Source organism: Artibeus jamaicensis, unplaced genomic scaffold (assembly GCF_021234435.1).
Source record: "Artibeus jamaicensis isolate MK-2021 breed Jamaican fruit bat unplaced genomic scaffold, CSHL_Jam_final contig_470, whole genome shotgun sequence".
Classification (NCBI taxonomy): Eukaryota; Metazoa; Chordata; class Mammalia; order Chiroptera; family Phyllostomidae; genus Artibeus; species Artibeus jamaicensis.
This window is the reverse complement of record NW_026521849.1, coordinates 914,543-982,801: the sequence shown is the minus strand read 5'-3', so window position 1 is coordinate 982,801 and position 68,259 is coordinate 914,543. Positions and strand designations below refer to the sequence as shown.

The 68,259-nt window shown below is 48.9% G+C and overlaps 5 protein-coding genes and 1 long non-coding RNA gene across 6 annotated transcripts; 4 read left to right on the top strand and 2 right to left on the bottom strand.

Moving 5' to 3' along the window:
* Positions 1–9,175: 9,175 nt before the first annotated feature.
* Positions 9,176–22,002, top strand: ATP4A (ATPase H+/K+ transporting subunit alpha). Its single transcript, XM_037138489.2, has 22 exons — positions 9,176–9,247; positions 9,340–9,480; positions 9,568–9,627; positions 10,054–10,257; positions 11,377–11,490; positions 11,719–11,971; positions 12,207–12,475; positions 13,099–13,297; positions 13,668–13,777; positions 13,858–13,992; positions 14,384–14,576; positions 15,309–15,484; positions 16,848–16,984; positions 17,073–17,223; positions 17,309–17,477; positions 17,569–17,723; positions 18,944–19,067; positions 19,543–19,688; positions 20,962–21,095; positions 21,448–21,549; positions 21,640–21,731; positions 21,912–22,002. Exons 1-22 carry the CDS (start codon positions 9,236–9,238, stop codon positions 21,938–21,940), a joined length of 3,105 nt encoding a protein of 1,034 aa, XP_036994384.1. The 5' UTR covers positions 9,176–9,235; the 3' UTR covers positions 21,941–22,002.
* A 2,894-nt stretch (positions 22,003–24,896) lies between these two features.
* On the bottom strand, positions 24,897–26,662 carry TMEM147 (transmembrane protein 147). The gene is made up of 7 exons (XM_037138492.2): positions 26,497–26,662; positions 26,359–26,428; positions 25,825–25,884; positions 25,603–25,739; positions 25,379–25,463; positions 25,171–25,292; positions 24,897–25,087 (listed from the first exon to the last, which is right to left on the bottom strand). Exons 1-7 carry the CDS (start codon positions 26,571–26,573, stop codon positions 24,964–24,966), a joined length of 675 nt encoding a protein of 224 aa, XP_036994387.1. The 5' UTR covers positions 26,574–26,662; the 3' UTR covers positions 24,897–24,963.
* Positions 26,663–26,974: 312 nt separating this feature from the next.
* Positions 26,975–35,975, bottom strand: GAPDHS (glyceraldehyde-3-phosphate dehydrogenase, spermatogenic). The gene is made up of 11 exons (XM_037138493.2): positions 35,909–35,975; positions 33,290–33,461; positions 32,397–32,493; positions 32,124–32,230; positions 29,810–29,900; positions 29,592–29,710; positions 29,109–29,190; positions 28,650–28,801; positions 28,325–28,487; positions 27,228–27,325; positions 26,975–27,138 (listed from the first exon to the last, which is right to left on the bottom strand). The coding sequence occupies exons 1-11, from the start codon at positions 35,973–35,975 to the stop codon at positions 27,066–27,068; spliced, it is 1,221 nt and encodes a 406-aa protein (XP_036994388.1). The 3' UTR covers positions 26,975–27,065.
* LOC128627813 (uncharacterized) lies at positions 27,303–36,002 on the top strand. The gene is made up of 3 exons (XR_008392099.1): positions 27,303–27,387; positions 27,942–28,030; positions 35,912–36,002. It is a non-coding gene; the product is annotated as an uncharacterized LOC128627813 (long non-coding RNA).
* A 3,953-nt stretch (positions 36,003–39,955) lies between these two features.
* On the top strand, positions 39,956–44,766 carry SBSN (suprabasin). Its single transcript, XM_053667601.1, has 5 exons — positions 39,956–40,791; positions 40,846–42,225; positions 43,826–43,891; positions 44,000–44,044; positions 44,589–44,766. The coding sequence occupies exons 1-5, from the start codon at positions 40,189–40,191 to the stop codon at positions 44,610–44,612; spliced, it is 2,118 nt and encodes a 705-aa protein (XP_053523576.1). The 5' UTR covers positions 39,956–40,188; the 3' UTR covers positions 44,613–44,766.
* A 7,407-nt stretch (positions 44,767–52,173) lies between these two features.
* DMKN (dermokine) lies at positions 52,174–66,440 on the top strand. The gene is made up of 17 exons (XM_053667595.1): positions 52,174–52,662; positions 52,964–53,164; positions 53,281–53,340; positions 53,626–53,676; positions 53,910–54,123; positions 55,391–55,410; positions 55,636–55,686; positions 59,125–59,172; positions 59,358–59,405; positions 61,644–61,700; positions 62,040–62,087; positions 63,906–63,956; positions 64,073–64,114; positions 64,453–64,524; positions 65,433–65,456; positions 65,565–65,612; positions 66,167–66,440. Exons 1-16 carry the CDS (start codon positions 52,309–52,311, stop codon positions 65,610–65,612), a joined length of 1,389 nt encoding a protein of 462 aa, XP_053523570.1. The 5' UTR covers positions 52,174–52,308; the 3' UTR covers positions 66,167–66,440.
* The last annotated feature ends 1,819 nt before the right edge of the window (positions 66,441–68,259 follow it).

Sequence of the window (68,259 nt, the reverse complement as noted above, 5' to 3'; positions counted from 1 at the left end):
TGTCTTCTGAATATAAGGGACTCATCCTAGGTCTTTATTTGTGATAATTTCTGATGATTATGGTTTGATCAGCACCCTGATCAAGTGGACAGAGTTTAGCTGACTGAAGCATGATTCAAGCATAATGTACTTAAAATATTTTTTAAAATAAAGAAATTAAGGAACCTAGGCCCTGGCTGGTGTGGCTCAGTGGATAGAGTGCTGACCTGGGAACCAGAGAGTCACCAGTTCAATTTTCAGTCAGGGTATATGTCTGGGTTGCAGGCCAGGTCCCAGGTAGGGGGCACATAAGAGGCAACCACACATTGATGTTTCTCTCTCTCTTTCTCCTTCCCTTCCCTTCTCTCTTAAAGTACATAAATCAAATCTTTAATTAATAAAATAAACCAGGAAGTGAAAGATAAATACCACATGATCTCACCTGTAAGTGGAACCTAATTAACAAAACAAACAAGTAAGCAAAATACAAGCAGAGACATTAAACTAAAGAACAAACTGAGAGTAACCAGAGAGGAGTGGGGATAAGGATAATAGTTGATGATAGGGGAAGGGCCATCGAGGAACATGTATAAAGGACATATGGACAAAGCCAAAGCGGGTAGGTTTGAGTGTGGGAGGCTGTGGTGTGGTGAAAATGGAGACAACTATACTTGAATAACTATTAAAAATAAAATAAAAATTAAGCTTATTAAAATCTATAAAAATTTTAAACACCTAAAAAAAGAAGCACTTATAATTGTGTTCACTCTTTCTTTTTAAAATATTAATTTCAATGCATTATCTATTTTAACTCATGCTTTCAAAAGTTAAATTTTAGGCTGATGGAAAAAAATGCTTGATAAATATGTAATATCTTAGTAGAAGTAATATCTTTATAAAAAAATAAGGAAACTAGGAATAAATTTAACCAAGGAAGTAAAAAGACCTGTACTCAGAAAACTATAGGACATTGAAGAAAAAAGTTGAGGAAGATAAAAATAAGTGGAGGTATATATCTTGTTCATGGATTAGAAGAATTAATATTATTTAAATGTACATAGTACCCAAAGCAATGTATGGATTCAATGCAATTCCTGTTAAAACACCAATGGCATATTTCACAGATCTAGAAAAAAATATTCCAAAAATTTGTATGGAACCAAAAAAGACCCAGAATAACCTCAGCAGTCTCAAGAAAGCAGAACAAAGTTGGAGGTATCACAATACCTGACATCAAACTATACTACAAGGCCACTGTAATCAAAACAGCCTGGTACTTGCATAATAACAGGCATATAGATCAATGGAATAGAACAGAGAGCCCAGAAATAAACCCATGTCTTTATGGTCAATTAATATTTGACAAAGGAGGCAAATGCATACAATGGAGTAAAGACAGTCTTTCCAATAAATGGTGTTGGGAAAACTGGACAGGTACATGCAAAAAAATTAAACTAGACCACCAACTTACACCATATACAAGAATAAACAAAAATGGATAAAAGACTTCAACATAAGTCATGAAACCATAAAGCTCCTACAGGAAAACATAGGCAGTAAAATCTCAGACATCTCTTGTAGCAATATTTTGGCAATATATCTCCTACAACAATGGAAAAAAAAGAAAAAATAAACAAATGGGACTACATTAAACTAAAAGCTTTTGCACAGTGGAAAGAAACTGTCATCAAAATTAAAAGGGAACCCACAGTATGGGAGAACATATTTGACAATGATACATCTGAAAAAAGTTTCAATTCTAAAATATATAAGTAACTTCTATAATTTAACACCAGTAAGACAAACAATCCAACTAAAGAATGAGCAAAAGATCTGAATAGAAATTTCTCCAAAGAGACGTGCAGGTGGCCAATAGATAAATGAAAAAAAAATCAATGTCATTAATCATCAAGGAAATACAAATTTAAACCATAGTGAAATATCACCACATGCCTGTCAGAATGGCTGCCATCAATAAACAAATGAACAACAAGTGCTGGCGAGGATATGGGGAAAAGGGAACCCTAGTGCACTGCTGGTGGGAATGCAGAGTGGTGCAGCCACTGTGGAAAGCAGTATGGAGTTTCCTCAAAAATTAAAAATTGAATGATTTTTAAATGAAAACACATTTAAGAATGTTTATTCTATTGATTGATTTTTTAAATTCAAATATTACCTTATTATTATAATTTAAAATTTTGATAACCTAGTAAGTATAAGATTTTGAGTGCTACATCCTATCATCACTGTTGCACATTTAGCAAAAATTTAGGTTTTCTTAGTTTTCACTGTTGTACATTTAGCAAAAATATAGTGTTTTTAGTTTTCCTAATAGAAATGATTAGAATAGGCACTTTTTTGGATATAATTGATGAGCCATCTGTACATTCTTGAACTTGAACAATTGGTAAATATACATGCTTTTTTGACCCAGCAATTCCACTTATGGGTATATATTCAAAGAAATCCAAAACACTAATTTGAAAGAATATGTGCATCCCTATGTTCATTGCAGCATTATTCACAATAGTCAAGATATGGAAACAGCCCAATTGCCTATCAAAAGAAAAGTGGAATAAAAAAGATGTAGTAAATATATACAATGGAATACTAATAGACCATAAGAAGAAAGGAATCTTATCTTTTGTAATAGCATAGATGAACCTGGAGATTATATGCCAAGTGAATTAAGCCAGGCAGAGAAAGATAATACCATATGATCTCACTTATATGGGAATCTAATGAGCAAAATAAACTGAGGAACAAAATAGAAACGGAGGCATGGACACACAGAACAGGCTGACACCTGTCAAAGGGCAAGGGGTTACTGGATGAATGAATATAAAGGAACTAGCCAAAGACTATATATGTGTGTGTGTGTGTGTGTGTGTGTGTGTGTGTGTGTATAGATATAACACTTAGATGAAGACAACAGTGTGGTGATGGCCTGAGGGAAGAGGGGGTGAGTGCCGGGTAAAGGTGACCGAAGTTGGGGGGGGTGGAATGGGGACATCTGTAATAAATAGTGTCAACAATAAAAATAAATTAAAAAATAAAAGAAAGAAAAAGCAGTACCTTTATCATGAGGTTATCGTGAGGATGAAATGTGCTCATACATCTGAAGCATGGAAGACAGGGCTGAGCTCAGGGAGTCCTAATCAGTGTCAGCCATCATCATCATTTTCCTGTCACTCTGTCTGTCCCTCCGTTTTGGGGTATGTGGGACAAAGAATAGCACTTCAAGGCAGGACAAGGTATTCATGTTAGTATTTGTGGCCATGACAGCTGCAGCATGCTGTCGAGTGTCCCAGGGGCCCTGAGATTTATTCAGTCAATAAAAGTTTATTAACCATCTACCATTTGCCATTTTAGGTACTAGGGACACATCAGTCCAAAAAACAAAAATAAAACCCCCCAAACAAACAAAAAACTACATAAAATCCCTGTCCTCATAGAGTTCATATTTTATCAGGGATTCAGAAAATACAGAAACAATCCAATGAGAAAACATATATAGTATGTCAGAGGGTGGTAAATGCTATTGTTATGGGTAGACAGTCAATAGGAGCACCAGGAGTCTCCCCCACTGGCCAAGATGGCAGCAGGAGGAGGTTCTTATACACTGAGCATGCTGAAAGTTAGATATATGAATGGATAAATCCTAGAGTGTGCCAAAAGCTAGAAATATGAATGGATAAGTCTCCAGCACCAAAACCTAGAAAAAAATGAATGGATAGGGCCCAGAGTGCACCAAAAGTTAGAAAGGTAATAGTGGGAGAAGTCCTCCTCTCCCATTCATTGTAAGAAATTTCTGCTTGAGCAGGAAGATGAAATGGTCTTTGAGAAGGGAATCCACCCTTCTCTGAGGCTGCCCAGCACCTGAATAAAACCTCTTTCCTTTTGTACCAGTGCCTGCCTCACATGTTTGGCTTTTGTAGGCAGCCTGCCCTCTGTTTTGTTTGGTTACACTATGGGGGGAAAATGAAGAAGGTAATAGAGACGGAGACAGCTGGTGGGAGATGGCAGGCTACAGTTAGTCGAGGAGATCTAACTGGGAAGGCAACATTTGCATAAAGACCTGATGAAGGCAGAGAGGAAGCCATGAAGATATCTGGGAGAAGAACATTCCAAGGAGAGGGAACAGCAAATGAAAAGACCAGGAAGTTGTTTGCTGTGTTTGAGCGAGCAGGGAGCCAGCGTGGCTACAGTGGCATGGGTCAGGTAGAGGTTGGGAAGTGAGGTCAGGGAGGCAACAAGGCATATCACTAAGGGCTTAGGCAACAATGTGGGAGCTTTGCTTTTACCAGGAGTGAGGGACAGCTTGGTAGAGCTCTGAGCCTGAAGGGCCCTGACCTGATTCTGGGTTCCCTACCTCCTCCTGTCTGCATGTGGGGAGCAGACTGTGGGGGTGGGGACCAGAGTAGAAGACCAAGGGGAGGCAGCTGTGATATCCATGAGAGAGAGGATGGAGGTTGTACCAGAGTGGGAATAGAGGAAAAGGGAGAGGTGGTTGCATTCTGGATATAATTTTAAGGTCATAGATAAGGACAGCCTGGCAATTTTCTGAGGATGGTTGACCTTTCCATATCAGAACAAAAGTGGGATAGGAGTAGAACATAGAGCACCAGCCTGCCAGCTTAGCCAGGCCGAAGCCAGACCGCAACCTTACTTTGTTGACCCTCTGCCTGCTCTTATGCCGACTTAAAGAGGAGGGCGTAGGTCCCTGCCTGCCCAGGTCCTAACTTTAGTTTTCCCAGGGCCTGGGGGTGGGATGGGGGTGACAAGCCCAGGAGGTGAAGGGCATTGCTAATTCCACTATCTTATCAGAGAGACCAAACACATACCAGGAGTCACCTCACAATGAGTTCTTTCACTCAGTAAATACTCCCTGAGGCCAGCAAGGGCTGGCCCTGGGCTGGACAAGGCAGGGCACCGTAGGGACAGAGACATCCTGGATCCTGTCCTCAGCAGTACAGGGGAAAGATGAAATGTCACCAAACTGATGGCCAGAGTGGTCAGGAGTATGATGGAGTAATTATGGATCATAGTGGTCAGAGCTGGGATGGGGAAGCCTGGGGTCCATGACAGTGCAGGGGAGGTACCTGACAGCCTGGTGGATGGCCCAAGAGGGTTTCCCCACTCCAAGATGGAGTGAGGAACATCTGTACAAGAACAGAAAAGAGGAGGAGCAGCTGAACATGGGAAGGATGCAGGGTGAATGTTTCAGGCAGGGCACATGCATGTGCCAAGGTCTTGATATGCTACTTTTGACAAACAGAGGGCCTGGGGTGGGGAGGGGGTGCTTTGAGTCCTAAAACATGAAAGGAGAGCATGACATCTGGCCTTGTAGGGCTTTCCCCTTTAGGGAAAGTGTGTCTTACATGATTCTGGGAGACTTGTTCAAATTCCCCTTAAAACCCACTCATTGTTTACCATTTAATAGTATGTCCTCTGCTCTTTCTCAGGAAAAAAGACTTTTTAAAATTGTTTGTTGTTCTCAAAAGTCTCCAATGATCCATGTACCAGGCTCAGCGAAACCTTTCAGTACAATGCTAAATGGATCATGTTACACTTGCGGCATTCTTGTGAGAAGCCTCTGCCTGCAGGTTACGTGAAGAGTTCCTTGTCAGCTTGAAATGGCATGGCACAGTCCACCTAGGGCTCCACCAGGGTGCCAAAGGTGTTGGCACATCCCTGCTTTACCCAGATCTTGCCTGTGGGCAACAGCCTGTGTCCAGCCTCAGATACAGATTAGGATTTCTGCCCTACACAATGAAAGAATAAATGCACGAGCAACCCCTACCCCAACCAAAGATGCAGAACTTTAGTAGCATCGAAAGGCTATGAAATCAAATGGGCTGGTAAAAATGTTTAACTACTAACAGGACTAGGCATCGACCAGTCAGAATGGATAAGGCCATGGAGCTGGAGCCTGGTTGGGCTGGGCCAGTGGCCCCTTGAGGTGGTCAGGTACGGGAGGTCTAAGGCTCAGACAGTGGCTGCTTCCAACACTTTTTAAAAAAAATATTTTTTTAATTTATTTTTAGAGAGAGGGGAAGGGAAGGAGAAAGAGTGGGAGAGAAACATCAATGTGTGGTTGCCTCTCTTGAGTCCCCTGCTGGGAACTGGCCTGCAACCCAGGCATGTGCCCTGACTGGGAATCAAACCACGATACTCTGGTTCGCAGGCCCGCGCTCAATCCACTGAGCTACGCCAGCCAGGGCCTGCTTCCAACACTTTAATCATCAGTACAGCTGAGTGCCAATGTGGCTGTGACAGTGCTTTTGATAGAAGAGAAAGAGATCATAGAAAGCCCTCTGGTCATTCCTCAAGCCTCTTGGTATCTCCAAATGTCCACCTTCTTCCAGACTCAAAAATAAGGTTTGTCTTGACAAGATACTCTGTTCGTGCATCACAGTATGTTCTGGCCAAAATTGCACAACCTCAATCTTATCATAAGGAGCCACCAGCAAACCCTAACTGAGGGGAATTTTATATAACAACTGATACCTTTCAAAATGTCAAGGTCATAAAAGACAGAAAATACTGAGATATCACAAATTGGAGGAGACTCAGGAGATGTGACAACTAAATGCAAAGTGTGATCCTGGATTGGCTCCTGGACCAAGAAGAGGATATGAGTGGGAAAATTGGGCAAATTCAAATAAATTCTCTAAATTAATTAAGAATGTCATATCAGTGTTAATTTCTGAATTTAGTCATTGGACTGTGGTTATGAAGACAGTGTCTTTATTTACAGGAGACACATGCCTGAGTATTCATGGATAAGCATCCTTTTCCCGATTTACTTTCAAATGATTCAGCCAAAACTTAAAAAGATACCTATTTATCTATCTATCATACATCTATCTAGTACAAATGTGGTGAAATCATTAAGTTTAGATTAAGAGTAGGCCAGTGGGCATTTTACTATACCTATAACTTATAGGCTTCACATATTTAAAATAAAAAGTTAGAAATTATTACAGAATTATAAAACTAAGAAATGAGAAAACAAATGAGTCAGACACCAGAGAAGGGCAGCCTTTGAGTTTTGACAAAGGTCTGCACAACATCACAGGTCAGCCATCTACTGTCAGTGATAGTGCCTCAGTCTCTGCATCTGTGACTAGGTCTTGAGTTTCCCTAATCTGTGCAGACATGACCCCATATCTGCCCCAGGCCCTGGACACTTTGGCAGGTAGTGGGCTAGTAGGCCAGGGTGGGAGGACTGGTGACAGTGAGGGGCACTTGAGGAGTTCCAGTGACTAAGAGTTCCTGAGGGCTTGCCCAGTTCACCAGATTTGTTGATGAATATTCCTAACCACTGGGTGAGATGGATACTATTCAACATTTAGGAATGTTTGTGGAGGATCTACTGTGCACCTGGGGCACTGTTCTGGGTGCTATGCCAAGATCAGCAAACATAACCTAGTCTCAGTTTTCCTTCTAGGGCAACAGATTTTCAACAAATAAAAATAAAATACAACGTTACATTGGGATAAGGAGTGTGAGCAAAGAAGGGTGAGTGGATGGAGCCTGATAGGGGTGCAATATAGAAGTGAGGACTCTCTGAGGAGGTGACATTTGAACAGAGACCTGGAGGTGAGAGACAGCCATGCAGGTATCTAAGGAAAAGTACCAGTCAAAAAAGCTGCAACTGCAAAGGCCCTGGGACAGGAATGACCATAGTCTGTACAAAGTACAGCAAGGAGGCCAAATGCCAGTGGAACCATAGTAGAGATTGAGCCAGGAGAGGTGAGCTGGAGCCAAAGCTTGCTGGAGTGATTATGGTCTTTATTCTGAGAGAAACTGGAAAGGTTTTAAGCAGGGGAGTGACACAAGCTGTTTTATGTGTGCAGCCCAGAGAAATGAAATCCCAGTAAGCAAGTGGACACATTGTGGCCCTACCTGTCTCTGGTTTGGGGTTTCCTGTAGCAGGCTGGGGATAATCAACTGGGTGGGTGTGGGAAACAGCTTTGACTTTCTCAGGTGACCTTCCCCAGAGGAGAAGGACATCACCAAGGCGATTATCTTATTGGATATACCCACACCTGCCTCTGGATACATGTCTACCCCTCAGGCCCAAACATGAGATATCAAGGGCCTACCATTCAACCAGTCCCAAATTGCTGCCTGCAGAGATTCCTGCCAGGGGTATTAGGAGGAGGTCCCCAGTCCTCAAACCTGGCACCATGCACCAAGGACCAAGATTAATCCAGGTCCCTGGGACACACCTTTTCTCACTTTACACTTTGGTTTATACATCTGGCAGGTTGGGGTGGAGACAGGAGAATGACTGAGAGCTGTGATGGCTACAGCTGGATGTGTAGAGTAACTCTAGGAATCTTCCTTGAACTCCTTTGAGCCTCAGTTTCCTCCTTTGCATAATGGGAATGAGGGTGCTACCTTCACAGGGGTTTGTTGCAAGGATCCATGAGGTTACATATATGCAGTACCTGGACATACTTGGCACTGCAGCTGTGAGGTTTCTTTTTGTTGTTGGTGGTGATCCCTTATACAAACCAGGCTCCAGGTCCAATGTGGGCTGGAATCCTTACTTGTTAGAACCTTAAGCAAAGTTCTTAGCCTCTCTGTGCCTCAGTTTCCTCATTTGTACACTGGAACATAGCTGTTATGAGGAACTAATGAAACATTTGTACAAAGCACAAGGAGCAGACCCAGTACACAGTAACAACTCTACGAATGACAGCTGTTATAGTGACTGTTGGGAGCATCCTCCGCCTCCAGGTATGACACATGCAATATGGCTTAAAAATGGGTACTCTGCAACCAACCTATCTGGTTCTGAGTTCTGACTCGTTTACATCTTATCTTAGAGACGATGAACAAGGGACTTCACTCCTTTGTGCCTCAGTGTCCCCATCTATAAGGCAGGGTAAGAATAGTACTTACCTCAAAGGATTGTTGTGGGGTTAAATAAATTACCACATGGAAGTCCTCAGCACAGTGCCTGTCACACACATAATGGCACATATGTTTGCTATTTCTCTTGTTACTATGGATATTCCTGCTGGTTCCCTGATCTCAGTGGCAGGTGGCGATGGGGTCTGGGCATGTTGGGCAACCCAGTAAGGAATGCCTGAGCTCCCCAGGCCTAGAGGTCACCCCAAGGAGCCCTGTAATCAGTTGTAATCAGGCCAGTCCTACCACACCTCCTCCCTCCCTGGGTATATCAGGGCTGGTCCAGACCCAGGATCTGTCTTGGCAAAGGAGGGTGGTTGCACTGGGTACCATGGGGAAGGCAGTGAGTGGGGCCTGAGGCCAGGGGTTGGGGACAGGGATTGGAGGCAGTGGTTCTGGTGGGATCTGATGTCTCTCCTCTCCCCCTGTTCCCAGGAGAATTACGAGTTGTACTCAGTAGAGCTGGGTCCTGGCCCTGGTGGAGACATGGCAGCCAAGCTGAGCAAGAAGAAGGCGGGCAGTGGAGGGGGCAAGAAAAAGGAGAAGCTGGAGAACATGAAGAAGGAGATGGAGATTGTAAGCATGGACCTGAAAGGCTGGGTTGGGGGCTGGGGTGGGGGCCAGTGAGAGGTGGACAGCAAATGTCCTGCCCTCACTACACAGAATGACCACCAGCTGTCAGTGGCGGAGCTGGAGCAGAAATACCAGACCAGTGCAACCAAGGTGAGCTGGGGGCAGAGGGAGCAGTGGGTGCAGAGAAGGGGAAAGGTGGAGAAGGAAAGAGGGAGGGAGAAAAAAGGGAAAAATACATTAGTGAGAAAGGGAGAGAGAGAGAGAGAACAAGACAATCAGAGACACAGAGAGAGGCAGAGAGATGGGCAAGAAAGAGAAACAGGAGCAAAGACAACAGGAAGACAGAGACAGAAAGAGGAGAGAGAAGAGAGACACAAAGAGTTACATAGAGGATGGGATGGGAAAGGAACAGGAACAGAGACAAAGATGGGGAAAGAAATGAAGCGGTGTAAGGCAGATGAGGGGAACAGAGAGAGGGAAACAGGAAGGAGAGACAGAAGAACCAGCCCCTGAAGAGTGTATGGGGAGAGGAAAGCCCTTAGTGGCCACTGCCACCCCATCCCATCCTGTCTCCAGGGCCTGTCTGCCAGCTTGGCCACGGAGCTGCTGCTGAGGGATGGGCCTAATGCGCTGCGGCCACCAAAGGGTACCCCAGAGTATGTCAAGTTCGCACGGCAGCTGGCAGGTGGTCTGCAATGCCTCATGTGGGTAGCTGCTGCCATCTGTCTCATTGCCTTTGGCATCCAGGCCAGCCAGGGTGACCTCACCACTGATGACAATGTGAGTGGAAGGTGCTGGGGGGCAGACACTGAACACAGGAACCCAGAGGACAGACAACATGAAGCATGGCACTCAGGACACCGGGGACATAGGGTGGGGATATAGAGACACAGAAATGCAGTTTGAAGACATGATAATAGAGGGCATGAAGGGTATTTGAGTGTGGAACAGATCCAAGGTTACAGGAGACACTGGAAAATGTGTCTCAGGTATGGAGGACATAGGTAGGGATACAAGGACAAAGAAATGCAATACTTAAGATAAGGGACTTGGGAAACAGAACATGGGAGAGAGCAAGGACAGAGAGCATAGGGGACATTAGGACTCAGACATGGGGCACAAGGACATAGGGACATAAGGGACACGAGACTAGGGACACAAGACTCAGGATACAGTACATGGAGAGACATAAGACATTGAACATGGAAGTATAGAGACAGAATATCAAAATGCAGGACAAGAGGACATTAGATATATGACAGGGGTCAGAATGAGAAACATGGAGACTCAGAGACATGTGACACTGAATGTGACATAGAATGGGGACTCAGAAGTACATTGATTTGAAAGACACTGGACATAGGGACTTGGAATTTGGAACCTGAGACACTGATTGTGAATTCACAGAATAGGAAGCATAAAATCAACAGCACACACACATGGAAATGGGGACATGAGGGCGCAGTTACTGTTGGGTGTAGAGGACACACAGGATGGCAGGCACATTATAAGGACGGAATATGAAGCATGAAGAGACAAATGGCAGTGGACATGTGGAATGCAAGACTTGAAGGACACAGGAAAAAGGAACACATACCATCAAGTTGCATGGTGACATGGGGCACAAATCATAGGATAAGGGGACGTGGGAGGAATAGGACTCAGGAGCCAGAGAATATGCTATATAGGGACACTGACAATACAGGGCAGTTGAACATGAGATATGAAGAATATGAGGATAGGAGATGATCGCCACAGGGAATAGTGCATGAGTCTTCCTAGTAGAGTGGGGAAAACCATGGTGGAAGTGACCACGAGAACACCAGAGGACCAGGGAGGTCTTGTACAGGGAGCTTCCAGCTCCTATGCATAAGCCAGTCATCACTTCTCCTCCCCTAGTTATACCTGGCACTGGCCCTCATTGCTGTGGTTGTGGTCACCGGCTGCTTTGGTTACTATCAGGAATTTAAGAGCACCAACATCATTGCCAGCTTCAAGAATCTTGTGCCCCAGGTGAGTTCCCCCAGCTTCCCATCATTTCAGCCACATCAGCTCAGGCAGGCCCCTGGCATCTGTGTGGCCCCCTCCCAACAGGCCCAGCTTGCTCTTTGTCCTTGGCCTCCATCTCTCCCCATAGGTCCTCAACTGGTCCCCTTGTTCATCTCCCCACATCCCTATTTCACTCAGCAAATTCCACCCCCATCTGCTGCTTACTACAACTCTATTTCCCCTGCCCCATAGCAAGCAACTGTGATCCGAGATGGAGACAAGTTCCAGATCAATGCAGATCAGCTTGTGGTTGGTGATCTAGTAGAGATGAAAGGTGGCGATCGAGTGCCAGCTGACATCCGTATCCTCCAGGCCCAGGGCTGCAAGGTGGACAACTCCTCTCTGACTGGAGAGTCTGAGCCACAGACCCGCTCCCCTGAATGTACACACGAGAGCCCACTGGAGACCCGCAACATCGCCTTCTTCTCCACCATGTGCCTTGAGGGTCTGTGAGGCCCTTGCCTACCTGCCCAGCTGACACTCCTCATCACTGCTTCTACTGCCCCTCTTTTGCTACATTCTGAGGCACACTGCTTCCTACTTCACATGACTGCCACCTTTTTAGGTCATACTACTTCTCTAGCTCCCATTATTGCTACCCTCTTCCTGCAGTTCACACTGCTGTGCACACCCCACTGCTTCCCTCCCAGTTCTGAGTCACCCTCTTGGCCCCACTGCAGGCACAGCACAGGGGCTGGTGGTGAACACCGGTGACCGCACCATCATTGGACGCATCGCATCACTGGCATCTGGAGTAGAAAATGAGAAAACACCCATTGCTATTGAGATTGAACATTTTGTGGACATCATTGCAGGCCTGGCCATCCTCTTTGGTGCCACATTTTTTGTGGTGGCCATGTGCATTGGCTACACTTTTCTGCGGGCCATGGTCTTCTTCATGGCCATTGTGGTCGCCTATGTGCCTGAGGGGCTGCTGGCCACTGTTACGGTGAGTTGTGGAGGCAGAAGAGAGGTGCAGAGAGCTGACAGGGCTGTCTACCTGTCCGTTCACCCAGGCTTCCCTCCACCCTCTCCCTGTGTGTCCCTCCATCCACTCACCTCTCATCCTCCCACCCACCTTCTCATCATCCATCTTTCCCTCCCACCCCTCATCTCTACCCCTGTCCATTTACTCAGCATTACTACCATTTATTCACCGAGGCTACTGTGGGTCATGTCCTGTGCCACATGCCAAGGACTCAGAGATGGACAGGGAGGGTCCCTGACTAAAGGAGGCTGAAGCTTGAGGATGTGGACTGCCTTCAACAGTCAGTTCAGAGGAGGCTGAGGGAACATTTATTTTCTCATTTTGATTGTGTTGATAAGAGAATTTATAGAACCTTAGCTAAGGCAGCTTACAGAGGGGCCTGGCTATGTCTATCTGGGTGAACTGGGGAGGCATACCAAGTAGAAAGCACAGGCTGGACAAAAGCATGGTGGCAAGAAAAAGCCTGGGTTTTGAAAAGAAATGTTGTACACTCAGTACTGTAGCTGGGGTGAGGATCGAGAGAAGGGAAGTGGGACTAGAAGCAAGGACAGGCCCCACGTTGGCTTTTCTCACCCTTCCCCTAGGTCTGTCTGTCTCTGACAGCCAAGAGGCTGGCCAGCAAGAACTGTGTAGTCAAGAACCTGGAAGCAGTGGAGACACTGGGCTCCACGTCAGTGATCTGCTCTGACAAGACGGGGACCCTCACTCAGAACCGCATGACTGTGTCCCATCTGTGGTTTGACAATCATATCCACTCAGCTGACACCACGGAAGATCAGTCAGGTTTGGGAGTGGAAGGAGACAGGGGCTCTGGCAGGCTCTGGTAGACGGTGGAGGCTTAGATGGGAGCCCTGAAGTTACTGAAGGGAATCTTGGGAGGGCTTTGGGTTAGCGGAGAGGAACTCCATCCAGATGGGTTCAGGTCTGTGAAGGGGCTTGGTATGGAGTCTCCTATTAGACACCATACTGGGTCTGGAGAAAAGGCTCCATCCCGGAGTGTGAAGGAAGCGGTTGGGTCCCACACAGGTCAGGGGAGGGAATCCTGTCCAAAATGTACCCGGAGAACTCGGTTCCGATGTGGGAGCGCCTCCGCTCCGGGTCTGGTGCGGCGTGTAGTTCCCTCGCGGACCCAACCTGGACATTTGTCCTTTAGGGCAGACGTTTGACCAGTCCTCGGAGACCTGGCGGGCGTTGTGCCGAGTGCTCACCCTGTGCAACCGCGCTGCCTTCAAGTCTGGTCAGGATGCGGTTCCTGTGCCAAAGGTGAGAGCCCTGGGGTTCTCGGGGCACACCAGGAGCCTGGAGCAGTCTGACTCACACCTGACACTGGTTCCCATTCCCAGCGCATCGTGATCGGGGATGCTTCTGAGACGGCGCTGCTAAAATTCTCGGAGCTGACGCTGGGCAATGCTATGGGCTACCGCGAGCGCTTCCCCAAAGTCTGCGAGATCCCCTTCAACTCCACCAACAAGTTCCAGGTCTGAGTCCGCCAGGGCCGGCGTTGCCCAAGGCTGGCGCTGCCTAAGGCTCACTCCCACCCACAGCAAGCCCGGCCCACTGTGGGCCGCAATCTGCGCTGGCCTTTGGCGGGGGGTTCCTCCCTCCCACCCGTCTCCTGTCTTGCTCACGGCTCCTTAGCTTGCTCTCAGCTGTCAAGCTTTCCATGGCGGTAGGTCGCAATCCAAATCCCGCAAGCCCAACTCCAGCGATAATTAAGTCCATTCCCCAAGCCCAGGCCCCTAACTACGTACAGCCCCGTCCCAAGCCTGGACCTCTAGAGGACGTGCCCACCTTACCCTCTCGAGGCTCTGCGGAACAGCGTCCCTGCGCTGTTAGCTTCATCCCCTCCCCCCTCAACCTCTCCCACAGCTGTCCATCCACACACTGGAGGACCCGCGGGACCCGCGGCACGTGCTGGTGATGAAGGGCGCCCCGGAGCGCGTGCTGGAGCGCTGTAGCTCCATCCTCATCAAGGGCCAGGAGCTGCCCCTGGACGAGCAATGGCGTGAGGCCTTCCAGACTGCATACCTCAGCCTGGGAGGCCTGGGCGAACGGGTGCTGGGTGAGACCCTCAAGGCAGGGTAGGGGATAAACTGGGAGGTAAGGAGGAGCTGGCACAGGCTGAGGCCAATCTTCCCTGAACAGCCTTGACCCTGCCTTTTCCCACCCCTGGCTGACAGCTGGCCTGCCCCAGTCTACACACTCACCTTCATTTTTCCCTGTCTCACTCCTGACCCCTGTCTATCTTCAATTCTTATCTTCAACCAGCCTCTTCAGACCTGTCCTCACCTGGACCTTCCCTATCCTGACCTGAATGGACCCTGGTTTTCCCAGCTGTTGCCCCAACTCTTGACCCACGTTTGCTTTCACCTTCACCTTTTAGAGTTCTCCTCATGAACCTTGGACCTTCCACAATCCCTGCCTCACCTGGAGACATTCCCCAATCCTTGTCCTGACCTCCCCCAATTTTGTTCTGACTCCTTAAACCTCCCCTAACCCCTGCCTCAACTCTGGCAGTCACAGGCCTGTGGTCCAAGTCTGGAGTTTTCATTTCACTTGCTGTGTGACCACTGGCAAGATTTTCCCCTCTCTAAGCCTCATCTGCAAGGTGAGAATATCAGTAGGCTCATAGAGTGGATATGAGGATGGATTCAGATAATGTGAATGAAGGATTCAGCACAGGGTCAGGCATCCATGGATGCTTGGTACAAGAGGTCTGGTTATTTTGCTCACCACCTAGCCTTTCTAGCAAAGGTTCCACCCAAGGCTCCTCTGTTTCCTGTTTTCTGATCAGGCTTCTGCCAGCTCTACCTGAGTGAGAAGGACTACCCACCTGGCTATGCCTTCGACGTGGAGGCCATGAACTTTCCAACTAGTGGCCTGTGCTTTGCAGGACTTGTGTCCATGATAGACCCACCCCGGGCCACTGTCCCTGATGCTGTGCTCAAGTGCCGCACAGCAGGCATTCGGGTATGCCACTTGGGAAAGGACCGGGTGGGGCAAGAACAGATGATGGGAATATTTGGGCATGAGAAACCCTGTGATATCTGAAACCAAAAATGGTTTCAGCTATTCCATTTAGCTTGAACCAAAAATGGAATATGTTGGTTCATGAAACTTATGTTGGGAGTGAAGCTTCAGATATAGCTGGATCCAAGTGTTCAGTGTCATTATGAATTTGCCCTTCATGTGCCAGCTCTGCTTTTCTCTTTGCTGGCTTTATTCTCAAGTAGTCTCTCCATTTTGGTAGATAGAGATGACCAACCACCCCGTCTCGCCTCCCAGCGCTCCAACTTACCTGTTTAGGCATCCACGGAAAGAATGCCTCTTTTGCAGTTGCACTAGACTGGATCACAAGTTCATCCCTGAACCAGTCACTGTGTTTGGGGGGTGGAATACCTTGTTTGTCCAGGTCTGGGTTTACCTGCCCAATCTTGGCCATGACCTCCACTTCAAGTTGAGGGGATGAGTGGTTCTCCAAAGACAGATCAAGGGTGGGGGAGCCAATGCTAAGCAGGCATTGCCCAGATCTTTCCTATAGTCTGTAAGACCCTATAAGATCTGGGCAGTATTATCTATCTTTCTAAGCTCATTACTCAGCCCTCTATCTCTTATTTGCTCCTCTCCAGTCATGTTGTCCTGCCTGCTGTTCCTCCAACAGTTCATGGTTGCTCCTCTCTTGTTCTGCATTGATTGTTCCCTCTGCCAGGAATATTCTTCCACCAGATTTCCATGTGGCCAACTTTCACCTCTTTCATGTGTCTGCTCAAATGTCAACCTTCTTGACAAGACTTTCCTTGGACGTGCTTGAAATTGAACCACTACTTTTTAAAAAAATCTAATGCTTGCAATCCCCTTTATCCAGTTTAATTTTTTGCCCTCCTTCTAACATGCTGTGTCATTCATTTCTTTTATTTTTTATTTTTATTTTTTAATAAAGATTATATTCATTTATCTTTAGAGGGGAAGAGAAGGAGAGAGGGAGAGAAATATCAATGTATGGTTGCCTCTCATGTGTTCCCCGCTGGGAACTGGCCTGCAACCCAGGCATGTGCCCTGATTGGGAATAGAACCACTATCCTCTGGTTAGCAGGCCCATGCTCAATTCACTGAGCTACACCAGCCAGGGCTCATTTCTAATTTAAAACTTGTTCTGCCTCCCACATCAGAATATCACCTCCATGAGAACAGGGATTATTTTTTGTCCCTGCTATTTCTCAGGCATATAGCCAGTGGTCACAATTGGGTGAATAAAGAATGCATATATTACAAGGGAAGACAGGGAGACTGGGCTGATCTGAAGGGATCAAGGATCTGCTGGTCCTCCCCACAGGTGATCATGGTGACAGGTGATCACCCTATCACAGCCAAGGCCATTGCGGCCAGCGTGGGCATCATCTCAGAAGGCAGTGAGACAGTGGAGGACATTGCTGCCCGCCTCCGTGTGCCTGTGGACCAGGTTAATCGGAAGTAAGTCCTCTTCAAGCCCTCTCCATGGATTTTTCCACATCCTACACAGACCAAGGCCTCAGTGATGCCCTCTCATCTTCCTCCTCAGGGATGCCCGTGCCTGTGTGATCAATGGCATGCAGCTGAAGGACATGGACCCATCAGAGCTGGTTGAGGTGCTGCGCACCCACCCTGAGATGGTGTTTGCTCGCACCAGTCCCCAGCAGAAGCTAGTGATTGTGGAGAGCTGCCAGCGACTGGTGCGACCCTGATGATGAAGGTGGGCAGATGGGCTGGGCTGGTCCTGGGATGGCCTTTCACTGACCACCTGCCCATTATCTGCAGGGTGCAATTGTGGCTGTGACAGGGGATGGTGTGAATGACTCCCCAGCTCTGAAGAAAGCAGACATTGGTGTGGCCATGGGCATTGCTGGCTCGGATGCTGCCAAAAATGCAGCTGACATGATCCTTCTGGATGACAACTTTGCCTCCATTGTGACGGGCGTAGAGCAGGGTCCGGGCTGGGACAAAGATAGGGGCAGGCAGTGTGGGGACAGGAGAAAGTAGGCTGTGAGGAGACTGAGGTGTCTGCTGTACTCCCACAGGCCGACTGATCTTTGACAACCTGAAGAAGTCCATCGCCTACACATTGACCAAGAACATCCCTGAACTGACACCATATCTTATTTACATCACTGTCAGTGTGCCCTTGCCCCTTGGGTGCATCACCATCCTCTTCATAGAACTTTGCACTGACATTGTGAGTCTACAGCCCCAATGCCCCCACCCACACATACCTATAGATGTGTGCCCATACACAGGATGGGCACAGAGACCACCATGGTCATTCTTGGACACAGATCAAAACAAATAAGGTGTATGTACAACAGCCAGATGTGGAAACACAGGCAGGCAGGCAGATAGATACAGGCAGAACTATGGACACGGACACAAAGGTGGACACTCAGGTAGGCATGGCCAAAACCCATGGACACACATGGACTCAGATATGAACACTCAGATAAACAAATGTATTAACAGATACAGATGTATGGCTAAACTTGGATCACAGATAGATGCTGCTCAACAGGTATGGACAAAAAATACCATCAGATAGATCTTAAGGCAGACAGATGGGAAAGAGTCATAGATTCAGCCACAAATGTAGCCAGATGCTGGCCACATTGACATGTTTATTCAACAACTTAAACAGTGCTTAGTCTGGGCCACGCACACATTAATTTACTTAATTTTGTCCTCATAATGACTATATGACATGAGTTTTATTTATCATCCTCATCTTACTGATGAGCTCATTGAGGCATAGGTAGGTTGAGTAGCTTGCCCCAGGTCACATGGCTAATAAATGACACAGTGGTAATTTGAGGCCAGGCAGACAGATGCCTGACAGACTGTGTTTTTCATCAGTACATTCTACTGCCACTCTGTAGTCACACATATATGGGGTGGGGTTGGGAGGAGAATACAAAGACAGAATGGATACAGAGAAACAGAGATAGTGACAGACATAGAGGAAGAAAGAGAGACACAAAAGCAGAGACACAGTCACAGAGAAAGAGACCAGGGACAAGGACAAAGAAACAAAGGGAGAGAAAGAGGGTCCAAGACCAGGGTACCCCAGAGCAAAAATAGAGAGAGGAGGAGGAAGAGAAGGAAGAGGCAGCAGCAAGGGAGGAGACAGAGATAGGGAAAGAACATGCAAGAGAGTAGATAAATACAGATGTTCTGATGGAGATGGACATCAGGACAGATGTGCACACAGATGTGGAATAGACATGCCAACACTCTTTATTGGGCCCAGCTGGATATAAGTTGTCCAGGCAGGTGTGGTCACTGCTGGTCCTGTCTCCTAACCTCAGTTTTATCTCTTCCCACCAGCAATGGGGAGGAGAGCTTTAGACAGTAGGGGACAGGGGCCCAGGCAAACTCTTAACCAAGGTTCCTTCTGCTCCTGGCCAGTTCCCATCTGTATCCCTGGCATATGAGAAGGCTGAGAGTGACATCATGCATCTGCGTCCACGGAACCCAAAGCGTGATAGATTAGTCAATGAACCCCTGGCTGCCTACTCCTACTTCCAAATTGGTGAGTGCCCATGGGGCTGGGAAGCCTGAGGTCTCCTGCAAGGCTGCTCACCTGCCCTGGGGTCTCTACCTGTGGCTCTGTCTTGTTCTGGATCTTGATCTCTGCATTTGATCCTGGGTCCCTGTCATTCTGAGCCCTTATCTGCACATAATGATCTCTATGGCCTCCTGAATCCCTTCTTCATCTCTGGCCCTGTTCTCTATGATCCTGACTCTGGGTTGTTGCCTTCTTTTGTCATTTTTTGAGTTCTCCAGATGTCTCTGTCACTCTCTGTGCCCTGTCTTTTGTGTTCTTATCAATCTCTCTTGGGGCCCTTATCTCTGTGTCTGTGTCTCCATATCTGTCACTGCCTATGTTCCTGTCATTCTCATGTCACTGCTTATGTCCCTGTCTCTGTGTGTATATTCCTGACTCTGTGTATCTGTTTTTTCGGTCCCCCTCTGTGTTCCATCTCTTGTCTCCCTGCTTCTCTCAGGTGCCATCCAGTCGTTTGCTGGCTTCACTGACTACTTCACAGCCATGGCCCAGGAGGGCTGGTTCCCATTGCTGTGTGTGGGTCTGCGGCCACAATGGGAGAACCACCACCTACAAGATCTGCAAGACAGCTATGGCCAGGAGTGGGTGAGCCCCATGACTCCCTCATTTCCAATGTCACCTGTCTAGTGTGTTTGGTACATGTGTGACTGAGCTCAGCTAGAGCATCCCAGATACCTAGACTCTGTTAGTTCTGGGTTAAAGGGCCTTTTTCTATTACTGTATCGTGCTCCAAACTCCTGCTTCTGATGATCCCAGCTGCAGATGGGTCTTCTTCCTGCCCTGACAGTAACATCATCTCAGGTGTGAAACCAGTCCCTATTCTGTTATTTTTCCTGCATCACTAACACAGAGTATACAACTATGCATTTGTGGCTGACTTTAATGAAGGTTTGGTGCAGAGAGAGGCCAGATCTGGTTGGTAGGTATGTTTAGCTTGCCCTGTAGAGTTACAGATCCCTTTAAACATTTATCGTTGTGATTATAAATGTAGACCTTGGAGCCAGACTGCCTTGGATTCATAGTATGCTATTGACCCTAACTGCTCTGTAACCCTGGGCAAGGTCTTTTGCCTCACTGTGCCCGTTTTCTTACATCTAAAGTGGAGAGGACACTGATGTCTATACCTCAGTGATGTTCAGTGTGGCTCCCAGACCAGCAGCATCAGCACCACATGGACACTTATTTGAAATGCAAATTCAGTCCCCATCCCATGGGGATGGACCCTCTGAGGTCAGAAATATTGGGGGTGCGGCCTGGAATCTGTATTTTAACCAGCCCTTCTGGGGTTCTGATGCACACTGAAGTTTGCGTGCCACTAATCTACCTCATGGGAGTATTGGATTAAATGAGATAATATATGTGAAACACTTGTACCTGGAGCATAGAAAGTGTTCCCTACACAATTAGCTGGTATTAAAAATAGTTATATTGAAGAAATGGACTTAATAATTACTACCACCTTCAGTACTCTGTTCCCCATGTGCCCATCTGGCTCACTTCACTTTTTTGCCACCTGCCTGGGTCCTGGAGTCACTGGACTTTGCAAATCCTGCCTTGGGAGTCCAATTCATTTTTCCCAGATCCCTTTTGGGTGCACAGGAAATTCTACCTCCGTTCTTTCATTATGAAAGCAATTGGCTTGACCTATTGTCTACCTACACACTGACATCCTGGCTCTGCTCAACCAAGGTTTCTGGGCCTCACACTAGCAGGTCCTGCACATCTCCTTTCCCCCATCCCAGACTCTGATGCAGGGGAAGAGCTTTTAAGGGTTCCTGGCCCCATGCCCTGAGTGCCTAGCTGGCTGCAGAGGCTCTGCATCTGGGCTTAGGCTGCTTGTGTTTCTTCTGGCCCACAGACATTTGGGCAGCGCCTGTATCAGCAGTACACCTGCTATACTGTGTTCTTCATCAGCATCGAGATGTGCCAGATTGCCGATGTGCTCATTCGCAAGACACGCCGCCTCTCTGCCTTCCAGCAGGGATTCTTCAGGTGTCCAGCTGCCCCTTGAGCCCTGTCCTCAAGCCTTAGTCTCAGCTTCCATCAGGTCCTGACCGGGGCTTACTGCAGCAAAACCAGCACGGAATATGCTGGTGCCAGGTGCTAACATTCCTTATCATAGCTGGTCAGTATCTCCCACTGTGGGCCTCTGAACTGGCCCATCTGTGTTTCATCAGCTGAAGGGGTGATGCTGACAAGACCAGCATCCACTACTGCAGAGGTGCAGGCAATGCTAATGACATCTGATCTCCTTTGACCCATTATCTGATTTCTATCTGGCCCCAAATTCCTGATGGCTGTCTTTATCCTGAGCCTAGCCTGTCCCACCCTGTCCCACCTGCAGGAACAAGATCCTGGTGACTGCCATCGTGTTTCAGGTCTGCATCGGCTGCTTCCTGTGCTATTGCCCTGGAATGCCCAACATCTTTAACTTCATGCCCATTCGGTGAGGGGTCATGAGGTGTGAGTAGAGGGATGGGCATGTGGGACACAGTCCTGAGGATAGCCTTCACCTTGCCACCTCCTGTGCCTTCAGATTCCAGTGGTGGTTGGTCCCCATGCCCTTTGGCCTCCTCATCTTTGTCTATGATGAGATCCGGAAACTTGGAGTTCGCTGTTGTCCTGGGAGTGAGTGTGGAAACTGGGGACCTGGGGGTGGGTGAGTGCTGAAATGTTTTCAGAGTAGCTGTCCTGACCTTGATATTCAATACTTGACCTCCAAATCAAACTGCCATAACCTCTAAGTCCCTGACCCCACACCCTGACCCTCATGCCCCCAGGACTGAGTCTTTGCTTTCTCTCTCCCAGGTTGGTGGGACCAGGAACTCTACTACTAGAGGGAGAGATGCCTTAGTGTCATCCCTGCCTCCACCACAACCAGATGGGGTCCAGATTCATGGGGCTGTCAGGACCAAAACATCTGAGCAATCAAGAGTCATAGCCTGACCTGTGCCTACTCCTGTAGCCCATGGCTCCCCAAATTTGGAGGGATCTTCCCCATTCCCCTTCCCCATCCACAAGGGGCCCAACTTCCTGGAGAAGCAGTCCCTAGGCCCAGTCCTCTGAGCTGGCCTGGGGAAGCCCCCACCTGAGGGGAGGGTGTGGTGGGGAATAGGAGCTAGCAGCTTTTGTGAGGTAGGGTACCTGGGGGCTCTTCTTTAAAACACACTTGTGTCTGCATAATAGTAATAAACCACCTCACAGTGACGCTTTTTAATTCAGTGTGGCACCATCTTAAGTGGTTTTCATGAGTCCCTTTGGTCACACGATCCTTCAACTTAGGGACTATTTGTTCAGAGCCTTATCACCAGTTCCTGAAACAGCCTGGCACATAGTAGGTACTCAATAACCCTTCCTTGGGGAAATGAATTCCCATTTTTTTGCTGAGGGTTACAGCATTTAAAGGCAAGGTGGATGTGACCACAGGTACCCTTCAGAGTACTGCTTTAACCACCTTTCTGGGATCTCTCCTTTCTCAGCACCCATCCTCCCTCTGGGGAGGATCCTGACACAGGGTATCAAAATCTTTTCCAACTCAGGCAGCCCCCTCTGCCTGCACTTCACAGGTGTCTCCATTCTGATTCCACTTGTTCACTCCTCTGATGCCTCAGTGGGCATCCCAACCAACTCCTGGAGGTTAAATTCACAGGCTGTTCCTTATACCCTCTCACTTCAAGTTAAGCTTCCAATTGCCAAAAATTCCCCTGTCCCTGGGCCCTCCACCTCCCTCTGGCCACACCTTTTCCTGGTCCCCTTTCTTCCCTTTTCTTTAATGAGTCTCTCTGGTCAGGCTCCCGGCTTCTCCTTCTTTACCACAGTACTCCCTGTCCCTCTGTTTTGTCTCTGCAGTAATTATCTGCCTCCAGCCTCAACAGGCATGTCTGAGGGCACCCATGCTGGCCTCTGCATCACCCTCCCAACCTGCTCCCACACACTGTCCCATCAGTGGGCTCCTTCTCCCTGGAAAATGTGATGAGTCCTTCTGAGGACTCATCAGAGTTCTTTAGTCCTTCTGCACCTGTCAACCCCCTCACCCCACAGGAAAAAGTATACAGCCTATTGGTCACCACCACCTCTAATCAGCTCATGGCCTCTCTTTCTACTTGTCATCCCTGTCCTGATCTTCTGGTCTGTCTCCCCACCCACAGTGGCCACAGAGATCTTCCCAGAGCTAAATCTGACCCTGTCTGTCCCCTACCTAGAACTCTTCATGGCTTCCCACTGCCCCGAGGTTAACTCCTCACCCTCAGAGCCTTCTGGTATTTGGCCCCTGCTGACTTCTGTCTCACAAGTCCCTTGAGCAGGTTCCAACCAGTTATATTTTGCTGGAAAGGTTGTGACTTTAAGACCTTAAACCTTGACATCTGCTTTTCTCCTCTTTGACCACTAACTCATCTTTCAGGTCTCTGCTGATAAACCTCTCTTCCAGGGAGCCCAGTGTACCCCTCAGTCTGTCAGCTGGCTCCTCTGGGCCACTACAGCCCATGTTTTACCATCATAGCCCTAATAAATGTAGTTTAGCTCACCAGTCCTACCACTCCAGCCAGGCTTCACCCATCACAGTCCTGATCTCTCTGGCCTGGGCCCCACCCTGTCCCCCAACCTCCCCCAACAATTCTGGTCTCTTTGTATTCCATGAAAGCTGGGACTAGTTCACAGAGAGTTGGCCACCAGCAGAGGGCCTGGGTCAGCATTCCTGCTCAGCAAATAATTGTTGAGTAATTTCTGCAAACTTCACTTGTTCCAGTAAGAATCGAGAGCTAGGTGGTGTATGGGGTAGAAGTATGGGAGAAAGTAACTCTATTACATATCCACCCACCTGGGCTCGGAGAGGGCCCACTGTAATCCCTTTTCATGTCAAAGTCAGGGTGACCAATCAGTTGCTTTCTCCACCCTTCTCCCAAGACACCTGTGGACCCTGTCTTGACTATGAGCAAGGAGGGGTTTAGGCTAGATGGTAGTTATATATTCCCTCTGAAAACACCAAGACTGTCTCATAATGGAGCTGAACAGAGCTGTGCATGCTGCTTTTCTAACCCCAGGGTTAAATTACATTATGGCAGGACCTCCACAGTCTGACAGAGTGAGGTAGGGGACAACTGCCCTATCCCACACCTGGGGGATACCACTGGGAATACCAGAGCTGGTGAACACTTTCCTCAGTTGGCAGGATTTGCATCAAGGAGGAGCTTAAACATGACATTCAAAGCCCTGATTCTCACATACTTCTTGGAGGGGGAAAAAATGGGGCAGGGAGCTGAACCCACTTGATCAAGGAAGGATTGGGGTAGGGAGGGTGGCTTCCAGGACAATACCTAAATTGAAGGACTCAAATGCTCTATTTGGCTGCCACTGTCTCTGAGCTCCACCCTAAGAATTCTCAGGCTAGGATTAGTAAAACTGGGGTTTCAGAGAGATCTCTTTGGCTGTCATATAAAGGGGATCAAAGGAGATTAGAGACAGGTGTCTAGGAAGTGACTAGCTGGGGAAGGGTCCATGTGGGAGAGGGCGAGATTTAAGGCTGTGAAAAGTCCCCATGGACCCTCTTTTGGATTCCAGCTCCCTATCACCTATTCTCTGATTTACCACTGGTCAAAGATTATATACGTCAAGCCCTTGGTCTATTCTAGGGAAAAAAGGAGCTGAAGAACTTCTCTAGGAACACTGGACAAATCAGGGCCAGCTACTTTCCTAGCCTGTCCATCTGGCTCCAAAGCCAGAACAAGGGACTCTGGTATGTAGGTGAGCATGGTATTGGTATACAGTTCTGGAGAGAGAGATATAGGCAAAAACAACTTTCCAAATACTGTTTACTTCATCAAAACCTGGAGACAAGGAAAAGGTACGTGGGACACCAAGCCTAGGAGTGCACGCTGACAACGGCAACATACAAGGCAAGGGTGCTGAGGGCCAGCAGCCCCGTCACCACTGCTCGGGCCAGAAGTGCCGTCCAGCTGCCCAGGGAACAGAGGTGGACGAAGGTCCTGTGGGGAAATATTACAATGAAAGAAGGAAAAAAGATAACCCATCCCCATTTGGACCCAGCCTTGAACCCAACCCAGCTCACTCCATGACAAAGGCCTTATAGACACTGAGGAACATCAGCAGAAGGACGGCTGGCCGGAAAGTGTGGTACAGGTCATAGCGTGTTATCATCCACACCTGGGCAGATGCAACGATATAATGGACCTGAAGGGAGGCAGGAAGTCAGGGCCAGGCCTTGAGGATTAGCGCCACCACCAAAAAGTCATGTACAGGAGAGTGGGACTACATACCAGACTGATGTTTGAGTCAATGCTCATCTGGATGTATTTCCAGTCAAACTCAATGCCCCGGGCTCCAACCCAGAGGGGGATGCAACTGAAGAAGGCAAAGGGAAGGGTTCTCCAATACCCAGCAACCCTCAGCACCCAAAACCTGAGCCCCCCACCCTACAGAACCTCCCTGAAACCCAGGTGTCCTTTTTTTTGGAATCTGAGCTCCAGGCTGCTGCACACACCGGGACATAATGAGTTCCGCAGTGGCCCAGCCCAGGGCAGCAACCATGATCTTGTACTCCCCTTTGCCGGCATTCCGGGACATGACAAGGTTCAGGCCTACTAGGTCTGCCACATCCACGCTGGCCTTCATGAACTCCTGTGGGTTAGGTTGAAGCTTGCTTAAGCACAGGTGCCAGGGGGCCTCATTTCCCCACCCCTCCTGCCTTCCTTGCCTCACTCACCCCAATGAAGTCATAGATGCCGCCTTCCCAGGTGGGAAAGAAAGTGGCCAGGAACAACATCTGAGAACAGAAAACAAAGGTCGCCTCAAGGTGAGGGGGACAAACTAGGGCAGTTTTGTGGGAAGTTAGTGTGTACATGGTTCCAGGCTTCCCATGTGGAGAGGAACCACCAGATGAGGGCAAGAGTACAGGACCCGGGGAGATGAAGGGTAGAGACCTGGAAGTTTCTCTATGGTGATCACAGGGGATCACAGTCAGATCTATAGGTGAGGTGCCTGGGCATTTGGAGTCAGCGTGATGGTTAGCAGTTCTTAACCATACAAAACCCCTCTTAACTAGACAATTGTGTCTTCTCAATTTTACAAAAATAGCTACGCAAAAGTTGCTTGGATGCCTCTCCTCAGGTTCCACCCTCCCAAAGTTCACCTTCTACGTGTAGTGCTGAGAACCATCCCACACAGTGAAACTGGAGCAGGGTGGATCCCTGGGTCTGCCGAGCCTGGGGGCTAGATGCGCCGCCCGGGGCGTCCTTACCTTGCACAGCTGCACGAAGAGGTAGGTGACGCCAGCCTGGACGCACTTCCAGAAGGCATTGTACTCAGACCTGTAGGAGCGGGCAGTGAGGGTTCGTCCAGGCCCGCGCTCCCCGCCCCGCGGCCGCCCCGCACTCACAGGCCGCTGCACTTGTAGGTGATGAAATAGGGGAAGTAAGCCAGGGCGAAGCAGTTCCCGAAGTGAAACAAGGTCATGGCGCGGCCCCGGGCCGGCGGAGCATAGGTCTTCCTACGTTGCCGGACCTGCGTCCCACCAGGTGCCTCGGCCTCCGCCGCGGCCCGCGCGGCCTTCTGGGAGCGGAGTCCGCGGCGCTGGCGCGCTGACGTCGGGGCGCCGCCGAGGCACCCAGCGCGGCCGCCGGAACCCAGCAGCCGCCGGAACCTGCCCCCAGAACCCAGCAGCCGCGCTGGCCGCGGCGAGCCGGCACCGCTGCTGGGAGTCAGCGCCAGCTGAGGCCACCGGTGGGTGGGTGGCCATCGCCGGAGGGGAAACGCACTGAACCCCGCGGCGAACGGCGTAGAGACACGGGGCGCAGCTGTGAGCAGCTGTTTTTATTTTACTGGTGGCCCAGCGGCGCGGGTCCCTTGCCCAGGGCGCCTTGCTTCCCCCGGGGAGCTGAGGGCGGGAACGGGAGGTAGAGATTCTGGACCGGGAGTACTGGGAAACGGAGGGGGGGCTGTCCTACTTCACTTGTCTCGGCTAAACATGTAACAGAGGAGGTCCACCACCCGGTGACTATAGCCGTATTCGTTGTCGTACCTGGGAAGGGGAAAGGGGGGAGGGGGTCAGGGCATCCCTCCCCATTACCCCCAGTCTCCCCTCACGTTGTCAGACGCCTTCCCCCTTACCATGAAATTAATTTCACGAAGTTGTCGTTGAGCGCGATGCCGGCTTTAGCATCGAAGATGGACGAGCGGGTATCTCCGACAAAGTCCGTAGAGACAACCTGCGTGTAAGAGTTTTGAAGATTAAGTGTGGGTCGCAGAGCAAGGACCTCCAGGAGTCCAGGTTCTTACTCAGGCATATTGGCCATCCATTCATTTACAGTATTTGGTGGACTCTTACTGTGTCCAGGCTTTGGATATGAAACACCCTGATGCTGCACCAATAAATATCATTTCCTGGGAATAATGCAGACACTTGGAATGGGCCGGCAAGGAGGCTCCCGAGTGGAGGCAGCTAGGCTGGGTCTGGATCCCTAGGAGGGTCTGGCCAACTCCTCTAAGGACAGTAGTATCTGAGGTGGCAGGAGCTCCAGCACAGAGGCTCTGAAGGTTTGGCCCTGGTGTGGTAGAAGGCCACAGGAAGGTTTTCAGCAGTGGAGGGTGATGTGATTTGATTTTGTTAGAACAAGAGATCCTGGTGGCTGTGTGAGGTTGGATCTGCAGGAGCTAAAACAAGGAGAAACAGCACCAGAAATGACACTACTGGGAGCAAAGGGACAGTGACATCTGTTCCTTACAGGGAAGGCACCTGCCCATGGGTTGCCCTGAGCAAGTATTGAAAAATGGGATCTGTTGTCTTGTTCATGAAGTGTGTATTGAGCACCTGCTCTGTTCCAGGCCCTGGGAAGATGGCTGGAGCTATGGAAGTGAAAAGACAGTCTCCAAATCCTTACCTTCTTGGAATACATGTACTAGTAGGATCAACAGTGAGTATGAAATGAAATTTCAGGTGAAGAAAAGGGCCATGAAAAGAACATCTTGCTGAGGGGGAAGGCTGAAGTAAAGAGTTGGAGGAGGTGAGGACAGATATATAGCCACCTGGGGGAAAAGCTTTCCAGACCAAAGGAGCATCAAGTGCAAAGATTTGGAGTCAGGGAGATCTGATCTTCCCAGCCCTGAAGTTCTTATCTTGATACATTACGAGCAGCTCCTTGGCAAGTGGGGAGTTGTGCTCGCTCCCCAGAGGGTGCTTCCCAGCGTCTCCTCTCTTCAGTCCCTACCTCATCCTCCGTGTAGGCAAGGATGCCAGCCATGGGTCCCTTGGCTGCTGCTTTTATGGCGTCTTTGATGGCTGAGTATGGGGTAGGCTTGGCAAGGCGGCAAGTCAGGTCCACGACAGAAACATCTGGTGTTGGCACTCGGAATGCCATTCCTGTCAGCTTCCTGGAGAATCCCACATTGGAGTGGGAATAAGAACCCAGGGAATTCTCCGTCCATCCCCCCTCACCTCCACCTTCTCCTCATTAAACATCTCAAGGACTGGGGCCACTTTGGTCCTTTCAAGGTATGCCCCCCCTTCCTGGTTGCAGCTTCCTGCCCTCATACCCTTTGAGGTCTGGTATGACTTTTCCCACAGCCTTGGCAGCCCCTGTGGAGGCTGGGATGATGTTCTGATGGGCTCCCCGTCCATCTCGCCAGGCCTTCTTTGATGGCCCGTCCACTGTCTTCTGGGTGGCCGTGTAGGAATGAACTGTGGTCTTGGAGAGAAGGGGACTGAGGTGAGGCCTTCCTGCTCCTAAGCTCCTATACCTCTTTTTTCTAGGCCTGGTGTGATGAACCAGGTATGGAAGTTGGTGAGGCCACCACCATAGACCACAGGAGGGACACCTGCTGGCCAGGGTCCAGCCTTGCATTCAAGTTACACAGTGTTTTAAGAGAGTTCACCACTAACAGGACTTTCCTCTTGAAACCGGTCTCTTCCTCTTAACTTCACACACTAAGCAAGTCCTAAGAGGAAGAGGTAGCATTTCCCTGCCATCCATCCTTCCCCAGCCTTCAACTCACCATCAGTCCTTCCACAATCCCAAATCGCTCATGAATGACCTTGGCGAGGGGGGCCAGGCAGTTGGTGGTGCAGGATGCATTGCTGAAATAGCCCAGCATGCAAGGACACTGTGAGGTGAGGGTCAGAGCTGCCCTACCACCCTTACCTCACTTTGGGGATACACTCGTAGGCTTGGTTTTGTGAAGAGTCAGGATGGGGATGAGGGGGATCATTGGGAGATGCCTTCAGACTGAAGGAGGCACCAGAGGTGCAGCTGGGGGAAGGTCCCCAAGCATGTACTCCAGAAGTCACAGTTTTAGAGCAATGTGAACATGGTGGCTGTTAAGACTTTGGGAAGGAGAAGCAGATGGATGTGAAAGGAATACCAGTGGGGGTGGGGCTGGGGCTGGGGAGGCTGAGTCTGATCCTGATCCCTCCTCATTATGGTCTGGCATGTCCTCTTGGGTACCACCCACACACTTCAGGATGTTGCTGCCCCTTACCTGACAATTTTCATGGTGCCAGGGTTATAATCCTTTTCATTCACTCCCATGACAAACATAGGTGCATCTGGTGAGGGTGCAGAGATGACCACACGTAAAGCACCTGCTGCAATGTGGTTCTAGGGAAGGAGGAAGGAGCAATGGTGTCATGAATTCATAAGGTGCTTTTGAGTGTCACCCCCACACTGGCCAGCCCTGAGCATCTCTCCCACACTTACGGAAGCTTCCTCTAAGGACAGGTACACGCCTGTGGACTCCACCACAAAGGGGCTCCCAACAGACTTCCAGGGGATATCTCTCGGCTGCTTGCTGTGGAGGGGTGGCAGTACTGTGCGTGAATCTCCCTTGCATTGTCTTGCTGTCATAGTCCATGGCCTTTATGGTTTGAAAGGCTGACCAGACACCTTCCTACCTGGCCTGCACCTATCTGTTCTCCCCACCCCATACAATACCTAGCTGTTCCAGATGGATTTGACCCTGCTGGTCATGCCTTTCACCCCAACCCCCCTTTGTGGGCCATTTTTCTTGACTGCCCCACCCCTGCTATGCCTGAGTATGTACAAGCTCCCACCTCCTTTACTCAGGGTTCACTCACTCCTTGCCCTTAGGGGACCATTCCTGACTACTCTCAACCATGTCAGGCCCTTTCTACATATGCTATCTAGAATGTAGACCCTAGAAGGCCAAGGCCTGCCCCACCGCTTCTGTTTCCCTGCCCTGACAACCTCACTATGGCCGTTCTTACCTCTCTTGTCTTTATCACTTAGCTTCTGCAATAGGGAGCCTGCTGCCAGAGGCCGGCAAGTCCCTAAAGACAGGCACTATATCCTGGGAGCAACGGGGGTAGGGGGTGTAACTGAAGCCTGCACCATAGGTGCCAGAACAACAGTGATGACACAAACCAAGAGCTCTTCCTGCAAGGAGGCTGCAGCCTTGTGGGAAAATGCTCTTCCCAGTGTTCTCCACACACCTATTAACTTTGGCTGTGCTACCCACTATGAATGTGGTGGATTTGATCATCATCCCCATCAGTTACATGAGGAAATAGGTTCAAGGAAGTTCAATCCTCTTGCCCAAGGTCACTTGACTAGAAAGGGTAGAGCAGGGTAAAATACACACAAAAGCAAGATATCTTTTGTGCTCGGAGAACATGAACAGCACAGTGATGGAGAGTGGGGTGGGGCGGGGAACAGCCATTGTAGTGACCTGAGAAGGCAGCACCTGAGTAGGGGTGCATGTTGAGGGGGAGAATACTGCAAGTGCCAGGGATGATGGTACCCAGATTGAGGAAGGAAAGGACACGGTATGTCTGAGTAATGACCTCTGTGCTGGAATTGTTTTTGGTATGATTTCAAACTTGGATCAAGCAGGTTCTCCCATTCACACCTATGCTCCAGTCCCCATCTCCACCCCCCTCCCACTCCCTGCACCCAACCCTGACTGCCTCACCTCAAGCCTTCCTTGCCCCTCCTTATCATTCACTTCCCCAGCAAATAAAAGGAGAGGGGCTGAGAGTGGAACTGCTGGGAGGAGCACTGGGGAGGCTTGTCAGTATGTAAGCACAAGTGTATATAAAATCAGGGCCAGCAGTGGCTAACAATTTACTTAGAAATATAAAGCCAAAGGGGGTAGGATCAAGGGTGGGAAGTGGGGATGGCTGGGTGGAAAATGGAGACAACTATACTTGAACAACAGTAAAAAAAAAATGTGAAAAACAAGTGTAAAAAATTAAACTAGCTATATGTATTTCAAAAAAAATAATAAAGTAGGTTTACTATTTCCCATTTTATAAATTTTTAGTTTTTTTTAATACCTTGGAAATGTTTGTATTTGAAACATATTAAACATTTAATATTGCTTTCAACTTACCAATTCCAAACATATCTTTAAGTGAAGGAGGAAAATTAGTATCAGTGGAAACTATGTGAAATGGGTATGAGAAACATTGCTTAAGTATAGAGGTGCTGGGTCAGGGTCCCAAGAGGTGAATGGACTGTGTGGCTGAGGTTACAAGAAGGCTAAGGTGAAGGGCTCAGTGCTTGTGGGGTCCTATCAGGAGGTGGGATTTTATTTGTGGGGTGATGGGAGGGTTTAAGCAGGGGACTAACTTGGTCCAGTTGATGTTTTAAAAAGGCCTTTGTGGCTCCTGTGTAGGAACTAAGTAGAAGTGGTTGGCTAGATGGTGATGCTGTTCCCTGTGAAGGGAGATGAATAGGTTTGGGAGTTGAAGGAAAATCAAGAGGTGAGTTTTAGACATGTTGAATTGGTTTGCCTGTGAGAAAGCTTGCAAATGGTGCATTAAATAAAAAGTAATTCTTGAGTACAGTGGGACATCTTTCCATCCACCATTTTAGCGGTCAGGGACATTTCTGAGACCCCATATCCATACAGAGAGGTATGCACACACACAGTCTGGGGTTATGATCCCTGTATGAGAGGCTGGAAGGCCATTCTTTACAACACCTCCACTAATGTCATCTTTACATGCCCTCACTAATACGTTGCAGGTGTGCCTCAGACAGCTGCCCTTACCACTGGAAGACACTGATCTCCTGGTTATCCACCACCAGCCGTCCATTCTTGTATTCCACAGTCCCCTTGTATCGGCCATGGGTGGAGTCATACTTAAACATGTACACCTGTAGGAGACAGAGTGGCTCCTTGTCTTGGGGTGGCAGGGGTGGGGAAGCGGGCACTCCTGAGGAGTCGCTGCTTTGATGAAGGTTTCACATTGAGGCTGGGAGCCTTCTGGAGAGCACCCTTAAACCCCCTCTCCACCCATCCCACCCTGTGCCTGCTGCTCACCATGTATTCTGGGTCAATGAATGGATCATTCACTGCCACCACCTTAATGCCTTTCTCCATGCAGGCACGCAGCACTAGGCGACCAATGCGTCCAAACCTGTCCAGGGACAAGTGTCATGGGATTGTCTTCAGAATCCTTGGCAAGTAGGCAGAATAGGGGACAAGAGAGAAGGGGGTAACAGAAGTCTCCTCAAGGGGACTTGGGTGGGACTCCTCATTCTGGGGGAAGAAGGTAACCTGCCCTATGTGGGCCACTATCATCTTGTTCAGATGACCTCACTAGCCTCTTAATTGATTTACCTGTTTCCTCACCCATCCTCTGCCCCATTCCTAACCATGTTGCTAGATGGATTTTGTAGGGCTTTGGGTCAGATTACGTCTCTTGGCCTGAAAACTTTCATAGTCTGTCAGAAAACTGGATCCAAACTCCTAATCAGGCCTCTTTCTGCTTTCCCCTGCACTCTTTCTTCTTCTCCCTTGCTTGCTGCACACCAGCACGTCTGTCCTGTCCTGTCTGTCCTTTACACACTGAGCTGCCACTTCTACCACAGAGAGCCACTGCTTGCTTCACAGCTGTCACTCAGACCTCACTCCAGTATCACCTCGCAGAGATTTTCCTTGATACCCCAGCTAACCCTGGCCTGTGCAGTCTTACTGTACCCCAATTCTCTTCATAGACACATCACCAAACCAAATGCTCTTATTGATTGTTGTCTTCCCGATATGAGCACTGACAGGGTGGAGCCCTATCTACCTTTTCCCTGTTTCTCCAGAGTGGACAGAATAAAAGCACTGATGGTGAGAAATGTGGAGGTGCCCCATTCTGCTAGTAATCAGAGGAAAGCCTGGGTCCTGAGGCTTCAGGAAGGGATCAGGGGCCAGGGCTGACTCACCCATTGATGCCAACAGTGAGTTCCCGAACCCCAGGAGCCTTAGGTGGAGGAGGTGGGGGTTCCTCCTTGATAGGCTGTGGCTCTGGCTCTGGCTGTGGCTGTGGCTGTGGCTGTGGCTGTGGCTCAGGCTCTGCCTCAACTTTGGGCGCTGGCCGAGGTGGTGGTCTGGTCACTGTTGGAGGTGGAGGGATGGGAGCAGCAATTAATTGCACCATCTCAGTGAGAGAGAATAAACCATTTTCCCCACCTCGAATCTGTTGCTGGATTCTGGTGCCTAATGACCAACCATCTAGCCCACTGTTTCCCAGACCTACCTGATCCACAGAATGAGCAGGGGATGGGCTTGCTTTAAAATATCAATGCCAGGGCCCCTTTCCTGGAGAGTCCAATTGAGTGGGTACTATGTATTTTTAACAGTTGCTTGGGGGTGACACTCTCTGTGACTCAGTTTCCTCTCCTCTCTAAGATGGAGATAATAGTACTTCTCTCAGAGGGGCACTATTAGGATTAAATGAGGTAATATATATAGTGCTTACAACAAGAGTCCGGGAACATTCCACATATTATACTAGTATTTCAAAGATATTTTCCTGAATGGTCTGATAATTCATCTAGCCCAGTGGTCCCCAAACTATTCTGATAAACATCATCTGGGAAGACTCTCCTAGGAAGGTAGGTCTGTTCTGAGGCCCAAGTGTTGCAGAACATGCACTTCAGGTGATTCTTATCCTCAAAATACAGGTGCATCATAACATGAACAAATAGAGACCTTTATCAGCTTTCGCCTCTCTAAACACACACTCCCATTCCCATACTGCATATTAAAACACCTGTGCTTGGAGGTGTGCTACCTGAGCTGCAGGTGAAGTCTTAGAGGAGATGTAGAAACAGTAGTCAAAGGGCCTGTCTGACAGAGGGTTTCATACTGGGGGTCAGGCCTGATTGTTGGCCCTGGCTGAGCCACCTCACATCTGTGTGGCCTTGGGTAAGTTAATGAACCTCTGTGGCCCGTTTCCTGTCATCATATCTGACCCTCCACTTGGGGGCTTCTGTGAGGACTCAAGGCTGAGCAGTTGGATAATAATAGGGGAAAGGAAGACTAATATTCATAAGGAAAGGGAGAGAGAAGGGGTTGAAGAGAGACTGGAGGATGAAGGTAGGAGTTGCGTTTGGCAGTAGAATCACAAGCACCTGGAAGGTGGTGGGGCTAGGAGCCAGGAGCCACCTCGCCTGTTGTATTCCTGACCTCTCTGGGCTGCCACAGACCTTGAGGCCTGAGGCTGGACTGAAGTATTAGTGTTTATTGGTGGCAGGCATCCTGTGATTATTGGTGACCTTAAGGATGTTTGCATTCCTTAGGGTTCTGATTCTGCTACCATGAAAAGAGATTTGTCTCTCTGGATTAAGAGTAAGGATGAGTCCACTCTGACTTTCAAAGAAAATTCAGGTGGTCCTCTCCCAACTTCCCTTAGCCTTCCTCTCCCCTCCCCTCCCCTCCCCTCCCCTCTAAGGGTGGGGTACACTGGGAGAGCTTCCACCTGGTAGGTGAAACACTCACTCTCCCAGTTACAATGAGGCTTCCATTTCCTGGGTTTCACCATGGGCCAAGTGCTGTGCTGAGCTCCACATGCATTGGCTCACAGAATCCTGTAAGGAATGCGCTACAAACCCACTTTAAGATGGGAAACTGAGGCCCGAGGTCCCAGAGTGAGTAATGAGCAGTAAGAGGCCTATAGCCCTTAACCTGTTGGCTGCTATATCTTGCAGGATCTCCCCAATCCTGCAGCCACATTTAAGCTCCGGCTGCGCCCACCCCCGCGGGGTGGAGCTTCCTGGCTGCCCACTTTCCCGCCTTCTGTGACCAGAGCAGGAGGAAATGGGGGTTGCCCTCCCGAAGCAAGGTTCCTGCTTCCTCTAGTTGGGGGCTGGGGGTGGGGGGTGGGGGGTGGCGGTGTGTGTGTCCATTCGTGTGTCTGGCTGAGTAAGATAGGGCTGGCCGGTGATTTTGGCCAGGGACTCCGAGTCCCCACTGTGCTATTCCTGTGTGAGAGACCAAGGGAAGTGGTTTGCGCTCTGAAAAGGTTTCAGTGAGCGCATTTGTAAAGCACTTGGCGCAGCCCTGGCAGGTCTCAAGTGTCCACGCTTCGTGCAATACAGGGAGGGAGGGAAGAAGCCCACCAACTCCCAAGCAGAAGCATTCATTGTATGTGAAACAGAAGCATTCAACAGAATCATTCATTGTGTGTGAAACACAGCTCTCCGAGCCTCTTAACCCCAGTAGCTGTCCTCAGAATTGCCCCTCAAAAACCTGTTCCAGCCTGCACCCGGCCCCTGCTTCGATCCTTCCATTATGCTGTAGAACCTCACGGTCCACCTCAGAGTGGAGGTCCCCATCACTTCCATCATCGTTATAGAAACCACTTTGCCTGCAAACTCAGGTTGCCGACAGGGGTGGGGAGCGCTGGTGAGTGGGAGGAAAGCAGCTCGGGATGGAAGAGCCTGTGCCTCCTGTCCCCTCCCTCTCAGACTCTCAAGGAAGGAGGGGGCTCTGACACAGCAAGCTCCGCTCCCTGACCACCCCTCCCCACGTAAGCAGAGGCTCTCCGCCTTATCCCTCACCAGGGCACGGCTGTCGCAGCAGCTGGACAACGGTGACATTGGTGAGGACGATGTCGCGTTTCGACATGGCCTCTTAAGGTTTCATGGCCTAGCCACCCAGGGACCCTCCGTGATGTTACTGCCACGCCGGGCGCCAAGGCTGGGGACACCAGCTTCCTGCCGTGACGTCACAATCCAGTGACGTCACAATCCAGTGACGTCACAGAGCCTGCAGGAAGAGCGCATCCCAGGGAACGCCTCTGCTGTCTGCCCACAGTGTACCACCATTCCGAGGCCGCAGCTGGTGTCTAGAATGGAATTCCACATTTTGCAACTCAAGGCCCTCTCTCCACACCTCCTCCACGCTGTTCTTTGACACACACCCCACCCCTCATAGTTACCCTGAATGTTCCTTTAGGCCTGGAAGCCCTGGCAAAGCCTTCCCTTAGCTGCCTGCCTCTTGGTTTCTCCTAGGTGTTACCCTTTAAAAGAGGTCCTCCTGACTCCCTATTTAATATTCTCTCCTTTCTCAGTCACTACCTGCCATCACCCTTACCCCCTCAGTGTGCTCACGTTTCAGAACCTTGTCTGACTTACCATTCTGGGTTATATATTCCAATGTGCAAAACTACTCCAGGGCTACACTCTGTTATTTTCATTTTCCTCACAGCACATGTCTCTCTCTAAAAATCATCTTGTTTATTCATTTGTTTTCTTACTAATTGTCTCTAATCACTAGACCAGGCTCTGGCAGGGCAGAGTGCTTGTCTAAGTCATTAGTTTTATATCACATTGATTAGAAGAATGTTTGGCACTTAAAAGGTGTGCACTCAATAAATAAAACCAGAATGAATAAATAAATGTCACCTCCTCAGGTTTCTTCTGATCCCACTCTTTTTTTAGAAGATTTTATTTATTTATTTTGAGACAGAGGGGAAGGGAAATAGAAAGGGAGAGAAACATCAATGTGTAGTTGATGCTCTTGTGTGCCCCCTACTGGAGACCTGAACCAAAACCTGGGCATGTGCTCTGACTGGGAATCCAACCTGTGAACCTTGGGTTTGCAGGCCAGCCCTCAACTCACCCCAGCCAAGGGTATCCCCACTCTTTAAAGCAACCTTCAAGCCATATCCTTTCATAGAACCCCATTTTTGTGGCTTTTCATATAGTTTGTCATGATCTATTTATGATTTACTTGTTCACTGTCTGTCCCACAATTTTATTCACCACTGGGCCTCTAGCACCTAGAACTGTGTCTGGCACAAAGCAAAGCTTGCATACATATTTGAGGAGGAACAAATGGACAGATGGCTCCTTTTCCCTAAAGCACTGGGGGTGGGGGCTTGCTTGCACAGGCAGGTACCTTCACCTGCAGAGCCAGTTGACACACAGCTGTGACCAAGATTTAGGGGTGTGGGGGTGGGCCAGGAAGGAGTCACTATCTCAGAGAGAGGTGTGGAAGCAAGAAGGGTCACAATGACATAACCTCTTCCCCAAACCTCCATGAGTACTCAGTTTGCTAAGCACCTGTCATGGGACAGGGTGAGGGCGAGGCCTTCCTGCTTGGATGGCCTAGGAGAGGTGGAACTGAAACTAAATTGGGTGTACATATACATGGGGAGATTTCAATCAACCAAAACCAAAAAAAGATAGTAATTAAACAAAGGGGGATGAAGTTTATATGTATCATCAGGGCAGGGGGAGACCACACAAATAAAACCAAGACTTAAAAGCGACTGACTTTGTACAACTTTATAATAATAAATATGAAAAGCTTGATGAAATTAAAATATTTCTTAGAGAATATAAAGGATCAAAACTGGTACAAAAAGAAATGGCAAATCTTAGTAGGAAAATAACATGAAACAAAGAGTTAAGATCTCTCCTCCCCAAGACTGATTCATATCCTGATTTTATGGCAAGATCTGCCAAAGCGTAGGAGCAAGTATTTGTCAGTTCATAGGAAGTGCTGCAGATTCTAACCAGAGCTGGAAAGCCTATGGCAGCTCCTGTCCAAAGCTCCTGTCTCTTGGACAGGGCATGTGCTCAGGGGCCCTGGGGATTGGCAAGCACACTCTGGTACCTTCATGGCAAACTTCTTGGGAGTGCTTTGGTTGAGCTATGATGGCTCAGTGACTAAAAGCTCCTTGAGGACAGCAGCACAGCCGCTGTTACCCAAACCAGCAGAGGATGGCAGAGGATCACAGAGAAGGATGCCAAAGTTCTGAACCCAACAGTGGCCAATGGGAATGGAGCACCAAGGAGGTGGGGCAGAGAAGGGTGGAAGAGAAATAGAGAAATCGCACCTGTCAACCTCAGGGAGGATTAGGATTCTGGAACTCTCCACCCAGCAATCTCCCTGCATGGGAAACTCCCTGATGTAAGCACTGGACAGAGCAGAAAAGCCACACCCGAGGTTGCTCAGGGACTTGGCTTTGTCCCTGGAGCGTGAAACTGGGAAACAGATTTGATGAGCTGAAGTGTAGACAGGTGGTACAATTAGTCACCTTCTATAGACAGAGCCCAGAGAGGGCAGAAGAAGCTCCTGGGCCTCTGGGTCTGGGATGCCTGGTTCTGGGTAAAGCCAAGTGTCCAGGATCTAGGCGGAACTCTGGGTCCACCAAGGGGAGTGGGCCTTGTCCTTGTTTGAGCAAAACCTGAAAACACGTGCAGATTCTCACCACACCTTGGCGCCCACACACATAACTCTGCCACCTCTACTTGCTCACACCCTGCACATTCTTTCCTGCCTGGCCTTCCCACTAGCAATCCCACCCCCACCTCCTCTCTCAGTCTCTCCCCTTGGCACCAAAACCCAAATATCTTTCACCCCTGCACCCAACTGTACCCACCCACTGGTTCTTGTCCTTCTGGTCTGTGCCTCCCTCTAAATTAGCTCCAGATAGATATTCTGCCACAGATCCACCATCCACTACCTGCCCTTCCTCCTGATACCCCCCTTTATACCTAGGCCAAACTCTCAGCTGTTTCCCTCTCCAACCAATGCTGCCTTGTCAATACTGGGCTTCAGGTGGGCACTGATGAGTCTCTAGGGAGAGAAGGTGAGGAAGAATGAGATCCTGGCCCCCAGCCCAGGTTCTGGCTGACAGTTTCCTGTTGCTCTGGGTCTTCAGGTCCTCCCCATGGGTGCCTCAACCGGCTTTTCAGGAGACACTGCGTCCTGTCCCAGCTCATGGCAATCGGCCCCCTGCCCTTGCCCAAGGGCTGGGAGGCAAGAGGCTAGGGTTCTGTGGTGAGAATGTGGTCCTGGCCTCAAAACCTGCAACTGTCCCCCTAGTACCCTCTGAGGATCCAGGCACCCTCCCCCCCCAGCACCCTCTGAGACTCAGGCCCAGGCCTAGCCTGTGTTTCCTTGGTTTCTTCTAATCCATCCACTTGCTCAATCCATAAATATTTACTGAACTCCAGGCAGTGTTCTAGAAATTGGGGATATAGCACTAACCAACAGACAAAGGCCCTATCCTCTGGACATTTATAAGCTTATAGGTCAGGCAGATAATAAAGAGGTAATTTTGGATTGTGGTAAGTACTATAAAAACCAAAGGATATTACAGAGTATAATTGGGGACAACCAGGGAAGGTTTTTTGAGAAGGTGACATTTGAGCCATAGACTGAATGATGAGGAAACTGCCATGTGAAGATCTGAATTCTGCATATCAGACAGAGGACAGTAAGTTCGAATGTCATGAGGAAAGAATGAGCATGGTGTATTTGAGGATAAGGGAGAAATTCTGTGTGGTTGGAGCATTCTAACTAGTGGGGGGGATCAAGAAGAACAACAAGGACAAGATCTGATCATTCCCTCAACTCCCCGAAAGTGCTTCCCTCCCCTGATTACACCTCCCATCTTTCTAGAATCTCAGTGCTGGGAATCTGGATGCTTGATCCCTTGAGAGTGAAGATGCTAAGGAACCAGGGATAGGTGGTGGTGGTTGGAGGTGGGGTTGGGAGAGAGGAGACCTGGCTAGTGGGTGAGGAATGAAAAGAGGAGGAGGTTGGAAGGGCAGACATCTAGGCTCTGGGGTGGAGGACCTGAGCTGGGCAAAGAGCAAAGATGCCATGTGAGTGTTCTCCATTCATGACTCACCCTCTCTTCCTCCTCCTTTTCATTGCTCAACCCCAAATCTCCCTGGGAAATACCTCCCTAACTGGGGACCAAGTCAGTGCCTCATGGAGGTAACTGAGTCATGAGGGGTGGAGAAGAGGCAGGGAGGCAGAGGATAAATAGCAGCCTGGCTTCACTGGTTCTTCTCTGCATCCTCTCCACCCTCCCAACAATATGCGTCTCGCCAGTTTGGTCAGTTCCTGCTCCTTCCTACTGCTATTGGGGGCCCTGCCTGGATGGGCAGCCAATGATGACCCTCTTGAGAAGGTCATTGAAGGGATCAACCGAGGGCTGAGCAATGCAGAGAGAGAGGTGGGCAAGGCCCTGGAAGGCATCAATAATGGAATCACTCAAGCTGGAAGGGAAGTGGAGAAAGTTCTTAATGGACTTAGCAACATGGGGAGCCAGGCTGGCAAGGAGCTGGACAAGGGCGTCCAGGGGCTCAACCACGGCTTGGACAAAGTAGCCCATGGGATCAACAATGGCGTCGGACAAGGAGGAAAGGAAGCAGAGAAGCTTATCCATGGCGTGAACAATGCTGCTGGACAGGTTGGGAAGGAGACAGACAAAGTGATTCAGGGGGTCCATCATGGGGTCAACCAGGCGGGAAGTGAGGCAGGAAGGCTTGGCCAGGGGCTCCACCATGCTGCAGGGCAGGCTGGGAATGAGGTGGGGAGGTTTGGCCAGGGGGTTCACCATGCTGCAGGGCAGGCTGGGAATGAGGTGGGGAGGTTTGGCCAGGGGGTTCACCATGCTGCAGGGCAGGCTGGGAATGAGGTGGGGAGGTTTGGCCAGGGGCTCCACCATGCTGCTGGGCAGGCTGAGAAGGAGGCAGAAAAGTTTGGCCATGGGGTTCACCATGGCATTAATGAGGCCTGGAAGGAAGCAGAGAAGTTTGGCCAGGGGGTCCACCATGCTGCAGGGCAGTCTGGGAATGGGGCAGGGAGGTTTGGCCAGGGGCTCCACCATGCTGCTGGGCAGGCTGAGAAGGAGGCAGAAAAGTTTGGCCATGGGGTTCACCATGGCATAAATGAGGCTTGGAAGGAGGCTGAGAAGTTTGGCCAGGGGGTCCACCATGCTTCAGGGCAGGATGGAAATGAGGCAGGGAGGTTTGGCCAGGGGGTTCACCGTGGCATTAATGAGGCCTGGAAGGAAGCAGAGAAGTTTGGCCAGGGGGTCCATCATACTGCTGGGCAGGCTGGGAAAGAGGGGGACAAAATAGTCCAAGGAGTCCATCCTGGGGTCAGCCAGGCTGGGAAAGAGGTAGAGCAGTTTGGCCACGGGGTCCACCACGGGGTTAATGAGGCTTGGAAGGAGGCAGAGAAGTTTGGTCAGGGGGTCCACCATGCTGCAGGGCAGGCTGGGAAAGAGGGGGAAAAAGTGGTTCAAGGGGTCCACAATGGAGTCAACCAGGCTGGGAAGGAAGTAGAGCAGTTTGGCCATGGGGTCCACCACGGAGTCCACCACGGGGTTAATGAGGCTTGGAAGGAGGCAGAGAAGTTTGGTCAGGGGGTCCACCATGCTGCAGAGCAGGCTGGGAAAGAGGGGGAAAAAGTGGTTCAAGGGGTCCACAATGGAGTCAACCAGGCTGGGAAAGAAGCAGAGCAGTTTGGACATGGGGTCCACCATGGGGTTAATGAGGCTTGGAAGGAGGCAGAGAAGTTTGGTCAGGGGGTCCACCATGCTGCAGAGCAGGCTGGGAAAGAGGGGGAAAAAGTGGTTCAAGGGGTCCACAATGGAGTCAACCAGGCTGGGAAAGAAGCAGAGCAGTTTGGACATGGGGTCCACCATGGGGTTAATGAGGCTTGGAAGGAGGCAGAGAAGTTTGGTCAGGGGTTCCACCATGCTGCAGGGCAGGCTGGGAAAGAGGGGGAAAAAGTGGTTCAAGGAGTCCACAATGGAGTCAACCAGGCTGGGAAGGCAGAGGAGCATTTTGGCCAGGGAGTTCACCATGCTGTTGAACAGGCTGGAAAGGAGGCAAACAAAGTGGTCCAAGGGTTCTACGATGGGGCCAACCAGGCTGGGAAGGAGGCAGAGAAGTTCGGTCAAGGGGTCAACCACGCTGCTGGCCAGGCTGGAAAGGAAGCGGAGAAGCTTGGCCAAGGTGTCCACCATGCTGCTGGCCAGGCTGGAAAGGAGGTGGACAGGTTGCAGCAGAATGTTCATAATGGGGTCAACCAACACGGCAAGGAGGCCAACCAGCTGCTGAATGTAGGTGAACAGGGGTGGGGAAAAGGGGAGAAGGGGGTTGGGGGAGGGAGAGGTTAAACGCTTAAAATATTTGGGGAGCCCAGGTAGTTTTCACATGGTGAAAGAAGCTTAGGCAGCTATATAATTGTGTCCTCCTTCTTCCTCTCCTTCTTTACGAAGAAGCTGGTGGTTAGCTGGTAAGATGGATCAAGCCATCTTATCTGAAAGCTTTATACTAGACAGTATGAATGTCACCCAGCCCCAATTTCAGGGAGCTGCCCTCCTAGTTAAGGAGTTCTACAGTGAGGAACATAAAGCCTCTCCTGGGGAACAGGAAACAGTTGCTGAACCAAGATCTATTACAGTGTGAGCAGAATGAGTGATGAGAAAATGCAGAACATTAGAGTGTGAGCATGAGGAACAGCTTTAGAGATAAGCCCTTTTCTGGTTAATTTGAGGTAGTCAGGGTAAGGAGGTGGACATGACTCCCTAATTTTCAGATATGACACCTGAGCTCAGTGAAATTTAAGGGGATTTTCCAAGGTTGTGTGGCTAGCACACATCTTTGGCAAATCTCAGGTAGGTCCAGGCTCTTTCTTTTCCTCCACACTGCCTCATCAGAACAGGTCTCCTGAAGGATTTCTGATCCCCATTTATGTAGAGGGAACAGACACTGGAGGGCAGAAGAAGCCAGCAGTGCCCTGCACAGCTGAACAGGCACCAAGGAGGGGGCGTGGCTATAGAAGGCTGACTCCTGCCTGCCTCAATCCTCTACTCTTCAGTCTTCATGATGAGTCTTTGGGACACCCCCTTGAAGACTGGCCCAGGCCTCAAAGCCCATAGCCACATTGGCTGCCAGGCAGTGAGCGAAGAATGGTGGGTGGGAAGGGAGTATGTCACAGGTGGCAAACGCAAGGCCTGGGGGCTAAATTTGGCCCTCCACCTTGTTTTATCCGGACCGGCACCTTGTTTCTATCTGGAGGCAGTGCCAAGCTCTCACTTAACTGTTAAGGAGTAGTTACATTTATACAGTCTTAAAATTACATTCGGCCCTTTAAAGGCAACTGTGAGGCTGATGTGGCCCCCAGTGAAAATGAGTTTGTCATCTCTGGACTGTGTAGAAAGTGTGCATGAAAGGGAAAAGGGCTCTGCGACAGATGGCAGGAAAGGGAGGTCTGTGATAGGACCCTGGGCTGCAGCACTGCTGAGTGTCTGGGATAGGATTAAAGACTGGGATCAATCTGAGTTAGGGATCAGGCTCATGTGTATGTAGAAAGGGTAGAGTTGAAGTCAGGGCTGAGGTTAACTATAGTCCTGGTATTTGCATGGGTCCTCTTGGTTCCCTTTCTAGCCAGGCCTCTTCTCAATGATTAAGAGTGTCTCATTAAATAAAATAAAAGGGAATTGGGGGAAGATTAGTCAAAGGGACAGATGTCCTTCCTGGCTTGTCTTCCCATCTCTCACAGAATTACCATAGTAACAGGGCTTTTGGGTTTCTTTTCGGACAGTGAGGGGGTTGTAGGTTAGTCATCCTAGAGGGCAGCAGGTAACGGGGGAAAAGGAACTTAGGAGACCTTCAAGGGCTGAGGGGTTGTAATGCTGGTTTGGGTTTGGTCCACAGGGCGGTCATCCAGGCGGATCCACCGTCCATCACGGAGGGGGCGCAACCACAACATTAACATCTGGAGTAAGTCTCCCAAGCAAAGCATGGACTTGCAGGTGGGGGAGTGGAGGCCCTCCTAGGATGGTGGTGGGATGGATGCTGGGTACTGACTCTCTTGTTCTTGAATTTCAGGCTTCGGTCAACAAGCCCTTCATCAACTTTCCAGCTCTGTGGCAGGTGAGTGCCCACATGATTTCAGCTTTCTCCTCTGTCTTGGGAGATATTTGTACACCCTCCTTCCCATTGCTTATTCATGGACAACTTCACTGTGGACAGACTCTCAGCCTTTCAGAGGCCATCCAATCCATTCTCTAGCCCTGCTTGTCCCTTTCCTCACTTATTCCTTGCCCTTTGCATCCTGCTTTCATCTCTTGGATATTTTTAATTTCCACTGAGGCAAACACAAGCTGGCAGAAAAGACCTCCAGGGGTGTGTGTATATCTGTGAGCCAGGGAAGGAGGGGAGATCGAAACCATCCCCTCCATGTGTCCACCCTCTCCTCATCATCTCCCCTTTGAATCCTGGCTCTCTATTCTTTCTTAATCTAGGTGCCACCTTCCTTAACATAGGAAGATATTCCCCAGAACATAGGCAATTCATGGGCCAAGGTAGCCAGCCTCCCTCTCATTTCCCAGTGGGTGGGGAGATGTGAGGGCAGAAATTTCAGTGCCTCCATGACTGCACACCCTGCATTCACTCCCTATTTCCTTCTCTCTTCCAGAGCGTCGCCAACATCATTCCCTAAACTGATGCCTGGCCTTGCTGAGCAGACTGATGTTCCTGTTGTCATAGCTGAAATGACTTGAAGGAGCTGGGGATGGGGGTTGGGGTAGATTTTGGGAGTCCCTTACGGGAATGGTGCTAAGATTTGTGAATAAATAAGACACAACCTACTCTCATCATGGTCCACATGCTCCCTAAGGAGGGTTGTGAGTGGGGAGGCTTGTCTTTTCTCTTCTTGTTTCTTTGCTGAAGGAGCTGGGGGTGTGATGTACAGGATGGGTTAAGCTGAAGATTTCAGGCTGATCAGATCTGAGAAGGTGGTTACCGGACAAACCATGTTTCATTAGTGTGCCTGGTTCGTGGTGAGCACTGGGATGAGTGTCACACAGGGAAAGCCACTCAGGCCAGTGGTGGGGCAGAGACACCAGGGGAGAGAGGGCAGTTACCCAGGGGGAGTCAAAGAGGGCAGCATTCTCATTTAGGAGATGTTGCACCAAAGGAATAACAATGATCACTTGGGTTTATTATACAGTTTAGTCCTGTTAGGCTCTCTGACAAGTGCTTTATATGCATAATATTACTGAAGCCTCCCAACCACCCATTAGGTAAGGGGTACTGTTATTGAGAAGCATGTAGAGGCTTGCACAGGTTAAGAAACATGACCAAGGTCACATAGTCAGTATTTGGAGGGAGAAACAGCTTAAAGGCTACAAAGGATGTTCTGCAAACAAAGGGGTCTTTTCTTGTTTGACATCAGTAGCTATGGGAATCACTGAATAAAGAGAGAGAACAGAGATACATTCGGGAGGCCCTCTCACAGGGAGGATCAAAGGCTCGGAGGGAAGGCACACTGAGGGCAGGAGGGAGAGCTTTATAAGGACAAGAATAGTAATTCAGGAGGCCCAGTTTTCAGATCTGTGGATGACTCAAAGTCTGGTGGAACCATCATAGCAGTTACCATATACTGAGCACTTACTAGGTCCTAAGTCCTGTGAGAAAAGCTGTTCATGCTCTGGTACCATTTAAACTACCCAAAAGGCAGAAGTTCTCTTATGATCCCCATCATACGGATGAGAAAAAAGAGGCTCAGGAGATCAGGGCACTTGCCCAGAGCAACCCACAAGAAAGTAGCAGGTCTTTCTATTGCCAGAACCTAACTTTTCACGGCTGCCTATAAAGTCTCTAGAACACTTGCCAAGCACTGACCCTGCTGCTGGGAGACTTGCATTCCAATCAAGACTGTGTGCCTGAAGGCAGGTTATTTTTCTTCTAGGGGCCATAGTTTCCTCCTATATAAAGCAGGGACCTTGTATCTGCAGGAGAGGATTATAAACACACCTTCCAGCTTCAAAATTTCATCAATTGTGGGACCAAAAATAAGAGACAGTGTTCTTGTTCCCAGGGAATTCATAGGCTTCTTGAGGAGACAAGACATATGAACAGAATATGAAAACAAATACAAGGCAATGCAGCAGTAAGAACTAAATGATACTTCAGAGGGGGGTAAAAGTGATGTTCCTGACACTTTATATTCATTACATTTTTCCTTACTTATAGAATACCATCATTTTGTCACTTAATATTCCTTCTCCTCTCCTGCAATAATTATTTTAAAAATATTTCAAAGTTAGCACAAAGGTGAAGAGCTTTAGTGGGGATACCTGAAAATCCACTATTTAAATTCCACCACTAACATTTTACTATGCTTGCTTTGCCACACATCCATCCAGCACATACATCCCTGGATCTAGCCGTGTAGCAAAACATTTTTGATGCATTTCAAAGTAAATTTCAGACATCTCTTTCCACAATTAAAAAAAAGCATTCATTCATAGCACACACTGAAGTCTACTCTGTGCTAGATATAATTTCATATGGATTGGAGGGCTCCCTTTTCAAAAGGGAATATTCAAGAGAATCATTATTTCATAAAAAGTAAAAGCTTTCATTGATTTTTATCTGTATGCACATTTTTTTGCTGGGTTTGTCAAAGAGGTATGAGATAAATCAGTATTTACTGTAGTCAATCCTGGGAAGCTTCTGGAAAAGAAGAGCTTAGCTGGTTTTGAAGAGTAGAATAGGCACAGCACATTCTTGCCTTGAGTCATTGCATGCTGTTTGCTAGAAATATTCTCTATATGCCCTCCATTTTAATTAAAGTATCATTGACCATTTGGGATAACATGGATGGACCTAAAGAGTATTGTGCTAAGTGAAATGTCAGAAAGAGAAAAACAAGTACTGTATGATTTCTAAAAAGCAAAACAAACAAAACAGAAACACATGTAGAAACAAAGAATAAATTGATGGTTGCTGGGGGAGGTGGGACACGTAGAAAAAGTAAAGGGGAATTAGAGGTACAAATCACCATGTCCCTTTTGTCTTGTGTTGCCTTCTCTTCACCCTCAGGTTTTAGCAATCTTGACCATCCAATCTGAACAAAGGGCTACCTTTGTTATTCTTTCATGGCACACTGATTTTTTTTCTTCATAGCACTTATGACAATGTGTAGTTGTATATTTACTTGTCTCATATCCATTTCCTCTCTCGATTAAGAGGTTCAAAAGGTGAGCTCAAGGCTAGGCACAAATGGCTGGCAACTGGTAGCAGAGAGGCTTGAGCAGACCTGGGAAAGGCCTTGGAATAAGTGTGAGCAAAAATGAGGCAGCTGAGACAGATAGGTGGAGTGAGGCTAAGGAGTAACAAAGATGGGAGGGGCCAGTTTCTGCAGATGCAGAACAGGGAGAGGGGTTTGGGTGGGACCACACAGCCATCTTGGTTGGGTGCTTACTATGTCTTTGCTAAGCACTTACAGATATGATTCATGCCATCCTCACAACCTCCCTATGAGGTGGGTACCATGATTATCCTCCTTAGGATAAAGTTGAAGCTCAGAGAAGGGAGAGAGTTGCCTGATAATCTAGTAAGTGTCACGTGATAACGGGGCTCTCTCAGGAGCACTTCCCTGTTGGTGATCTCTGCTAGTGAGGTGGCATGCTTCCCTGGGGCCCTTGGGGAACAGGCTGCTTCAAAATAAGTCCTCTTTAAAAATAAGTTTCTGCATTTGGCTTTTTCAGGATGTGTGGGTGTGTATGTCTCAAAATTAAGCAACTGCTGAGAAAGCCTTCCAACAACATTAACGTGCCCAACTAGCAAGAACATATATTGTGCCCTGTGTTGCAGGTACTGCTCTAAGCTCTCTTCATAATTACCTCATTTAACCTTCACATTCACTCCTCTTATAGATAAGGAAACTATTGTACAAATGGATTAAGATCATGGCTAGTAAGTAGTAAAGCTAGAATTTCAGCCTAGACTCCAGAACAGGCACTGTGGACAAGGTAAGTCAGTAGATGCCACTTTGAGAGAGACCCAGGACCCTATAGGAGGGAGTAGAGACATTGCCCATATGCAAGGCCTCATTTCCTCTCTATACTTGAGTCCAGCCTCCACACCCATCCCTAGTCTCCTCCCTGATCTTTGTATTCCCCTCTTCCCATAACAGTGTATTCCCTACAGGAATCCTGTTAACACCCAAGTCAGACCACAGCTTGTCTCAGTTCTAAGCCCTTGGCTGGTTCCACCCCATTCAGAGTAAAAGTCAAAGTCTTCACAATGGCTACCTCTTTCTGAAATATATCAAGAACAGATACAACTCAACACCAAACAAAGAAAAAATCCAATTAAAAATGGGCAGTGGACCTGAACGGACACCTCTGCCAAGAGGACATACAAATGGTGAACAGGTATGTAAAAAGATGTTCAATTTCACTAGCTATTAGGGAAATTCAAATCAAAATTACAATCCTTACACCTGTTAGGATGGTGATTGTCAACAAGACAGGTGAATAATATGTGTTGGACAGGTTGCAGAGGAAAAAGGATTCCTCTTTCACTGCTGGTGGGGAAGTAAACTGATATACCCACTATGAAAAACAGTCTAGCATTTCCTAAAAAAATTAAGAATAGAGTTATCATATGACTCAGCAATCCCTCTTCTAGGTATCTACCCAAAAAACTTAAAAACATGAGTTCACTTACAAGGATATATACACTGCTACGTTCATTGCAGCATTATTCATGGTGGCTAAGACACAGAGACAACCAAAGTGTCTTTCCATAGAGGATTGGATAAAGAGGGAGTGGTACATATATACATGGAATACTACTCAGCCATATGAAAAGATGAAATACTGCCATTTGTGACAACATGGATGGACCTTGAGAATATTATTCTAAGCAAAATGAATCAGTCAGAACAAGCTAAGAACAGTATGATTACATTGGTATGTGGGATATAAAACTGAAACTCATAGACACGGACAACAGCATGGCGGTTACCAGAGGGAAGGGGGTGTGAGAATAGTGAAAGGTAAATGGGTGACAGAGGATGATTTGACTGTGGGTGGTGGGCACACACTGTAATATATAGATCTAGTATCATGGACATGCACACTTGAAAGCTATATGATCTCATTAACCAATGTCACTCCAATACATTTTATTAAAAAGTGATTACCTCCTCAATTTCAACTGCTGTCATTTCCTCCCTGCTCCAGCCTCAGAGCCTTTGCACTACTGTTCCCTCTGTTGGAATACTCTATCCCTAGATATCCTCATGGCTCAGGCTCTCACTTTCTTTGGGTCTCAGTTCATAGATCACATCCTAAAGATTCCTTCCTGACCACCTGGTTTAAAATTTCTTTCATATTATGCATGCTTCCCCTGTCACTTTGGGGTCTCTACCTGCCTCTCTGGATCCTCTCTTCTCTATTCCTTCACCCCACTGTGTTTTTCTTCACAGTGCTCATCACCACCTGATATGTTTACTGTCCAACTAAACCCACAATGAATGTGAGTTCCCTAAGGAAAGAGATTTTGATGAACTTGTTCCATGTGGTATCCCCTGTGCCTCAAACAGGCATGACACAGGATATTTATTTATTTATTCAGTAAATATTTGTTGAATAAATAAAGGAGTAAATTAGAGAGATGAGATAAAACCAGAGGGTCTTGGACATAATGTAGGCATGTCAGATTTGTGTATGCTAAAACAAGGGGGGCTTGGTGATATAGGAAAAAAAGCTGTTTGGAGTTAGACAGACTTGGGTCAAATTCTGACAACTCCATTTTACCATAATCTTTTTTACATATGATTTTGTGTATGCACTTAACACTCTAAGCCTCGGTTATCTCATCTGTAAAATGGAAAAAATATTGACTTCAGGTTATAGTGAGGATTAAATAAGATCATGAATGTGAAAGCACCCCATCTTTTATAGGGTTTGTGATGGGTACTTAATAACTGCGCCTTAAGACTGATTTCAGGTGACTCCTCAGGGCCACAGATGTCTGAGGGCAGTTAGTTTTTCTCTGAAGGTACAACATGGGACTGCTGGTGGCAAAGGAGCATTTAGGTGGTCTGTAAATGTAGTCTGAGCCATGCAGTGAGAAACTCTTTTCTCTTTTAATCTTTCTGATTATGTTAAAAAGGAAGACTCAATTTCCATTCTGGTGTGCCTTGAATATCTCTCTCATACTTGCTAATTTCCCCCTTTTAACAAAGAGGATGTAGGAACTACAACCATCTATAATGTAATACCATTATATTACCATTGTAATACCATTTGTTTCTCACTATGATTTCCTGGTACTTTCTGTTTATGGGCAAGTGATTCTGGCTTTTCACTTTCAGCAGCAATATAAAATATTCTTAAAATATATTAAGAAAGTAAGCTAGCTTAAAGGAAAATATTGTAATAGAGGGAGGAGAGAGCAGCTACATGCCATTGTGGAGGTGTCCCATGAGGGAAGTGTGGGAAGGAGTCCTAGCAAGTGCTCTGCCTGCTGCCTGTGGTCCTGTCCCGGGGAAGTGGGAATAGGTCTAGGGTCTCCATCACCAATTCTGGAGGCCCCAGATTTACTTTTCCTTCCTCTCTCCACCATGCAACAAGGTGCCAGAGCAAAACCAAAACTGATTTCATCCAAAGAAGAATAGGGCCTTTGAAAAGCAGGGGGAGGTCTGAGACATTGAGGTGACAGAAAATACTGGGGGTCAGGGCTTAGACATGAAGGCAGGCTGGGCTTGGGCTTTGGCTCCACTGAGCATTCACATGTGTTCTCTGAACCTCAAGTTCTCTGTCTCTAAACAGGGTAATAATAAGACTGATCTCCAGGGTTGAGTGAGCCTTCAAGTCCTTAAAGTCCTGTGCTGGACACATAGAAAGCCTTTGATAGACTGGAGCTGCAATTTATTATTATTATTATTATTATTATTATTATTATTATTACCACCATCATTTATTATCATCATTAAAGTCAAAAAGGGAATAACAGGGAGGTAGGAGCAGCTGAGGACAGACAGGGATTGTGTTTACATGGTAAGAGGTATTGAATGTTACAAGTTGGGGTGTGGGTGTTGGGGTGGAGAGAGAGACTGACTGGGAGACATTGAGAAAGGCAGATGGAAACTGGCCCCTCCTAACTGAGTGATGTATCACAGTGATACGAAACAGTGGCACGTGGGAGGGCCTGGGGCTCTTGAGAGTGTAGAGATAGCCATGCTTGCTAAGCAGGGATGAGACCTGGGGAGGGTGTCTGAGTTCTACATCCTAAGCTGGGACTCAGGAGAGCATTATGCTGCTAACCTAGGGCTCCTGCCCTTGTGCTAACTTGTTCTCCTTTGCCAGTGCCCTCCTGGCCCCTGGGGGAAGTTGGGGGTTGGGTGGGGTGAGCTGGTACCATCCCAGCCCTCCCAGAAGGCCATGAACTCACACACATGTCCCCTCCATGACAGGTAAACAGGATCGCTGCCTGGGTCAGCCACTCCCTCCCTAGGTCTTTCCCTCCTACTCATTCCCTGGGGGTGGCTGTCCCGCCTAGCTCCCCTGCTCCACACCCAGCTTTCTCAGCTAAGAGCCACCAGGATGCTAACTAAGACACCCTGATGACCAATCTCAGAGGTGACACCACTTCCTTCCCAGATGCTTGGGGTCCCTACTGAGAACTGAGACCAACCTCATAGCTCCCAGGCTCTCTGTGGTCTGGAAGGGGTGGCAGAAGGTGAGGGCAATCACCTTTAGGAGACGGCATGGGAGAGGAGAGAAATGGGAGAGGCAAAGGCCAAGTGAAACTGAGAGAAAGACCTAGAAAGGGCCCCTGACCTAGGCTGGCTTACACCTAGGGTGGGCCCTGTTCCACTTGGTTCCCTATCCTTGCCCCACTGGCAGGGCCTAGCCTGTGACTCCCTTCCACCTGCTGCCTCTAGGAGACACCAACAGCCTGTCTCTTCAGATGCCCCCATCCCCACCCTGCGCCCCAAATTCCTGGGGTTGGGAAATTGGAACACTTTTGCACCCATCTCATTCCACTTCTCCCTCCCTCCCTGATGCACAAGCTCCCTCTCTGTTTCAACACAGACTCTTGAGACTCACAATTACAGCTCATTACCTTATCGGTAGCTGGCCCTGAGTCAGTGCGGGGATGGACTCTGGGCTGCCCAGCCCTGTCACCGTCTCCCAAGCTATGTTATAAGAAGTAGTGGTAGGGTGGAGGACTCTGGGAAGGCAGGGGAGTTGGGGAAAGGAGAGAGAAGGCTGCAGACCTAGAGGGAGGGAAAACAAGAAGTCAGAAGGAAGAAGAAAACAGAGGAGGGCACACAGACTCAGAGGAAGACAAAGGGCCAACAGAAAGAAACTTCAGTGGGAAGTGAGGCAGAGATGAAGTTACAGGGGTCCCTGGCCTGCTTCCTGCTGGCCCTGTATCTGGGCAGTGGGGAGGCTGGCCCATTGCTAAGTGGAGGGGCAGGTGCTGGAACAGGTATTGGGGAGGCCATTGGCCAAGGGGTTGGAGAGGCAGCCAGCTCTGGAATCAGGGAGGCCATGGGCCCAGGGATGGGTGATGCCTTCGGACACAGGGTCAGTGAGGCCATCCGCCAGGGTGTTGAGGCAGCAGCCCATGCTTTTGGAGACACTGGAAGTGAGGCTGGCAGACAGACTGAGAATATTATTCGACATGGAATAGATGCTGCCCACAGCTCTTGGCAAGGGATGCCCAGCAACAACGGTGCTTGGGTGAGTGGCTGAAAGGAAGCTGGCCGTGGAAGTGGGAGGCTGTGTGCGGCTGGGTTGAGAATCTTGGGGATCAGTTGAAAGGATGAAGGAGTCTCTTATTTGTGACTGTCTGGGGCAGTTTTCTCCCATATTATGCATGCTTCCTCTATCACTTTGGGGTCTCTGCCTGCCTCTCCCTGTGCCCTTCTCTGGCTCCTCTCTTAGTTGTTCTGCCTGGTTCCCACCCCGCTCCCACCACAGAGTGAGAAGGTCACAGACACTAAGTGCACACGTGTTGTCTTTGCAGGGAACCAATGGCCAGCCTCCATCCGGAGGCCGTGGCATCTTTGGTTCTCAGGGTGGCCTCGGATCCCACAGCCAGGGCAATCCTGAAGGTCCAGGGACTCCCTGGGGCCATGGACACTCTGGAAGCTCAGATGGCAACTTTGGAACCAACTCTCAGGGAAGCTCCTGGGGCCAGGGGGGCAACGGAGGGCCATTCGACTCGGGGACCAATGCTCAGGTAAAGTAAGCACCCCAGCCCTGATTCTGCAACCTCCCTCTCACAAGCCCACACTTTCTATACCTCCTTCAGTCTTTGGACCCCACACTCAGTCTTAACCCCCTCCTCCCCAGCAGGGAGCTGTGGCTCAACCTGGTTATGGTTCAGTGAGGGGAAACAGCAACCCAAATGTGGAGGTAAGAAGAGTCTGGGGAAGAAGAGGGTGTTTGGGTGTGTGTGACAGAAAGTGGGAGAGACAAAGAGGAAAGAGAGATGGGAAAGGCAGGGCTTGAGCCAAGCGGCAAGACTGGCCAGGGAAGAGATGGGTGTGGGCAAGAGACACGGGAGAGAGGGATAGAATCAGCCAGGGATGGGGAGATACAAGTGAGGAAAGAAAGCCAAGCTATAAGAAGGGGAAGCCTGGTCTGTGGCAATGGCTCCAACTGAAATCTTAAACCTCACCTGCCGCGTTTCCTCTGCAGTGCACCAACGCCTCGCCCTCTGGTTCAGGTGGAAGCTCTAGCAACTCTTGGGTAAGGGGATGGGCGACACTGGGCACAGGGAGAAAACAGAAACTCTGCTCCCGTCGAGGACTGGGCAGGGGTTGTGCCGAGCGGGAGCGCAAGGGGATGGAGGGAGAAAGCAGTGTAGGTGATCTCGTTTTCAGTCCTTGCTCCGGTCTGTTCCTTCCCCTCAGGGGAGCAGCAGCAGCGGCGGCAGCGGCAGCGGCAGGGGCAGCAGTGGCAGCAGCAGCGGTGGGGGCAGCAGTGGCAGCAGCAGCGGCGGGGGCAGCAGTGGCAGCAGCAGCGGCGGCGGCAGCAGTGGCAGCAGCAGCGGCGGGGGCAGCGGCGGGGGCAGCGGCGGGGGCAGCAGCGGCAGCAACAGCGGCGGGGGCAGCGGCGGGGGCAGCAGCGGCAGCAACAGCGGCGGGGGCAGCAGCGGCGGCAGCGGCGGGGGCAGCGGCGGGGGCAGCGGCGGGGGCAACAGCAGTGGCGGCGGCCGCGGCGGCAGCAGCAGCTCTGGGGGCAGCGGGGTGAGTTCTGCTCCTTTGTTGAAGGCACAGGTGGGGCTGAGACCCCTGTTGGTCCCCGCTGAGGAGATGCGCTCCAAGGTCTTCCTGAAAGCTGCTAGCCTCGGCGTGGGTGGCTCGGGTAGCATCACTGACAGTTGTCATCCTGTGGCTTCTTCAGCTTCTGGTCTCCACCTACCCAGCCCCACCGCGCAGGGTTCCTTAGAAATGCACTCCAATCTTCCCAGAAGAGGTATCTTCCCAACTTTCAGTCACTCTGTCCCTTACCTCTGCTCCATCACGGTGGAGATCATCTATCTCCTGTCACCCTATTCCGGAAGTCGTGGCAACTTGGCAACTCTGACTACAGCTGTGGGTGACAAACGGAAGAATAGAAGTGGGTACAGAAAAATATACTTGTTAGGGAAGTTCCTGGGAGAATAGGGCAAGCCCACGCTGGTGGAGACTTAAGAACATTTACAGATCTATGGTATAGATGAACTAATAAGTAGAATGCACACGTGAAGCCCTGTCACGACAGACGAAAGGGCCAAGAGGGGGCCACAACCTGGCAGCGAAATTAGGGGGCAGATCCAACAGGGTCCCTGCAGAGAGAGCACTGCTGGCTTCCTTAGGGGTCCAGGAAGGGTGTCAGTCGAGAGGAGGGAAGCAGCTAGAACAAGTCGGGTTACATAAGCTGCTTTAATTTATTGCTGATTCTGCTGCCTGCTTTTACCCCATCTAAGAGTGACCCTTAGAAAATTCTAGGAAGTTTGATCAGTCTCCCTTCTAGTGGCCCTCCCCCCCTTTCTAGGTCCAGGAGAGGGTGAGAGGAGAGGAAAGACAGGGGCAGGGCAGACTAGGCCCCAGCCTTCTGTTGGGTCTCAGTGTCATGGCTTCTGTGCACTTAGGCTCCAGAGGCCTTTTTACCCTTGGCAGGTAGTGAGAAGTGGGGAGGTCAGAATTGGCAAATTATCCCACATTTCCAAATATATTTGGCCACACCTGGCCTTCTCTGTGCTCCCAAAAACTTCCCTCAGTGAACAACTAGCTGAAGATGCGAAGGTGTGGAGGTTGGGAAGAGGAGGGGGGCGGGGGGTTAAACACAGACAGACGCACACACACACAATGTGGCTGGAACTCTTTGGTTCCTTCCAAAGAGGTTTTAAGACACCAGCTGGATTCTTACTTTCTCTTATAGGAATACGATACAAGCTCTTCCTCAGGTAGCAGCGGAGGAAGTGGAAATAAACCTGGCGTGAGTGTCTAGAGTTCACACCTGATCTCCCTTAGACTGTGGGAAGGAAAATAAGAGGCCCCTCAAATGGTGGTACAGTGACAGCTGGGACTGAAAATGGGGGTGACTGCTACTGCAGTGGGGCTGATGTGGGTTAGCCTTGGGGTTAAACAGCTGCAGTATGAAGGCTGGAACTGGTGTCTGGATAGGGACTGCGAGTAAATCTTCTCTTTCTCTCTCCCACAGTGTGACAACCCAGGGAATGAAGTCCGAGTGTCTGGAGGATCTGGGGGTCAGGTGAGAGCCAAACTTGTGGTTACTATAGTTCACAGGGGGCCAACACAAGGCCCTCAGGTTGAATCCGGCCCAGCACCTTGTTTCTTACCCTGAGGCAGTGCCGAGCTCCTTGCCCCTAGTTAAGGAGCAGTTACATTTATACAGTCCTAAAATTACATTTGGCCCTTTGAAGGCAACTGCAAGGCTGATGTGACCCCTGTGAAAATGAGTTTGATACCCCTGCTATAATAGTTCATCACAGCAGCTGCTCACTCCTAACACAACTCTGCTCGGCCCCGCAGCCCCACTCCTAACACTAACCTCCCCCCCCATTTACAATTTAGGGGGAGAAATCAAGTGCGTAAAATTACTAACGATCTCCAAAGTAATAATTAATTGCAAATTCTATGGGAATACCCCACTTTATACCACAGATGGGGCTGTGAAAAATTCTATAAAAACCAGTTCTTTTAGAAACATAATTGTTTCAAATGACTTGGCCTGTAAACAGAATTCAGTGTGGCCCCTTTGACGTAGTTTTGAGTTCACACATTCCCCTCCTGGTTATTCTGGAAATTTGGCCTTTCTGTCAGTACCTGCTACACTGACAGAGGAAATGTTACACTAATGTCCACACGAATCACCTAGAGGTCTTATGCAAATGTGTCTTCTGGTTCAGCAGCTCCGGGGTGGGGCTGAGGCTCTGGTTTCTAACAAGGTTTGGGTGAGGCTGCTGCTGCTGCTACTCTGTGCCCTTGTGTGAGAGTCACCCGCAGGGAGAGGACCAGGACCCTATGCTGCTCTGTCCACAAGGCTCTCTGAAGAGCTCCTAAAATATTGCAGATACTCACTTTTCATGGGGAGATAGGTTTTAAGAAACCTTCTCCCACTTTGTAACTTTATTTTTAGTTCTTTACATACCAAAATCTCTTTTTCTATGGTTTCTGCTCTTGATAATAAAAGTCTTTATTTTCTCCTAGCACTACCTAATACTTCTGTAATTCCATTGTTAAATTTAACCCTTTAATCCATCTGGGTTTTACTTTGCTGCTTACTGTCTAATCCCACTCCTCATCCAAGTAGGCAGACCCTATGCTTCAGATCAGATCTGTATGCTCCCTCATGAGGGGAAAACGGATAAAAACAGAAGGGAGGAAACTGGTAAGTTATAAATAAATTTTGCCCAAGGAAACTTAACTGGTATTGCAGCCCTGTGTATTGAATCATTTCTACTACTGATTTAAAATATCACTTATAAGTACCTTAATATTTGAGGAGAGCTTCCGGGAGCTCAGAGCTTCTGGAAGTTCTATTTTGTTAAGCTGATACATCTTATCTGGGACAGGAACCACACTGCTTCATTTATGGTACTTTACAGTATCTCGTATCTGCCAGTAGAAGTCCTCCCTTGGTGCTTATCTTTTCCAGTCTTTTCTTACCTATTCTTAGATGTTTATTTTTCCAAATAAACTTCAAGATGATTTTGACAAGTTCTAAAAGAAAATTCCATTAGGACTTTAAGGGGAGTTGTATTAAATCAGACATAAATGTGCGGGAATGCACCAAGGATCTAAAACAATGATCTATGTTTCACTGTCTTGTCCCTCAGGGCCTAAGAGGACAGGGAGGTTCCAGAGGATCTGGTGACATCAGGGTAAGGAGGCAACAAGTCTTGAGTAGGGACTATGGCAGCAGCGAGTGGGGGTGGAGGTCAACTCTCCAGCAGGAACACTAACAAAGCAGATAGTCCCACATCCTGGCCTGGTCCAGATTTTAGCTCTGGGAACAAAAAGGTGATGATAGGCTGGGATCCACACCAAACAGCGAAGGCAGGGCACTAGAGGAGTGTACCCCTATGTGGGAGGAGACTAGGCAGTCTATTTCCGTGCCCCCTCTGCTGCCCCTGACTCTCCAGCTAGCATCACCTTTCTGACAAATGCAAAACATCAGCCCATACTGGTCCTGCAGCTTGAATCAGTTCAGTACAGCAGCCTGGCTGGTTCCTGCGTCAATATCAGGGGAAAATTCTTTGGTGGCAAAGGCCTTTCCTATTGAATGTTGGGCAGCTTGTAGACATGAATAGGAACAACGATGGTTGTGGTACTAATCAGCATTATAAGTGAGCAATACCCTGATCCACAAGGGGGTGAAACAAAATTTGCCAGGGAAGACAGAGCTATCCAGAGAGAAGGGCCTCTCTCAGGGTCTTGGGAAGTCCTCAATCATGTTCCTACTTCAGTCCCTTGATACAGAAATTCTTCACCTATGTCTCACCCCACAACCTGCCTGCTTCCCACCAACTTTCCCCCATTTTCTCTCTCCTCAGGAAACAAGCAAGGAGGGTAATCGCCTCCTTGGGGGCTTCCAAGGCAATTATCAGGTGAGCAGGAATGGCTTTAGGGGAAGGAATGGTAGACTCTGAGGGCAGAATGCAAAGGGCCTGGAAAAAGGAATAGAAATATCAGTTTCTTCTTGCCAGCTGCTCTGAATCTGTCTTGGATGACTACCAGGAGACCAAACAGGGGCCTGGGAGCCCATGATCCTTCTTGACTCACCCATTCTCTCTCTCCCTCCTTCTAACTGCAGTCACAGCTGTATTACCTCTGGGAGGGGAAAGGCTGACAAAAATAATAGAAGAATGGTCAAGGGGATATTTTTAAAAATTATACATAAAAAGGCAGGGTTGAGAAATAGAAAGGAGATGAACTTAGTTAGAAATGGGAGTTCAAACGCCAGCTGGGTCATGTGTCATCTGTGCATCTTAGGCATGTCAGTTGACCTCCGTGAGCCTGGCCTTCCTTTTGGGTAAAACAGGGCCAGTGAAGCCTAACTTCCTCACCACCCCGCTCCCCCACACACCAGTTACTGCAGAGTTTTCTACATTGTAATCCCACCAAGGGGCCTCAGGGTCCAGACGCTGGAGTTCGACGTGAAGACAGATCCTGAGGCAAGCTGCTGGACAGCTCTTAGTTTCAGTTTCCTCATTTGAAAAATAGACATATTCCACAAAAGAACATAGGAAGCTAAGGCACAGAGCTTGCCCAGTAGTGGGGACTATACACTGGGGAGTGGGTAGGCTTATTCTAGGAAGCAAGTGATGAGTCATTCCAGGAAGACTTTCTGGAGGTAGGGTTCTTAGATGCTTGGTAAAGAAGAGAGGTGGCTTTACAGAGGGTACATGGTGCTCAAGGTAAGGCAAAGATGCGTGGGCCAGGAGCAAGCTGATGGATAGTATGCATGACAAAGTGCATATGCCTTGAACATAAGTGTTCTTTTTCCCCATCCAGGGACGAGGGTCCAGTGGGGAAAATGAAGCTGTCAGTGGAGTCAATAACTTGGTGAGTGGTGGCATCAGTCCACCTCGGGTTGGGACCCTCCAGGCACTCATCGCTCCTGCCCCTGCCTCATGCTCACAAAATGGGTTCTTGCTCTCATTTCTGTTTATTGTTGGTTCCTTAGAACTCCAACACATCTCCTGGGCTCTTTGACTTCGAAACTTTCTGGAAGGTGAGTTCAGCAACACTGCTTTGCTTATTCTTTCTTGGAAAACCAGAACCCTGTCCCTTGTGCCCACAGGGTGAAGTCTTCTTTCTATAACCTTCAGTGGTGACCCTTGACCTCTCACATCTTGAGGTGCTGTGCCAATTACATTATGAGCCAATTTAGCCGGTCTCATTTTTTTTTTTCTGCAGAACTTTAAATCCAAGCTGGGTTTCATTAACTGGGACGCAATAAACCAGGTAAGGGCTGGAAGGCCATGCCATTCCATCTTCGTGGGAGAAGAATATAGAGAAGAAAGCTAAACCTCTGCTTGGTGAACTAAGGAAATAATAATGATGGCAATGAAGAGCCAGTGCTTAAAAAATAAAGACAGCAGGCAGGAAGTACAACAGAGATCTAAAAAGAGAGGGAGAGTTTGCAAACAGCTGGGAGCTGGGGATGAGAAATGAATGAGTCCTTTCATATCTTAATGTGCTGACCCAAACAGGTCTGAACCATAGTTTGCCCTTTGAGATCTGAAGGTTAATGGGAGAACAAGTAGGTGTAATCCTCAAGAAACCAAAGAAGCAGCAGAGGCCAGGGTCAGGGGTAGACTGAATAGTCAGGTGGCACTAAAAGGCCACCTGAGGACTGACACAGACAGAAGAAGAAAGAAGTATCTGCTGGGTGCCTGATGGGTGCCCTGTACACACATAATCTTAGAGGACACTTGGGGGACCCCTTTCTTCTTCCTCCCTGCCTGCCCCTTTCTCTTGTAGGGGAGCCTGTGGCCAGGGTGACATAATACCAGAATAGTAGAAGGAGTGGACTAGAAGGAGAGCGAGGATGAGGGCAGACAATCCAAGCAAACACCAAAGGTGGAAGCTATGATTGGTGGCCCAATTAAATGTTTTGTTTGATCCATTAAAAAAACCCCAACAATTTGAATTAGTTGCCAAAGTTTAAAAATTGATAGACTTTACAAATTGACTTGGATTTCTGACTTCTCTTGAAAAAAAATGACAATACAGGGCCCCTTTCCATGGGCTACATAAACTGAAGTGAGTAGCAGCTGCTTCTTGCCATGGGGCTTGCTCTCCAGCTGCCAAACTCCCCCTGCCCAGCACCTGAATGACCCTTGTGTGTGGTTGAATTTCTAACTTTTAACTTAAAAGATTGGAGACTAGGGTCCTGCTTTCCAAAACTTGTGGGGGAAAGGAGGTGGTGGTAGGAGGAGGCAAAGGGACAGCCCAAACTTCAGGGAGAGTGGAAAATAGGAGATAACAGATGTTTCCAGATGCAGCCACAGTCCTGGTTTGTATGAACTAAATGAACAACATAGACTGTTTCTGTTTTAGAGAGACCAGTCTCTGGAGCAGCAAGATTCCTTACTGTGAATCATGGGGAGGCCAGGCCCCTGAGCAAGGGGGACTTGTGGTCTAATGGGAGAACCAGGGCATGTATAGACACTTCTCAGGGGGCCCAGGACAGACAGCAAAGTGTTTTTGCACATCTGGATCTGGTGGGGGCAGAGGGTGAAGTAAAGTGCATGCTTGCAAATAGGCAGCATTCATTTGGGGTGGCTTCCTGGAGGAGCAGATCTGAGAAGAGGGGCCGGACCGAGTTGGGCAGAGAAGAGAATGGTGAGCCCCATCTCCTTCATAGTCAGTGATGGGGGCCTAAGGACTTCCTCCAGAGTGAGGATTGAAGACAGGGGACTGTATATAACATTCCTGGCAAGGTATGGGTGTTTTCAAGCCCAAGCTGGAATGAATTTGACTGAACGATAACAGTGGGCAAAAAGGTCCCTGCAGATTTCTGGAGCAGGGGTCTAATATAACTTCGATTTAGCCCATTACACCCTGAAGTCCTATTCCTTAAGCTCCCTCTTAGAGCCTATTTTTTTTTGCCCAGGAGAAGAGGAACTTTCCCATCCCTTGACCTCCAGACAAGGAGCTGCCAGATGGTTGGGAGTCTCCCACCCCTTCTAAAAACAACACTATCTCACCACTAATCTCAATCTTTGCCTTTGCAATAAATGTTAGCTGCCCCACACTCCTTGTCTCTGCCCTTTTCTTACATCTCCACTGTTCTCCTGGGGGGGGGTGTTGCAAAGGGTGGCTTCAGCCCCACAGCTTTGGAAAATGGGCTGGAGATGGCATGGCAGGTGAAAAGGCAGGAAGCTCTGAGTGCAGGTCCTTGTCCTGAGGTTTTGCTGCAGTTATGTTCAGCCACAGGAGGGGGAAATGGGATAGAGAAGAACACTGTGTATGTATTAGGGGCAGGAAAGATGGCTAATGGTGCCATAGCTCTAGTTTCTTCTTCTGCTTGCAAAAGTAGTTTTCTAGTCCCTAAAGACACTCAGCCCCCTGCCCCAAGCCAAACCTTCATCACAGTGCAATTCTGAAGACTGAAAAATGGTGGGAGCTGGAGTAGGGGCTTAGGTGATCAGGGGGTCAGATTCCCTGCTAAACCTGCTCCTGACTTTTCATCCACAGGGCCAACTCCCATCTCCCAGCACTCGAGCCCTCCTTTACTTCAGCCGACTTTGGGAGGTAGGACAATTCTCATTTAAAAAAAAAAAAACTGGGATCCTGGTCATCCTGTCTCTCTCTCCACCTCCCTCAAGGCAGCCAACCCCCAGCTTGAGCCTACCTTTCACAAAATTCCCCCTCTTTTTATTTTTGAGATGGGTAATATCACCCAAATCTTATCACTAATACCACCAGGAATTCTAACACCCTTAATAAGCTTCTCTTCATCTACCTTCAACCACACTTGGTCTCCTAAACTCATTCTTGTATGTGGTCTTGAAACTTTCCCAGTGAGCTGCTGTACTCCACCCTCTGAATTCTGTCTCCATGTAGCCCACTCATCCCTCCTTCTTCCTCTAGGATTTCAAACACAACACTCCTTTCTTGAACTGGAAAGCAATTATTGAGGTAAGAGTGGCAGAACCTCTTGTTTCAGGGTCAGAAAGCTCATCGCTGGGGAGGTGGGGTTCTGCGTTCTTGGCAATGGCTTGCACATTGTGTCCCAGTTCTACATCCTCTTGGCTGAGGAAGGGTGCCTCCCTTCTTCCCACTTTCCTCTCTGCAACGCTGCGTGGGAGAAGAGTGGGAGAGAGAAGCTGTGAGTCACTGAAGAAGGAGCAGGGAGGCAGGTCCTCCCTAGAATAAAAGCCCAGGCCGAGGGTTGGGGCCCTGACAGGCACAGGGACATGAAGCTGGCTACTGTTTCCACTCTGCTGCTGCTCCTGCTGGGCTTTGCTTGGCTTGGAGGGAGCCACAGCTGGCTGGGTACTGCAGGGTGAGCAGGTAGGTAATGGGGATTATGAGGTGAGGAAGGACCTCAGAACTGGAAAGGGGGCACTAGGGAGGAAGGCTGAAGAGAAATAGCAGGTATGGGGGTAGGGGATTAGGTCATTGTCAAGTGTAGGCAGATGCACAGGGTCTGAATATCTGGGTTCTGGAAAGGATTGGCAGGCCCTCTGGGTTTGCCAGAAAGCCATGCCTCAATTCTGCATGAACTGTGGCCTTTGGGATCAGATCCCTTAGCACCGAGGCAAGGGTTTCCCACTCACTCATCCACGTGGGCCAGGCATCTGAGGCTGGACAGGTAGGGCCATGCAAAGGAGGAGGCCAAGGCCTTCCAGCTGAGTGTTGTCATGCACCAGTGTGGCCACATCACCTGATTCCTCAAGAAAAGTTAAAAATATGATTTTAATTGCTCACAACTAAATTAATTAAAAAATGCAAACCAAGTAAAAAATGTCCAGAGGCATGTGGTCAACCAGTTTGTGACCCCAGTGTTAGGGCTAATAGTGGGGTTAACACTCGGTGTCAGGCAAGGAAAAGGTAGAGCGTTGTGTCAGAGTTAAGAACATCCTTCAATTCCCAGTCAGGGCACATTCCTGGGTTGCAGGCCAGTTCCTTGCAGGCCAATTCCCAGCAGGGGACGCATGAAAGGCAACCATACATTGATGTTTCTCTCCCTCTCTCCTTCCCTTCCCCTCTAAAGATAAATAAATAAAATTTAAAAAAATAATAATAAAATAAAATAAAATAAAAAAAGTTAAAAAAAAAAAGAACATCCTAACGGTGAGTGTATGAGAGATGGTGGTGATGGTGTTACTAGTAGAGAAGTGATGATGGAAGAAGCTTAAACTTCTCTCCCACTGCTTAGAAATTTCCCCTTGCCTCAGCTGGGGGAGGGGAGGTGGCAAGTGCATCTATGGTGTGTCTTAAGTACCTTCATCTGCTTCCTTGTAGTTCTTCCTTTTCTTTCTCTTTGATCCTGAGGTAATGTTATACACTTCACTTTGCCTCTGTGGGAACAGCATTTGTGACGAGGAATAACAAAGCCTGTGATAGAAGTGGGGTTTGGTGTCAGCAAAAGGTGGACTGGGGCCAAGGGGCCTGTGACCCCACATTTGTCATTCTAGTTTGGTCTCAGGCCAGGCTGCCAACATTCCAGGTGCCTGGATGGGAATGGTGTTGCTAACCCAGATCTCTACCCTCACCCCCCAACACTAAGTGTGGAAATCTGCCTGTATCCATCTGGGCCATCAGTTTCGTCTAGGCTCACTGTCTTCTCTGTAGGCAGCACTTATGAACCCTGAAGACAGGTGGGATGGGGCAGGTGGGATGCTGGTGCTCCTAATGGAGGGCAGAGCTTAGGCAGAAGGATGTTGGAGTCCCAAAAATCAAGGCCTGAAGGACCATGGAGACATCCTGACTGTGGCTCTGTCTTCCTCACAGGGTGTCAATCCCTCATCGTCACTCCAGAAGAGGGCAGGCAGTGCTGGTCAGGTAAGTCTCTGCCCTCAGATTGACCTCGTGGGCCCTTGGTCCCTCTCAGTCTTGTTCCTGGGTCTGGCCAATCTGAAATTCTCTTCCTTCACTCCTCTGCTCTGTAATTTTCTCAGCCTGGGGCAGGATGGCCAGAAGTACCAGCTGTAACTTCTAAGGTAAGCTATCTACCATGTGACCACCTGATTTAGACCTCACTTCTTTCCCTGATCTCCTTCCCTGACCTCCCATGTAACACTTGAGTTGGGAGAGGGAAGGAGGCAGAGCTATGTGGGCTAGGACCATAAAGAAGTGAGGGTGTGGGCTATGGGGTGGCTAAAGGGGACTCTGGAAAACACATGGCAAGGGAGGGGGTTGCCAGGGGTTGGGACGCAAGGGGTCTAAGAAATCTCCAGGCAGGGCAGGGAGGTGGGGTGTTTATTCCAGAGCAAAATGCTTTCATTCCTTCTGTGCTGCACTGCCCCCACTACCCACTGTCCTCTACTTTCTCCTGCAGAACTACAATTATAACCAGCAGGCATATCCTACTCCCTCTAGTGGGCAATACTCAGCCAAGATCCCTGCTAAGGTAAGACTGGCAACTGTCCTGTTTTTCCCATTGGGGTCTCTGCATGGAGGGGATGGGGGAAGCTTTTGCTACCAAGGTGCTCTATGTGGGTTAGCTAGGAAGTTGAAGGCTCTTCACACCCACACCCAGAAAAGGTTACAAGAAAGCAGTGGCTACATCACAGAGAAAACTGTGGACCACTACTCTCTGAAAGAGAAATAGGCTCCTCAGAAAAATTACGTGAAACATGGCAAAACAGCCTTCCTTTGTAGTATTCACTCTCTTCTTTATCTGCTGTCCTTCTGTGGGTGCTGGGGGTAGAGTGGGAGAAGAATAGTTGAGGCTAGCCTAGGAACTCTTGGTTGGTGGGAAATAAATGCCTCATTCCACAAAAGAAATAAAAGGAAAGACATTTCCTTGTTGCGTTCAGTTGCAAAGAAAGCAATCTTAATTTAGTAATAAATGTGCCAAACACTAATTGGGCTATAAACCAAACAGGTGGTATTTCCCTCCACCTCTCAGAACAATAAAGCCCTGACCTCACAGAGAGGACTTCCACTGAGAGATCAGAAACTCTCTGCTGACAGGAGAATAGGCAGTTCATACCACCTGTGGGTATCCACTTTGCCAATTATTGGCGGCCAATTTCTATCTGCCTTGTAGGCAGAGGGGGATCTACCTATTCTTGTTCACTCCCTGTGGGCAGTGTGTGCTAAGGGACCACATTCATATCATCTCAGGTAAAATGTATTTAGGACGATAAGTTCTGCTGTGAAAAAAATTCCATGGGCTGAATGTTCGTGGTCATTGAGGTAACCTGGTTTGAGCCTGCCCTTTCCACTGGGCCCTTCCTGAGCTCTACAGACATGGAAGAATTCAGAGATGTCACTGTAGTCTCCACATCACCTACTCTGATCTTCTCTTTACAGGGGGGAGTCACAGTTTCTTCTTCAGTAAGTACTGGGGCAAAGAAACTCCAGCTTGTGAGAAAAGGGGCCTGAGGCCAGAGGTTGTGCAGGGGACAGTGTGATGTCTACTTAGACATTCTCCCTGTCCTGCAGGCTTCCCGGGCGCAACCTGGCCTGCTGCAGTGGGTGAAGTTTTGGTAGGTGAGTGTTAGAGTGAGCCCTGCTCAGTTGCATCCAGGAGTTGAAGCATGGTCACTGGGTGGCAGGGCTGGAGTCATGGTATTTCCTTTGCTCTGGGTGGATGCTCTAAAGGTACAGAGGAGGGCAACCCAGTGTGGGGTTGTGGAGAAAAATTCATAAGATATGACCTACTCAGAAAGCACCTGTGTGCTGAGCGAAGGCCTGATAGAGTGGGATCATGCAGGGAAAGGAGGAGTAGGAGAAGAATGGCACACTAGATTAAGAAGAGGGACTGGATGGGAACTGTGTGGGGAAACTGCAGGGAGATGAACCTTTCAGGTGTAAAGTGTCAGAGACAGGAAGAAGTGAGTCCCCTCGCCCTCAAAAAGAAGTGAGTGGGGAGAGGTAATAGATTAACTTGGTAGAAGGACACAACCCATTTTAGGGGATAGCACAGTGAGGGATGGCAGGTGAGATGGGTGAGACACAGCAAAACTGTGGGGATGCAGAGACTGGATGGGAAGCTACCTGATTTCAAGTCACATTCTACCATTTGCTCTTTGCTTTTCTTCTAGAAAATTACCCCCTAACATGCCTGAAGCCCTGAAAAACTTCAGTCTTCAAGGATACTGACTGCACCCCCCCAGCTCTCCCTCTGTGCCAGACTTGGTCTGGGTGTTGACATCTGCTCTTTCTAGGTTGGGGAGACAGACCTGGTCTGTCTGTCCCTTGTTTCTTCCCACTCAATGCGGTGTCTCCTTGACCACCAGCCTCATCAAATGAACCAGCCACTTTCTCTACCTACTCCATTTGTGACCTGAAGTCACTGACAATCCTTCAGGAGAAGCTTCCCACTTTTGAATTTCTCTGTGGAAATAAAACATGGATCTTGTTTCTCTAAGATTTCTTTACTACTACATTGCTAGCCTGGATCAAGGAGGATGGAAGAGTGGTTTAGGGACAGATAATCTGCCTTCCTCCTGAGACTTACGTACAAAATGGTGGGCTGAGAGATAAGACCTGAGTAGTCCTGACAAGAAGTAGCTAGTGGATCTTAGTAGGCCTCAGTTTCCCCATCTGTAAAAAATGATCTTTGCCCAACCTATATCTGCATACCATGCTTACTGCCCTTGAAGCAGCCACAGGTGTTTTGCTAGCCTGAAAAGCAATGAGAGAGCTATTCAAATAGGAAAGTGGGAGTAAAGAGCCTGTTCAAAGGGAAGACACTAGTCCCAGAGGGCATGGGAGGGGGCAAGGACAAGAGCAAGGGGTGGGTACAGAATATGCCTTAGCCTCATAAATGCACTGAAGGGTGGATGAAGGGACAGTTGAGTGGACCTGTTTAGGAAGATGGGGCAGTGATTTCTATCCAGCATCTTCTCACATGCAACAGCCCTGTGTCTCCAGGATACAGAGGGGCAGCAGAACACTTGTACTCCACCAATGCACCAATGAGACAGGCAGAGGTTCTGGGCACAGGCTGAGCCCAGGCTTATTATAAGCCCAGGAACTCTGAGGACAGGGCTTGAGAGTCTCCAGTTACTCTCTGAGCCGAAGTCCTATTTAAGGCCATACTGTGTGTCCAAATTAAGGGACTGTGTGTCCCTCATCCTTGACATCCGTGCAGGGACACAGGAAGTAAAGGAGGACATACAACACCCTGCTAACATGAGTGACTCTCTCTGAGACTACAAGTTTTCTAAGGGTATGACCTGTTTGCCTTGGTCACTACTCCAACCTCAGTGCATAGCACAGGGCTTGGCACAAGCTAGGGCAGGCCTCGAATATTGATAAATGAAAAAAATGCCTAAAATGGACTTTGGGAAACCAACTCGATCAAATCCTTCTGACTGGGAGAAAGGAGAGGATGACTCCTTTGTCCTACATTCTATTTTCACTTATATCCCTGTAATTTTGGCTATTGCTTTGAACAGTCTTGGGTTTCAACTGTATAGGGACAGCCTTGCAGCACCCCCTTGTGGCCACAAGGGAGAGAACACAGCTGTCCCAGGGCCAATGCTCAATCCTTCAGGGTGACTGACAGCTAGCTTCCTGGAGTGTGGGTGAGATTTCAGAACTGGCTGGAACTCAGATCTCCTGGAGCCAGTCCCTGAGGGATTATGGAAGAAGCTGATGTGCTCAACATAGCTCTGGACTCTTGGGGCTGAAAGCAGCCCTTTAAAGTACCACCTGAAGCAGGCTAAGGCCCTCTCGTGTAAAGGACTTCCTCCTACTTGGACCTCTGAAGCAATTTCCCAATGTCCTTTCATTCCCCGCCCTCACATCCATTCTCCCATGAGAGCCAAGGAGAATCCCCTGCCCAGAATCCTCTGTGAGGTTTTCATTAGCCCTAGAATAGAATCCCAACTCCTCACCACGGCTCAGAGAGGCATAGGGTGATCTGGCTCTGGCCTCCCTCTCCATTGTCATCCCAGACCTGTGGAGACAGACCCTTGGGGAACACTGCTATTATCAGTCCCTGGAACCGCAAATCTTCAGCAGTTTGGAGCTTTAGGTCTAAATTCACATGTCCTTTACCAGCCCAGCTTAGCTGAGGATACCTACATAATCAGTATCACATCACCCTATTTTAACTGCTTCACAGAATTTTTCATTCTCTGAAATTATCTTGTTTCCTAATTTTTAAAAAAATTATGATCTGTTTTTT

What these genes read in the sequence shown, in the direction of transcription:
- TMEM147 (XM_037138492.2), bottom strand. Translation starts at nt 26,573, where the DNA reads ATGACCTTGTTTCACTTCGGGAACTGCTTCGCCCTGGCTTACTTCCCC. An exon ending in TTGACTCAAACATCAGTCTG is followed by an intron (nt 25,293 to 25,378) that starts GTATGTAGTCCC and finishes GCCTCCCTTCAG; the next exon opens with GTCCATTATATCGTTGCATC. An exon ending in TATAAGGCCTTTGTCATGGA is followed by an intron (nt 25,088 to 25,170) that starts GTGAGCTGGGTT and finishes ATTTCCCCACAG; the next exon opens with GACCTTCGTCCACCTCTGTT.
- DMKN (XM_053667595.1), top strand. Translation starts at nt 52,309, where the DNA reads ATGAAGTTACAGGGGTCCCTGGCCTGCTTCCTGCTGGCCCTGTATCTG. An exon ending in ACAGCAACCCAAATGTGGAG is followed by an intron (nt 53,341 to 53,625) that starts GTAAGAAGAGTC and finishes TTTCCTCTGCAG; the next exon opens with TGCACCAACGCCTCGCCCTC. An exon ending in CGGCGGGGGCAGCGGCGGGG is followed by an intron (nt 54,124 to 55,390) that starts GCAACAGCAGTG and finishes GTAGCAGCGGAG; the next exon opens with GAAGTGGAAATAAACCTGGC.
- GAPDHS (XM_037138493.2), bottom strand. Translation starts at nt 35,975, where the DNA reads ATGTCGAAACGCGACATCGTCCTCACCAATGTCACCGTTGTCCAGCTG. An exon ending in CTCACTGTTGGCATCAATGG is followed by an intron (nt 32,494 to 33,289) that starts GTGAGTCAGCCC and finishes GTCCCTGGACAG; the next exon opens with GTTTGGACGCATTGGTCGCC. An exon ending in TGTCCTTAGAGGAAGCTTCC is followed by an intron (nt 29,711 to 29,809) that starts GTAAGTGTGGGA and finishes CTCCTTCCCTAG; the next exon opens with AACCACATTGCAGCAGGTGC.
- SBSN (XM_053667601.1), top strand. Translation starts at nt 40,189, where the DNA reads ATGCGTCTCGCCAGTTTGGTCAGTTCCTGCTCCTTCCTACTGCTATTG. An exon ending in AGGCCAACCAGCTGCTGAAT is followed by an intron (nt 42,226 to 43,825) that starts GTAGGTGAACAG and finishes TTTGGTCCACAG; the next exon opens with GGCGGTCATCCAGGCGGATC. An exon ending in CCACAACATTAACATCTGGA is followed by an intron (nt 43,892 to 43,999) that starts GTAAGTCTCCCA and finishes CTTGAATTTCAG; the next exon opens with GCTTCGGTCAACAAGCCCTT.
- ATP4A (XM_037138489.2), top strand. An exon ending in ACCTCACCACTGATGACAAT is followed by an intron (nt 10,258 to 11,376) that starts GTGAGTGGAAGG and finishes CTCCTCCCCTAG; the next exon opens with TTATACCTGGCACTGGCCCT. An exon ending in TCAAGAATCTTGTGCCCCAG is followed by an intron (nt 11,491 to 11,718) that starts GTGAGTTCCCCC and finishes CCTGCCCCATAG; the next exon opens with CAAGCAACTGTGATCCGAGA.